At 38.8% G+C, this 72,089-nt stretch overlaps 1 protein-coding gene across 1 annotated transcript; it reads right to left on the bottom strand.

The window, feature by feature from the left end:
* Positions 1-35,602: 35,602 nt before the first annotated feature.
* On the bottom strand, positions 35,603-62,161 carry LOC145990551 (pickpocket protein 28-like). The gene is made up of 9 exons (XM_083126244.1): positions 62,081-62,161; positions 60,429-60,543; positions 56,713-56,885; positions 53,321-53,403; positions 50,356-50,480; positions 49,282-49,552; positions 48,715-48,777; positions 47,436-47,556; positions 35,603-35,699 (listed from the first exon to the last, which is right to left on the bottom strand). The coding sequence occupies exons 1-9, from the start codon at positions 62,125-62,127 to the stop codon at positions 35,603-35,605; spliced, it is 1,095 nt and encodes a 364-aa protein (XP_082982370.1). The 5' UTR covers positions 62,128-62,161.
* Positions 62,162-72,089: the final 9,928 nt, after the last annotated feature.

Raw genomic sequence — 72,089 nt, 5'->3', positions numbered from 1 at the left:
TAGGATAATAAACAGTCCTGATCAATTTTTGCTCATCAGATGGAGTTACTTCAGAGGGTTTCATGTTGATTGTGGAATGGACCGAGTTGTTATATTTATGTAGAAGTTCTGGAAGAATATTAAGCCATTTATAATTACCTTGGAGGGTAAATTGTTTATACATAAGATTTTTTAAGGTTCTGTTGAATCTCTCTACAATTGAGGCCTTGAGATCACTGTAACTCGAGTAATGTTTTATTGACTGGCTTTTAATAAATTGTTGGAACACTGAATTATAAAATTCTTTGCCATTATCTGTTTGCAAATAGCGCGGGGATCTTCCACTCTGATTGATGATTGTCCTGAGGACTTCTGTAACACATTTTCCAGTCTTGGATTTGAGTGGCACAGCCCAGGCAAATTTTGAAAATGTGTCTATTACAGTGAGTAGATACTTGTAGCCCTTGTTGATTTTGTCTAAGTTTTTCAACTGCCCACTTGCCATTTCAATCAAGTCGCTCTGCCATAAATCATCTATGCCCTTTGTGACTACTGGGAGTCTCTTAAAATTATGTCTGGCCTGTCTGTGTAATTCATCAACAACTAGACATAATATGTAAACAAGAATATTGCAACTATGGGGTGTTCAGCAGCTGATACTGCAGGATTTTCTAAATATAATTTGTCCCCTATTTGTATTTTAAATTCCAGAGAGCCATCATCTTCAGTATAGGCTGTTTCTAATGTATTGGGATCTGTAAAATCCTCCAACTCTACACTGGTGATTTTCACTTTGTTATCAGCATTTGTTATTGATAAGGTAGGGTAGTGGTGTGCCTGTGGTTGTAGCCAATATTTGATCTTGATTGGTCTCAGTGTGCCCCCAACAAAAAATTGGTAATAAAATTGTGCAGGGGACAGCATATATATTTTGCCACCTGGTGTAAATGGTGAATCATATTCTTTGTTGCGGATGCTGTACAATTCAAGAATTACTGTATGTTTTGGATTCTCGATTATGCCTGTTATTTCCTTTTCTGCTGTGAGCAATCTGCTTGTTACAGATTCAAGATGCTCATTGATGGTCCTAACAACATCATCATGGCCTGGCTTTATTTTTATGTCCACAATAAGTTTCTTGTATTGTTGGACAATTTCTTGAAGCTGGGTAGCAAAAACAGACAGAGCATTTGCTTGATTGGATTCCATGGTCCCTAGCTGTTGCTTGATATTAGCTACAATTTGTTGCAAATTTTCAACAACTGCCAATTTTGAATTTTGAGCTGTAAGATCATGGACCTGTCTTCTGATATCCTCAAACAGGGCATGCAGTTCATTAATATGTTGATTGGTTGGTAGAGTGGCCACTGTCTGTGTAAGTTGCTTGATCTCTGTCTGGATATTCTTGATATCTTCTGATTTCAATATGCGATTCACTGCCCTCTTAATATTTTTAAGTTCCTGTGATGTGGGAAGATTTGATACAGTATTTTGCAAAAATTCAAGTGCCAATTTCACATTGTTTAATTCAGAAGCATCAGCAACATTTTGCATAGCATTTTGGAGCAGGGCTATGTCTGCCTGAGTGGGCGTGGATTGTTGTAAAATTTCAAGTTTTGTTTGGATATCATCGATCAAGTGATGAAAATGAGATAGTTCAGATTCAGTGTTGAGGTTTTCAAGCTTTGTGATTTGGTGCTGGACACTTACAACTGTATCTACAATCCCAGGCAATCGAGATTCTAGTACATTTGCCAAATCACTTTGCACTGCTGCTATTGTACCTTCAAGATGGGTTATGGAACTTTGAATTTTTCCAAAATCTTCGTATGTTTCAAGTTGCAGCTTAATATTTGCTACACTCCGAGTTATTGCACTCAAAGCATCAGAAGATGGCAAGTTGTTCATAAAATTTTCAAGTGTCTCAATTTTTTCTTTAACCTCGGCTATGGCATTGTTCAAGGGGTCCAGATTAGGTATCTGGAGTGACTGAATCTGTTCTTTTAGAGTGGAAATCACTAGATCAAAATCTTCTTGTGACTTTATGCTTTTGACAATTGTTTGGAGCTGTGTCTGGACATTATTTATCTGCTCTTCCAATTGTTGTTTCAATTGCTCAGAGTTGTTAGCCTGGGTCTTAAATTTGGCTTGAAGAGCTGCTACAGCTTCTTCTAAACTTTGAAAATTATCCAATGTGGCCAGGTCAGTATATTTCTGAAGCAGCAATTTGAGTTCAGAATCAATTTTAAGAAGAGGGTCCATGCATTGTGATTGCAAATTTGAAATTTCTAATTGAAGACTGGCATTGAGTGTAGTTTGTAAAGCTTGTAAATCACTTCTTAATTTCTTGACTCTGACATCAAGCATCAGAATCTCGTCACTGTGATCTTCATGTCTTGTATGGCCAAATATATCATTAGGCATTTTTGTTTTAGTGGTTATTTATTATTGAATATCTGATTCTTAATTCTATAAAAAAGGGTATAAGCTTGTCATAGGATCCCGGGACCTCAATATATAAGCAGTCACCAGCAGAAACAGTATATACAGTGCCAGAAATCATGTTTGAGTGCTTAATTCTGTAAATATTTTTCCCTACTGAAATTTTAACATCACCCTCAGGGGTTGTAATAAATTGCAATTGCCCACCTACAGGTAATTGGTAATGATTTAAATTATTGTTAAATATGTACAATGTTTTGCCTGTTTCATCATCAACTTCTGTAAGTATGCTGTTCAGATGAATAATTAACAAGCCACTCAGTTTAGACAGCATATCAGGAGAGGGTTGTGGTGTCGGCAGGTCCATAATAGCCTGTTTTTTGAACCCAAATAAGTTCATAGGCATGTTTATTTATTTCAAATCATGCTCTGTGCTTGTGCATTGATTGCCACTTTTCAAATCACAATGCCCCCAAGGTAAAGTATGTATGCCACATGATAAAATGCATCTCTTATCATCATGTGGATCCAGAGCCACTTTTCTTACAATATTGCTAGTCAAGAAGTGATCCACACTCTGAATTCTATTTTCTGATGTTTTGATTGAACTCTGGGATTTGATGCAATTTTCATAATCTTCAAATTGGAGATCTTTTTCAACAGTTACTTTGCCAATACCCTTGGCCTTTTTGACAACAGCACTACATGTTTTAAAAGTATACATCTTGGCACTTAACCCAGCAAATTTCACAATAACATCACCAAGTGTCTCATCTTTTAACTTGCCAGGCACCTTTTTGTTGTGGTGGTGTTGAATCTTTGTATGTTCACTTGTATCAAAGTATTGAAACAATTCAGGCTGTAACATATCTTGATAAACATCTTCTGTTTTAATATCAAGAATAAAACTATCCGTATCCATGTACATCAATTTTACACGATCCTTATAAAAAGGTTTCAACACATCATAATACAATATTAACATATGTAATTTGGACCTTTCCAATATCGCAGCCCCTACATAAATAGGTTTATCAAACTTAATTTTTGTTTTCTTCATGTTGAAAAGTGCCATATTCTCATCATAAATTCTTCTATAATTGAAATTAGGCTTTGCAATCAATTTTTTGCTCCGGCTGGGGTCAGTAATTATTTTAACATCGGTATGTTTTCTGACATTTTCAATTGTTTTGCCATATACAGAATTCACAATCAATTTAAACAAGCCCTTATCAAATTCGCTCTTTGCAGATGTTCGAAGCTCTGTATTTGTATCAATGTATGGTTTCAACCATTCTGAGTGCCTGAACCTTAAGACTTTGCCAATTTTGGTCACTTGAACACCATGATGCATCAGGAACTGGAGGTTTTTGTAATATGTGACATAACCCTCTTTTGGCTCTAGAGTCATCATGAGCTTCTTCTGTTTAGAGCCAGGTGAGCACTGAACCTCAGGAATTGGGGGCAGATCAGAAAATATGTTGTGCAAATCATCAGGAAATGTCAGATCAACCTCTAAGAAGAGGCCATAGTCACTGTCATCAAAGTCCTGAAGATCCTCAATATTGAAATCTTCAACCCATTCAAGCCCTGCATATGGCAATTTTTGCATCATGGCATGACCATAGAGGCTGTTTGCATCTACATACAGTATATAATTTGATGGCCGTGCTGGATCATAATCAGGAATATATTTGTTATTTGCTCTGGCATATCTCTGGGGACATTGCACCATCCCTCCTCTTATACCTTTCTCCACAAACAGATACGTATCTTGATCGTGGATCAGATCCAATTGCATGTTGGTGTTCAAAAACATTGCGGCCCATGCTAGGCCCGAGGCACTGTAAAAATACACTGGGTCCAGCCTATAATTTTGCATGGAAGATTTTCTGAATGCTTGCAATATATCAGCTAAGAGGGTCCCATCAAGTTTCGAATATGCCTTGTGATAATCACCAAATGTCTTGCATTTTAAATTGTTCCACACCAACTGGGCATGGTGATAATCTTCATCAGTGATTCCAGATCCTCTGATTCTGCTGTAAAACTCTTCTTGCGGTGGCAAAGAACACTCATCAAATTTAGAAAAATCTGTAACATAGTCATATGGATATACACCCTTCCGCCTAATTAATTGCAGGTCCTGATTTGGAAACGAGGCACGTGTAATTTTTAAGTCATCATCAGGTAATTGACTGGCCAGTGTAGCCAGGCTAGCAGATAAAAATCTGTGAGAATCAAGAAATCTTAATTGAATAGGAACACCATCAACTTTAATTATCTTGGTAATGGCAATATATTTTTCATCATTTTCAGCTAAAATATTTAAATTCTGCTTGTCAAACCCCTCGTACCTGATCAAATGATGGAAATCATAATTGGATGCTCCATGGCAAAATATGGGGATAAATGTTGGTCTCTTGATCTGAATATTGCAGCTTTTACACAGGGCCATTAAGAATTTACCATCTGTATGAGAATGGTGATGTACCTTGATATTCGCATCTGAAAATTCACAATCACATACCGGGCATTTTTCTGCATTGTTGAAATCTTCAATCTGTTCCTCTGTTAAAGGCAACATAGGCTTTGATTTTAATAAGATGTTAGATGCTATGTCACGGCACTCATTTTCTATTCTTTGTGCAAATTCTTTGACGGCATTTGGTCCCATGTATAAGCACAGCTCACCAGCTACACCACCCTGTACAACCATATAATAAAAGGTGGAAGGTTCATGTAACTGGTATGGTGTAATTGAGGATTCTTCAGGATCTGGATTGCAGAATGCAAGAGGTTTGAGGTTCGATTCAAAATCATAGACAATAAATGCTGGGTGTTCCAACAAGGCTTCAAACTTTTTGAATTTGCAATTTTCACTTGGATTGGGCATCACCATATGAACAGGTTTATGATTCCCACAGTATTTCAGATGCTCAATTAACTTGTTTTTGGCAATTTCTGCACTCTTTTCACGAACCCCCTTCACCATTTTTTGACCATCAAATACAGTTAAACATCTTCTGCACACCTTAAATATTCTATGAGTTTTGTCTAGTTGTGTTCTGACTAAAGCTTCAAGATTTTGTATCAGAGTGTAATGATATGTACCATCCCCTTCAATTAAGAGCAAATCAATCGGAACAGCAGATTCATCATCAAATGTACTGATTCTGAGAGGTGCTATCAAGCAATTGCCAGTGGAACAAATAAATACATTAATAGATAATTGTTTGCCATTGATGTGCCTGGCCCTTTTTTCAAATTTATCAATATTCTGGACAGACATTGGATATTCTAAACCCTCCATTGCATCGTCAAAAAGATGTTCATGTTGTTTGTAATAACTTATTCTCTGAGGATTCCTTGAAACTGGAAACAAAGCAGCTAATATACACCACAAAAAGCATTTCTGGTCGGTATTTTTTATATTAACCACGGCTTGTTTGTTTTTAATATTGGCAGGTAATGGCAGATAAGTGGAACCTTGTAATGGGCTGAATTCAGAAATATTAACATATAACTTGTGTGATGAGCCGCATAGGCTCCATCCTGACTCTTTTGCCGCAAATTCAGAGTGTTTAATATTCAGTTGATTTATCAAGCTGCTTATTATTCCGTCTGAATTTGTATTTGAATATACAGGTACAGTTTCTGTTATGTGGGGTTGTGTAAATTTTGTGCCATTTGGTTTCTTATATTGTACAAACAATTTGAGAGAGAGCTTATAAGAGCCATTTTGTGCATTAAGAATTGCCTGCAGATCAGAATTTATACTGTTCAAAAAATTCTCAATGCCACATCTTGGCTCTGATACAAACCGATAATCTCTTAATTGGCCAGCAAAACTGCTATGGATAGGTGCATTGCGTGGCTGCTTTGCAGGTCCAGCAGTAACAGGTGCTTCGTGCTTTCTTTTCAGACCAGATGTAGATGGTTGTGTCGATGATTGTACAGAGCAAGTATCTTTATGTGTATATGTGAAGTATTTCATGCTGTATTTTCTATTGCATTTGGGGCAATTTTTTGTGGGAGTTCTGCATTTGTCTGGGTTACAAATCTTTTGGTGTCTGGCCCAATTAGAGCTAAATATATTTTTATTGCACTGATTGCAATATTTTTGATTTGGCATTTTTGTTGTTGTTTATTATATACAATTTCCCGGGATTCAATTCAAAATTCTATGCTGGATCAGTTGGGTTCAGCACTGTGCTTTGTGTGTGTGTGTGTGTGTGTATGTGTGTATGTGTATATACACTTAATATTTTTGGCTTTGGTATTTATATACAATTTCTTGGGGCCCCCCTGCCAAATTGCATCAGTGTATATTGTCTCTATGACCTTACTTGGGTTATTCCGCCAAATTATATGCTTCAAGTCTCCTATACTTTGGTGGAGCCTGTTCAGGTTCTGCCCCCCACTTGTGGGTTCCACTGCCGATCCAGCAATGGTGAAGAATCTGCACTGTGCCCTGGCTTATATAGATTTACAGAGCCAATAGAAACACTGCTTATTTAAACGTAACACATAATCGCATTATGTCATAAGCAACCAATCAGAAAACACCACATAATCACATTATGTCATAACCATTTAATCAATTAATATTGTACAACATGATGCAATAGAAGTGGACCGGGAAGTAAATATGTATGGATGTGGGTGGGTGGGTGTGTTGGGGTGGGTGGGGGGTGTATTCAGAAACATGAGCTATTCTCTAACATTTTTGCCGAAGTACTTTCTTCTGAGTGTATCCCGTTTTTCTGCTGAGCGTACATGCAATCCCTACCGCAGCGCCATTGCCTCCCGGCGCGGCGGTGTGTGCGTCTGGAACTAATCGATGTCAATAGGGAGAACCGCGCTGCGGCGATCATTTGATAGGGAGAAATTACAGTCAATAGAACTGCCGCTCCAAATATTGATCCCTTTGCTTTGGGGCCGTCATGCGCACATATTGTTCAAGTATTGATCTTATACCCTCTCGGTGCTTGATTTTATATATGAATAGATTACAACAAACAAACTGAATGTAACAAATGCAAAATATCCCAGTTTCAATTCAATCCATTTATCTGAATTGAAGAAACCGACAATTCACATATCCCCATATCATTGTATGCTTGCCTATTAGCCTCTTTTGCTGTTGTGCTCAATTAATTTTCACTAATTGGCAATTTTCTTGAAGAGGCCTAATAGAACAAGATACGGCGGTATGAGAAATATGTGAATTAAAGATATTTTAGCAATATACGACGTCTTAAGAAAGGCATATTCAGCTCCAAAGTACTTTGTTTAACACTTACTACCAATCCCTATTACTGGCAAAGAGAGTATAAAATGATGTAGTATTGAAAAAAATTGACTTGTTCACCGAGTTCAGACATTTGCACATAGATGGCCCCTGTTGTTGTTGCTGCTTATCTCTAAAATTCTAGAAGAATTGAAGCTGGTATCCAATTGAACTTAAACCAGAAGTAAATATGTATGTGTGTGTGTGTGTGTGTGTGTGTGTGTGTGTGTGCGTGTGTGTGTGTGTGTGTGTGTAGCCAACAAGAGGGGCATATTTTTAACAAATTTATGGACAACAATCTCTCAGAAGTGCCTTTTGTAAGTATAGACAAATTAATCTGAGGGGAGCTCTTCCATTCCGAAAAAGCTCTTCCTTTCCGAAAAATATTTGAGGGCATTTTTACAAAATTCTTGGGTTATGCAGAGTACTACACTTGAGCAAAAAGCTCATATGCTCATGTTGAGCCTGTTTTAAGTGTAAGCAAATCTGCTAGAGGAGAACTCTTCCTTTCCGAAAAATTCTGTGCTGGTTGTAGCATCAATACCCACTACTAATCTCTAAAAAAAAAAATGTCTAGGCAAGCCATCGTCGAAGAATTGCATAAACCTGCACGCCGCAACTACGAACGTTTGGCTGTGGTAACCAAGGGCATCGACGACCTCTGGCAAAGTGACCTCGTGGAGATGAGTAGCGGCAATTTGAAAAACGTACATAAATTGAACAAGGGCAACAAGTACCTCCTCACCGTCATAGACACGTTTTCGAAATTCGCATGGGCTCTACCTTTGAAGGCGAAAACGGGAACGTGCGTCACGGAAGCATTCAAGACAATTTTTCGCGAAAACGGCGGCAGACGACCACGGTTTCTGCAAACAGACAACGGTAAAGAATTTTACAACGCTGTATTCCAAAAGTTTATTCAAAAACACAAGATTCGACATTATTCGACCTTCAGTCACATCAAAGCCAGCATCGTGGAAAGATTTAATCGAACCTTGAAAACACACATGTGGAAACGATTCACGCTTCGGGGAAATTACAAGTGGGTCGACATCCTGCCGGAACTCGTCGACACCTATAATGATACGGTACACAGAACGATAGGCATGAAGCCAGCCGACGTTACCAAGTCCGACGAGCAGCATTTAATTTCTACAGTTTACTGTCCAAAGTACACACCCACGACAAAAAAAGCTAAATACAAAATTGGAGACCAGGTGAGGATCAGCAAATTCAAACGCACCTTCGAGAAGGGATTCACAAAAATTGGAGCACGGAACTTTTTACCGTGGTTCGAGTTCTACCCGGAAACCGACACACGTATATAATAAAAGATAGTAGCGGCGAGATTTTGAAAGGAAGATTTTACGAAGAGGAACTCTCTAAAACAAAACACCCCGACACGTACCTCATCGAGAAAGTATTGCGTAGGAAAGGTGACAAACTGTTTGTCAAATGGCTGGGACTTCCGGAAAAGAGTTGGATCGACGCGAACGAAGTGATCTTGTGAGTACGTGGAACGTGGTGAAGCGTCTACCGGATCCGGAAAGTCAAACAAGAAAAAAAAAAAGAACGGCAAGTTGCTTCCCGACAGCATCCGCTGTCTGATCGTAGGTCCTTCGGGGTGTGGGAAAACAACACTGCTCGTGGACAATTTTCTCCTCGCACCGAATTGGTTAGATTGGAAGAACAGGCACCTGTACGTGTTCTCGAAAAGTTTGGAGCAATCCAAATACCAGCAACTGATGAAACTGTACGATGGTCTGGACATTGCAACGTTCGCCTCGGAAATAAAACCACTCGACGATTGTCGTGAAAATTCAGTCGTTGTGTTCGACGACGCCATCCTGGAAAATCAAAATGAAATTCGCAACTTTTTCACGCAAGGTCGTCACAAAGAAATGGATTGCTTCTACCTAGCTCAAACGTTTTCCAAAATTCCAAAACAGTTAGTACGCGACAACGCTAATTTCATATGTTTGTTTCGTCAAGATCACACCAACCTCAAGCACGCGTACGATGACTACGTAGGCGGAGACATGAACTACAATCAATTTTCGGAACGCTGCTGCTCTACTTGCTGGAACGGTGACGATTTCGGATTCGCGACGATCGACATGACGAGGAAACCCAACGACGGAAAATACAGAAACAAAATCAACGACTTTCTAAACGTTGCAACGTTGTGAGAAACGACGTGTATAAATAACGTCATGACGAAACGAAAAATTGAAGACGAAAATCTCAAGCTTCGCCATTACCTCGCGAAACGCTTCAAAGGTTGGAAATCCGAGAATCGCGGATTCTACGAAGAGAAGAAACGTCAGGATCAACCCGTGATCGATGCCATCAGCGGTCTAGGTAAAGAAATTAAAAGTGTCACGGAACAAAATAAAAATTTGATCAACGAACTCGTACCGCTCGCAGCTAAAAGTTACGCCGTACCCACGCCCATTTCGAGCATTCCTTCGACGCCGTTCGAACTGAAGGATGCACCGGCACGACGTCGAGCCATAGGCAGCACGTCGTCTTCGGATAAAATCGAGTTGGGACCTTTGGCACGAGACTACCTGAGCACGGGGAAATTCGACAAGGATGAAGTGTTCGGATTGTATCCCAGCATGGAAACCAGCGAAGGCGGCGGTGTGGTGTGGAAGATTGGGAAATCGAAGGTGACCTTCGAAGGCAACGACATTAAAGTCAATTTAGGCGACAAGGATAGTTGGAACAGGTATCCGGGTACGGTGGGACTGTGGGAACTCGTCGCCAAAAAGCAGCCGAAAGATTACACCGACGAAGATTACCAAAGTTACAAGGAAATTCTGATCATGACGGATGCCTTGTACCAGAACAACGACGCCTCGCAGAATAGGGTGAAATCGAGCAGCGGCGAGAAGTACAGGAATCTCATCAAACCGATTTGGAACCAGGTCAAAACAGGCAGCGGCGTCAAACGCTACAACACGTTACCCAAAGAATTCGTTTGGGTGGACGACGTTAGAAAACTCGTGGACCGATTGTTGGTGATAGCCGGCGAAGAGAATGCAGGCAATCGTAATTTCTACAACGAGAAGGTTGGCATCGTGGACATGATCAGCACGAAACTTTCCAACTTCATCGTGAACGACGACAAGGGCATAGGTTACCTGATCAAAATCATCAATACGCTGCCTCCGAAATTTTGGAACGTGGCCGAAGGAAAGGGACTCGTGAACGACATCATCAACAAGTTACCTTTCGAGATGCATCTACCTGGCTACCAGTACTGCGGACCGGGTACCAAACTCGAGAAAAGATTGGAGAGAGGAGACAAGGGTGTGAATCCGTTGGACGCGGCATGCAAAGATCACGACATCGCCTACAACACCACGCAGACGGATCTGAACGCACGTCACGAAGCAGACAAAAAATTGGAACATGCAGCTTTCGAAAGGTTCGTGAGCAGAGACGCATCGCTGGGTGAACGGGTCGCCGCACTGGGTACCACCATCGCCATGAACACGAAACAAAAATTGGGGTGGGGTATATAAATAACATACCGTAAAAAAACTACACAAGAAAAAATCTCAGAATATATATATAAATAACATACCGTGAAAATAACACATAAAGCATCAACATGAAGCCCAAGGGTGTCGTGTACCAGATACCATACTCCAATCTAAAAAATCTAGGTGCCCTCGATGGGTTACTCACCAAGAAACAACGCGAGAAGAAACGTTCTTGCTTGTTGAAAGGACACGGAATGAAATTGCTGCTCAGCACACCTCAATTGAAAAGATTGCAGCGTTCGCGGAAACAGCAAAAGATCGGAGGTTTCATATTCAGCATCCCGGCCATCCTAGCAGCATTGGGGGCCGTTGGAAGTTTGGCCGGTGGAAGTGCCGCCATCGCGAAAACCGTCATCGACTCGAAGAAGAACAAGGCCGAGTTGGAAGAACAGAAACGTCACAACCTGGCCATGGAGAAGAAAGGGGGGAAGGGCGTGATGAAGAAGTTTAAAAAAAAGAAACAACAGCACTCACCAACCGAGATATTGAATCTCTGATCGGACCGTTACAAATCAAACACTTCAGAGGAGTTTTCATGTCCGACTCGTTACCTTCAAGCATTAAAAGAAGAGAATGCGGAGTAGTCAACTTGGACGGTCAAGAAAATCCAGGCACGCATTGGATATGTTACCACAAAAATGATGATAAAGCATTCGTTTTCGATTCTTTCGGAGGTGTTCCACCTACAAATTTAATTCATTATCTGAAAACAAACAAAACCTCTATATACTACAACGACGAACGCATTCAAAATTTCGGAGACGTGAACTGCGGTCATCTCTGCCTCTCCGTGCTCGCGTTTCTCTCTAAAATAAATAACCCTACGATCGAGGATTTCCAGAAAGCATTGTGGAACCTCAAACAGCATCACTAGGATGGGCGTGTTCCATCTCACGAGCGAATCTTCAATCTTGAAACTCACGCTGCACGACGACATCGTCTATCCTAAATCCGTGGCTCTGCGTGCATTCTACAGCATGTACCTCATACCTAACGTCACGCAGCACAACAACAAAATTAGCGTCGGAAGCGAACACATCGTCGTCACGCCAGGACAATACAATCTTTCCACTTTGCAAGCTCAATTACCCAAAGGCACATACCTTTCTCAAAATTCGGTCACGCACAGAGTGGAAATCCTATCCGCGACGGAGACCGTGGACCTGGGCACCATGGGAGAGCTTTTAGGTTTCGAGAACAACCACCCAAAACTCGAAGCTGGCATCAAGCACGTGGCAACCAACATTCCTAAATTCTTGGCCATAGAGACTCTGAACGTACACTGCAACGTGGCGGAAGGTATGATCACGAAATCTTCGGACGGATTATTAGGAAGTCACAAGCAGACGGGAATCATAGCCACTTTCAAACCAAGTTCCGAGTTCATGGAACCGATCATCTACACGCCCTCTTCGCCGATCTATTTTCCAGTATGTCGCAACCGCATAGACGACATAGAGTTGGTGGTGACGAACAAGAAAGGAGACGTGGTGGATTTCGCAGGTGCCACTACGACGGCCATCGTGGAGATCAACGTATAATAAATAACCATACATGTAAAATGGAGCAAATCGAAAGTTACGAATTGCAATCTTTCCCTCCCAACCGTCGCACGTTCGCCAATCTCAACGAAGCGAACAGGGAGATCGAATACGATGTGGACGTAGGCGATGGGTTCGTTCATCCTCACAGAGCGGACCTCTACCTTCAATTCGACGTGGTGAAGAAAGAAAGCGGAGACGCGTTTCCCGCAGCAGCAAACTTGATACTCGTGGACAACTTCGTGCCTCACCTGTTCTCGCAGGTGGAGGTGAGGAAACACAACACCGTCATCGACAGAATAGATTATCCAGGCATCACGTCGACGGCAGTGGGAACGTTGAAATTATCCAAAACGGACGCAGCATACTATCAAGCGGGAGGATTCGAAGCCGGAACCAAAATATCGACGACAAGTCACACGGTGCTCTTTCCCATGCGTCTGCTGCCCGGTTTCTTCTCCGACTACAAGGAGATCATGTGGAAGGGAGGACTGCGCGTTACGTTTCGAAGAGCTGCCAACGACAACGACGCACTGATGCGATACACCAACTTGAACGCCGACGGCACGCCGATAGCCAACACTTTACCCGAAGCGGCGAAATGCGTCATCCGGAGCATGGAATTGAGAATGCCTGTGGTGGAATACGAAATGAGCCCCGGAGAATAGCCTGGATGTTGCATTTGGTGCAGGTGGTCTTATATTCAATCCTCAATGCAAATTGAGGATAAATAATGTAGAAGGATGGACCTAAAAGGCAGGGGCGGCGCCAGAAATTTTCGACAGGGTGGGCAGAATCTCCTTATTGATAGATTAGGGTGGGCAGTATAAATGTAAGACCATATATAGTATATACGTGTATGTAAGACGTATGCATCCCCCCTCTCTCTTACACTCCCGATTTTCCTCTTACTTCTTTTTCCTTTCCTTTTCTTGTTTTCCTCTTTATTCTTTTCTAATGTATTCTCGCATCTTGTTCCATTTCCTTTCGCTTTGTCTCTGATGGACACAATTATTTCAAGGAAGTGTTTACACATGCGCAGCCATACCCCAACCAAACATTCTAATCACATTCTTTCATGCATGTTAATACAGTGAAATAAATGTGAATTAGGTTTAAGCTTGTGTTGCAAATACAAGGCACATACTTGATTTTATGTATTCGGCGAAAATGATAGAAAGTGCGATGGTAGACAATCGTGAAGTCTCTCGTAATTTAAATGCATGTTCCTGCGCATAGTACCGTGCGTCCATTTCGATCTGCAGCCGAGAGATCGGGAGAAACGTGGCGGGCGGCGCTGACGGAGGTGCCGACATTTGCGGCCTGTAATGCCCGCATATTTTTATGGACATATGCAGACATTTATATAAATATTGCAAAACTAGCACTAACCTGTGTTATAAGAGTTGTTCAAAGTGATGTCCACCTACATTCACACATTCCTGGCATCGTTTGATGAAATTTTGATTCACACGCAAAAGTTCTTCTTCCGTAATTCTTCCTAGTTCTGCCCTTATATTGTCTTTTAGTTCGTCGATGCTATGAGGGTTATTTCGGTAGACTCTATTTTTCAAGGTTCCCCACAAATAATAGTCACATACAGTAAGATCTGGCGAATGTGAAGGCCATAAACCTCTTGAAATTATTCTGTCATCAAACACCTCCCTTATAGCGTCCAAAGAATCAGCTGCGGTATGGGCTGTGGCCGAATCTTGTTGAAAATACCCATATTGTCTCTCATTATCTGATAACAACTGAAAAAACGGCGCGAGTATTTGTGTGCGGTACCTCTCTGAATTTATTGTGTCTTCAAAAAATATAGGCCCTATTATTCTTTTGGCACTTACAGCACACCACACACCAATTTTTGCATCGTGTAACGGAACTTCGTGTATTATTCGGGGATTTTCAGTGCTCCAGTATCTATTGTTCTGTGAACAAACATGACCACGCAAGTGAAACCATGCCTCATCCGAAAAAATTATTAACTGTGGATCAACAATACCATCTACAATATTCTGCAAAACCCAATTACAGAAATTTACTCTACTTACGTTGTCAGGGGGCCGTAATTCTTGCACTATAGAAACTCTGTACGGTTTTAATTTTAGTAGCTTAGTGGCTGTATGTGCTGATGATTTTGACACGCCCATCTCCTGTGAAACACGGCGTAGAGGTTTGTTTGGAGAACGTTCTAACGCTGCACCAATTTCATCGAGTTTTGCTTCGGTTAGAATCCGTCGTTTTTGCTTAGGTGTTTTAAAATTTAACGATCCAGTTTCTCGTAATTTAAGGACAAGACGTCTAACCGTATCTCTATGTGGAGGTGAAACGCCTGGGAATTTCTGTACAAATTGCCTACACACGTCTCGACACGAGTCTGTTTTCACGTAAGTGTCATACATAAAAATTCTTTGTTCTAACGTGAACCTTGCGGCTGGCATTCCAATCGTCTGACTGACACAACACACATACACACTGCAATAACACAAACAAGTAACGGCAAGTAACCAAGAATAACACTCTTACGCACAGTACGAAATTAACACGCTCTTGGTTTACATCTGCCTGCCACTATATTCACAGCTCTGTAGTCGCGAAGGAACAAAAAAACTTGAGCTAGGAGATTTCGGATTGCAAGGAAGCTCAAGAACACCATTAGCTTTTAACGGTTCGTCTGCAGCGTAATCTTGATACAGTGTTGCACATTCGAAACCTCCAAACGATCCCCATCGACACAAAACTCTTTCAAGGATATAAACTTAAGCAGGACGTTACTGGTCAAAACTATGATTAAAATGTTTTACAGAGTATTATCTGTGGCTCTTAATATAATTTCTAAAGCGTATTTATTTGTGTATATAAGGGTGGAACTTGGAACTTGGAAGAATTACAGAAGAACTTTTGCGTGTTATAACACAGGTTAGTGCTCGTTTTGCAAGATGTCCACAAAAATAAGCGGGCATTACAGGCCTCAAATGTCGGCATCTCCGTCAGCGCCGCCCGCCACGTTTCTCCCGATCTCTCGGCTGCAGATCGAAATGGACGCACTGTATTTTCATCGTATAAGTTTTTGACTGATAGAGTTTTCTTACTCCTCGGGGGTCACTTTTCTTAGCTTACAAGGTTTGTACAACTGAGAAATCTATCTGAATGTTTGTAGTAGCGGCGATTGGGTGCCAACATTTGAGGGGCAAGGACAATATACTTTTTCTTGGTAGAAAAGGCTTAGCATAAAAAGGCCATAGTGCGGGGGCAAAAAGTGGCAAAATTTGGCGAGGGAACTGCATCCCCCAATTCCGGGTCCTCCTAATCGCCGCCACTGAATGTTTGAATTAAAATTAACGTCTTATTACGAATGATTTAAAACACACACGAAAATCAAATTCTTTGTTCATTGTCCATGAAGTATTCCTAGGCTAATGAAAAGCTATTTTGACAGATTATCACTCACAAACAGGTAAGATCGAAAAATCTGTCCAGAATTGAAGAGATTATTAGCTAAGTTGCTTCATTTTCTGAACTGTCATGTTACTAATGCGGGAGAAGCAATACACGTATGGTTGATTACATGAACATATTTTTTGAGGTAACAAAATGATTTAGGACACAAGGAATTCATCGAAGTTGATCACCGTGCCAGTAATAATTCATCTATTTTTCATAATAACTTGGGTTACATGGCGTGACCATTTCGAAAACACTATAGAATGTCAACCTCTATCCTGTGCAGCACACCCTGGAAACTTGATTCTTTCAGGCAACGAGTCCCTGGTGCTTGGAACCACTGTCAAAGTAATAATTTATGAGGGTTTGTATTTTGAGTGTCAGCTTGTGTTTGTTTTCGGCCCTTCGTAACTTTAATCTAATCACCATTGAACCTTATCGTCGTCATTATCAAAATTAGCAGAAAAATGACTTTAACATTTAAACAGCCAATGGGTCATATATGACCCATGGTGCCGATTACACCATTCACGTGCTTTTAGGACCTTCATACTTGTATGTGAGGTTGTAAACTCTGACAGATGTTGAGACAAGACATTGAAATGTCATGTGGAAGAAAACCCACCCCCTCCCCCTTTCTCTAATATGCAAATTAGCTATTTTTAGCCAAAATGCAAATTGTACATATTGCGTCATATTTCAGCTTGTATGAGAACTAGAACTTGAAACAAGTTTCACTTTGTTGCAAAAGGTCTAATCTTTGAAAACAATGCAAAAGTTTGCACCCTTTTTCCAAAATAACGGGAGAAGAGGGGGCGAACGCCAGATTGTTTTTCATTGAAATTTGGGGACTTGGCCCCTCCCAACCCCGTTTTTCTCAATTGGGCTTTCTAAATTGTACACGGTCGCGTGCTCCGATGTTTTTGTTTTCAAACAAAAGTTATCCGAAGTAGATTGCTCAAATAGTCTCCGAGATATAACGTTTTTCTGAAATAAGTAAAAATTTAAAAATCACGCGCAAAGGCCGCGGCGAGAGAGGGGTTACTTTCGAAAACCGGCTCGGCTGTTTAAAGGTTAAATATAACAAATCAACCACAACTTACTCTTCCAAAAATGGAGTTGCATTAGTTAATACCTCTTAGAAAGTTGAGATGGTAGTTTCAATTGCACAGCGTTTCATTAGTGGATCAAGTCAAGGCAGCTAATTCCTTGAACAATGATGTTGTTTTCCGAAAGTGTCAAATATTTGTCTCAGGCAATCACCCTCCTGGAGCACTGAAAATCCCCGAATAATACACGAAGTTCCGTTACACGATGCAAAAATTGGTGTGTGGTGTGCTGTAAGTGCCAAAAGAATAATAGGGCCTATATTTTTTGAAGACACAATAAATTCAGAGAGGTACCGCACACAAATACTCGCGCCGTTTTTTCAGTTGTTATCAGATAATGAGAGACAATATGGGTATTTTCAACAAGATTCGGCCACAGCCCATACCGCAGCTGATTCTTTGGACGCTATAAGGGAGGTGTTTGATGACAGAATAATTTCAAGAGGTTTATGGCCTTCACATTCGCCAGATCTTACTGTATGTGACTATTATTTGTGGGGAACCTTGAAAAATAGAGTCTACCGAAATAACCCTCATAGCATCGACGAACTAAAAGACAATATAAGGGCAGAACTAGGAAGAATTACGGAAGAAGAACTTTTGCGTGTGAATCAAAATTTCATCAAACGATGCCAGGAATGTGTGAATGTAGGTGGACATCACTTTGAACAACTCTTATAACACAGGTTAGTGCTAGTTTTGCAATATTTATATAAATGTCTGCATATGTCCATAAAAATATGCGGGCATTACAGGCCGCAAATGTCGGCACCTCCGTCAGCGCCGCCCGCCACGTTTCTCCCGATCTCTCGGCTGCAGATCGAAATGGACGCACGGTACTATGCGCAGGAACATGCATTTAAATTACGAGAGACTTCACGATTGTCTACCATCGCACTTTCTATCATTTTCGCCGAATACATAAAATCAAGTATGTGCCTTGTATTTGCAACACAAGCTTAAACCTAATTCACATTTATTTCACTGTATTAACATGCATGAAAGAATGTGATTAGAATGTTTGGTTGGGGTATGGCTGCGCATGTGTAAACACTTCCTTGAAATAATTGTGTCCATCAGAGACAAAGCGAAAGGAAATGGAACAAGATGCGAGAATACATTAGAAAAGAATAAAGAGGAAAACAAGAAAAGGAAAGGAAAAAGAAGTAAGAGGAAAATCGGGAGTGTAAGAGAGAGGGGGGATGCATACGTCTTACATACACGTATATACTATATATGGTCTTACATTTATACTGCCCACCCTAATCTATCAATAAGGAGATTCTGCCCACCCTGTCGAAAATTTCTGGCGCCGCCCCTGCCTTTTAGGTCCATCCTTCTACATTATTTATCCTCAATTTGCATTGAGGATTGAATATAAGACCACCTGCACCAAATGCAACATCCAGGCTATTCTCCGGGGCTCACCTAGCCTCAAATGATTGTGTACCTGGACGAACCCTGGGGGGTAAAGGCAGCCAGACAGTGGTGCTGACCACATAACCTCCAAAATGGATGATTGATTTGCTTTATTTTACTTCGCTTTTGTACCACTTTTGGCTAATTTTCGAAGATGGGAATGAGTGATGATGTGATGAAATTGATGAATGGACACTCACAAACATTCATACCCAGGCCAGGATTAGAACCCGGGATCCCTGCCATCATAGCTAGGGTTCCCATAATATTTTGCCCCAAAAACGGGATATCCCAAGGAGATCAGTTTACCCCCCCCCTTCCTGAAAACCGGTTCGACCTATTTATAAAATTTATTATTATTTATTACTTATTTATTAATGGATGGATCAAATAAATGATACATTATAAAGAATAACTGAAATAAGTAGTGTCACAAATGTATGTTTGAGCACAACTCTGATTTCTTGACCAAACGACCTCAAAAACCTGAAAAACTCACTTTCTCTCCACGTTCCGCGCCTCATTTATTGCGCTGACGATGTTTCACGGCGCAGAAAAGCAGTGATGAGTGAAAGATGTACTCTCATCCTCTCATCCTTCAAGGATGAGTGCACCTTATCGTAATTTTTTTCCAAGTCCGGGACCAAATGTTTATATATCGTGACCTTTGTAAACCTCTCTCTCGGGGGAAACGATGTGCCACACACACATGCGCGCGCGTATGTGCCTCTCATTATTTTCCGTATTGTGACGCAAAACAAACAAATAATAATAATAATTGTTTTTTTTTTTTAGGATCCCCTGGCCCCTATATATAACCTCGCCAGGGGTGCGTGGTGCCCAACCAAAAAAAAAAAGTAAAAGGTTCTCTAACGGCTGCGGTTATAGATTACCACACCTCTATAGAGTTTCACGTGTTTTTTTTTTTTCTCTCTCAAACTTCCATGAAACTCTACAGAGGACCTCCGTAATGCATGCAACGTGTACTAACGACTCTAGTGTTATTTTGATGTTGTAATATTTTTTGGATATAGAGTTTTATTGTGAGATAGATAAAAATAATTATGTTTATTATAATATTTTCTTGATGAAGATGGAGAATATGTGTGTGTGTTACAAAATAAAGTTGCATGCTTTTTTTTTTCTAGTGTGTGTGTATGTGTATATGTTTTTTTGATGTTTGACAGCATCTGAAACGATAAAGAAAAAGAAAGAATTTTATTGTTAATTTTCTCGTGTAAAAAATAACAAAAATTTTGTGCAAATTTCTGATTGTCTCGTGCTATAGTGATGAAAAAAAAAAGATATTGTAACTGATAACTGATGAAATTTGACATTGTAACTGATCTGAACTAGTGAAATTCGTATTGTGCCATTGTAACTGATTGTGCTAGTACAAAAAAATTTCTTATTGTGCAAGAAAAGATGTTTAAAAACCTGTTAAAACTGCTCTGTGACCCTCTCGTTCTTCACGTCGTGGACGAAGGACTTCTCTGCGACCAGGATGACGCTACATAGGGTATCGGCAGGCAACGGACTGTTGAACTCGCAGACGGGGCGGACAGATCGAGCTTCCTCTCCAGATCGAATTGCGTTGCGTGCCTTTCCACGAACGCCAGGTAAGCCTTCGCCGTGGGCCATACAATTGTCGTGACGATCTGTTCTACCGAGTCCGTGGTACGATATCCAGTGTTGAAGTATTCGCCCCATGCTTTTTTCAAGATTGTTAGTAAAAAAATTCTCTCTCGCACGTCTATGGCGGTCCTCAACCCTTTGAATTGCACCTCGTTGCTGTCGGCCAGCTGCACAACGTATTTTTTCTTGGTTAACGCGAAAAAGTTTTTCAGCACGAATTCGACCTTCACCCGCAAGTTCTGGAACCAACCGCTCGTGCAGGTAATCGATCAGGTTAGCCTGATGGTGCTTCTCCATGAGAATGAAAAGCGAATCCGTGTCCATGTACATCATGCGCGGACGTGGGTTCGAGGGGAAATTTTCGACCACGTCACGCGATTTCAATAAGATGGTCCGAGATAGAAAGGTGACCAGAGAAGCACAAGCTGGGGGTTCTTGGAAACGAACGAACCCCCAAGGTTTTTCCGTACGGCCTTCGAACGTAGAATTGATTGACGTGAGGGCGAATCTCTTCCGGAATGTCTTTCAATTCGTACATCTGACCGTACATGCTATTCATCATCAATTTAGCCGTGTTTTGTTTGGCGTCCATTTCGAGCAGTTTGCCCGGCGGTAAAGTCTTATCGTTTTTAAACTCTTTGATTTTTTTACGCAAGGCCATGATCTTGCGTATGCATGTGGCGTTGAGTGTGTCCCGTGAGAAATACACGTGAAGATCAGCTTCCGTGCAGCCGGTGTGGGATTCGTGACGCCGCGATAAACATCAACTTCCGTGCCGGGCGGAACGGACGTTCCGGCGTGGAAAGCGCGCCACTCCCAAAGTTCACGTTGAAAGGGGAGAGTCCAGCTGCGACCATGACGCATGAACTCCTAGAAAATTCTATATAAAATAACATACCTGGAAATTATATTCACAGTAGATTTGAATTTTGATTTTTTTTTGTATTCCCCCCAGAAATTCTATATAAAATAACATACCTGAAAATTGTATTCACAGTATAGATTGAATTCTTGAGTTTTTTTTGTATTCACCCCCAAGAAATTCTACATAATATAACATACCTGAAAAATTGTATCGCTAGACACTTTTTTTGATTTCTGTGATTTTGGAGAAAGCATAATGGCATCCACCATCAGTTTCAATCGAAAAAATGATAAAACAGAATGTGTTACTTGTGGGAAGCTAATCTCAAGGAACAATTTATCGGTACACAGGGCAAGATGTAGCGAAACAGGTTCGAGAATTAATCGTTCGTTACCTTCTAAGTCTTGTGCTCGATGCGGAAAGATGATCAGCATTACACATTTAAGTAAACACCTGAAAATTTGCAAACCATCGACCGAACGAGGAACATTGAAAAGAAAAATCGATAATTCAGAAACGGAAGCTTCCACTTCCAAACAAGTTAAATTATCGAATGAACGCAAACCAATTAGATCTGCATTCAACCGTCATATTCAGGATTTCTCTTTTACTTCGGAACCAGGCCGGGACATTCTTAGTTTCTTGCGTGAAACGAAAACATCCGTGATAAATATTCTAAAAAATAAATTGGAAAATAATTCCATAAAAGTATACGTTGATCTATTTTCCGAATACGAAAAAGTCGATGGTACAACAAGAGTCTTTTATCATCGAACAAAAAACCAGGCTCTTCATTTGGTGGACGTCGATAATTTGGACGAATTTTATTCCGATCTTTCAAATGAGCTGGTTAAGAAACACGACGATTTCGAGGCTAAAGGGTCGGGATGGTCTCTGTGTGGAAGTCCTCACACGTTAACCGTTTACGTGAACCGATTCTCGCCTCTTCGCGCTTCCAGCTACGTTCCTCTTCCACCGAACATTCAACACAAGAGGGCTGTGTTAAATATACAGAACAGCGATAACAAGTGTTTCCTTTGGTGTATATTGGCTGCACTGCATCCTGTTCATTGGTCAAATAATCCAGAACAGGTTTCTCATTACAAACAATACGAGTCCGAGTTTGGAAGTGTAATGTCTGGCATCGAATACCCGGTGACATTGTCGGATATAACAAAGTTCGAAAATCGTGCAGGAAAACGCATCGCTATTAATGTGTATTCCTTCACGTCAGATAAATATCTCGTGCATCCCGTCAGGATAAGCGATGTCGACGAAGACGATGCTCGTGTGATTAATCTTCTTCTAATTTCAAACGAGGATGTTCACCATTACTCTCTCATTCGTTCGCTATCACGCTTGGTCAGAAGTCAATCAACCAAGTATGCAAACAACATCGAAGTTTGCCCGAGATGCCTAACCACTTTCAACGATCGACAACAATCCGATTATCGAAAATACACCGGACGTCAAATTGCTATCGATAAACTTGTTCAACATAAAATATATTGCGGCAACAACAGACCGGTTCGAATGTTGATGCCCGAAAAGAACGAAGTGGAAGAATTCAAAATGCACAAGGCGTTGTTGGAACATCCGGCCATCATCGTTGCTGATTTCGAGGCGTTCCTCAAACCACTCTCGTACTGCGATCCGGATCCCGAAGTTTCTTCCACCACACCTTACCAGCTTCACGAACCAAACAGTTTCGGTTACGTTGTCGTGCGACAGGATAAAATAGATGAACCGTACGTATACCGAGGACCCGATGCAATCGAACGCTTCTTCGAAAAGATGATCGAGGAGGTGAGGAAAATTGGATGCATGCTGCGAACATCGAAACCGATGCTTCCGTTATCTGCTATCGAACTTCAAAATTACTATGACACCGTCAAGTGTCCTGTGTGTGATAACCACTTTACGGACGACAATCGTAAAGTGTTTCACCATTCGCATACGGACGGTCGCTTTGTAAGCGGAATCTGCAATGCATGCAACCTCAAAATCCAAAAACCAAAATTCGTCCCCATATTCTTTCACAATGGTTCTAATTACGACTTTCATCCCTTAATTAGGAAACTTGGATACGACACTCAAAAAATAGATATTCTTGCTCAAAACGAAGAAAGGTACATCTCTATAAGTAAGAAAGTTATGATTCCCGAGACTAAAAATACCATCGAGATGAGGTTTCTGGATTCGTACAGATTTCTCTCTGCCAGCCTGGACGCTCTTGCTGGCAAACTTTTAGACGAACAATTCAAAATTACAAGAGCTAGTTTTCCCAACGTAGACATAGAACTCGTTAGACGTAAAGGGATTTATCCTTACGAATACGTTAGTGATAATTCTAAATTTAACGACGACGCTCTCCCACCTCCAAGAGAATTTTACAGTCGACTCAGAGAGAAAGGAATCACGGACGAAGAATACCAACACGCGCAACTCATGTGGGAGAAATTAGAATGTAGGACACTCGGAGACTACCACGACGCATACTTAAAATTAGACGTGACGATACTCGCGGATGTTTTTCAAGCGTTCAGGAAAACGGCAACGAATATTTATAAATTAGATCCAGCGTATTTCTACCGTCTACCGGGATTAGCGTGGTCGGCAATGTTATTCCAGACAAAGGTCAAGCTGGAACTGATATCAGACGTGGACATGTTACTTTTCATCGAGAGGGGGATTCGGGGCGGGATGGTACAATGTGTGCAGAGATATGCAAAACCAACAACGTGCACATGAAAGAAGATTATGATTCAAATCGAGCATCGAATTACATCTTCTACGCCGACGTTAATAACCTCTACGGACATGCCATGGTACAGAAACTTCCTTACGCGGGATTCGAATGGGCATCAATAGACATAGAAAATTTCGACTATAGTGAGTATGGCTTCTTCGCAGAGGTGGATATCGAATTCCCCGACCATTTACATGATCTGTTCAGCGATTTACCACCGGCATCCGAGTTCAAATCTTCGCCTCATTCTAATCAATGCAAGCTTTTATTGACTCTAGAGGGGAAAAAGAGATACGTTGTTCATTACTCGAATCTCCGATTCTTGATCGGGAAGGGTGCTAAGGTAGCGAAGATTAGAAGAGTCCTCAGGTTTAAACATTCCGAGTGGCTCAAACCGTACATTGAAACAAACACGCAACATAGGACGGTTGCCACTTCCGATTTAGACAAAGATTTTTTTAAATTGATGAATAACGCGGTGTATGGCAAGACGATGGAAAACGTGCGGAATCACGTAGACGTGAAATTGGTTTCGGATAAAAATAAATGCATGAAGTGGGTGGCCGATCCTAGATTCAAGTCGAGAAAAATTTACAACGAGAATTTGGCACTTTTCAATCTAGATATAAAATTGATGAAATTCAGAAAACCAATTTACGTTGGCGCAACGGTTCTCGACTTGTCGAAACTTTACATGTTTGAATTTCATTACGACGTGATGAAACCCTTCTTCAATGATAAGATATCACTTTTGTACACGGACACCGACAGCTTCATTTACAGCATACAAACACCTAACCTCTACGAAGACATAAAAAATCCTTCCATGCTCGAGTATTTCGATACTTCTGCGTATCCTCAACCCAACAGATTTGGAATTCCATCTCGTAACAAAAAAGTCCTAGGTAAACTGAAAGATGAATGTAACGGTGATGTTATTGTCGAGTTCGCGGGTTTGCGTTCGAAGATGTATGCCATGAGAACAGAGAGTAGCGTCACGAAGAAAGCAAAAGGTGTGGGCAAGAATACGGTGGAGAACAAACTCACCTTCCACGATTACATCGATTGCCTTTACTCACAACCGACGATACTAAGTATAGAACAAAGAATCCAAAGTGTAGACCACGTGATTACAACAAACGAAGTTAGGAAAGTAGCATTAGATCCGCATGACGATAAAATATGTATTTTGTCTTGTGGAATCCACACGTTGCCTTGGGGACACTATCGTTTAGAAATTAGTAAAAATTGTAGGCGATGCAATTGAAAAAAAAAAACTTTAACTGTCTCACATACACAATAAAATAAATAGCAAGGACAATGAATCTTTTTGGTTTCCGAAAGCAAACAATGGAGACTGTACACCGCACGACGACAGATCTACCTTCCGTGTTATCTAAACTCAACGGCCTGTTGATCATTCATCTCAACAGTATTTGGACGAAATTGGATGAGGACGTGGGTAAAATGTTTTACGTCTTCAACAACAATTTACATTTTTACGAAATTCCGATCGACGGGAAACTTCGGATCACCGTGAATCCGGAAAACGTAGGCGAAATCAAAATATCTACCGGCAAGAACATTTTTCGAATCAAGCACGACAAGATGCTTTCTAACATTGCGTACGATGTGTCTGCAGGAGATTATCTTTACATGGAACTCCTCGGAGATTACGACAAAGTCATTCCTCTCTTCGTAGAATTACGAATCGTCTATCTTATTATAAATAACCGTTAACCAAAAATGCCTAACGATATTTTCGGCAACACCAAGCTTGTAGACCACGCAGAAGAGATTCTCATGTTGGACGTTCGTGTTAAGAAGTTGAGGAGCGATTTGATTGTTTTGCAGGAGACTCATGCTGGTGCTTCTCTTCAAACGTAATCTCTAAAAAAAAAAAAAAAAAAATGTCTAGGCAAGCCATCGTCCAAGAATTGCATAAACCTGCACGCCGCAACTACGAACGTTTGGCTGTGGTAACCAAGGGAATCGACGACCTCTGGGAAAGTGACCTCGTGGAGATGAGTAGCGGAAAGTTAAAAAACGTACATAAATTGAACAAGGGCAACAAGTACCTCCTCACCGTCATAGACACATTTTCGAAATTCGTATGGGCTCTACCTTTGAAAGCCAAAACGGGAACATGTGTCACGGAAGCATTCAAATTAATTTTTCGCGAAAGCGGCGGCAGACGACCACGGTTTCTGCACACGGACAACGCAAAGAATTTTACAACGCCGTATTCCAAAAGTTGATTCAAAAACATGACATTCGACATTATTCGACCTTCAGTCACATCAAAGCCAGCATCGTGGAAAGATTTAATCGAACCTTGAAAACACACATGTGGAAACGATTCACGCTTAGGGGAAATTACAAATGGGTCGACATCCTGCCGGAACTCGTCGACACCTATAATGATACGGTACACAGAACGATAGGCATGAAGCCAGCTGACGTTACGAAATCTGACGAGCAGCGTTTAATTTCTACAGTTTACTGTCCAAAGTACACTCCCACGACTACCAAGAAATCAAAATTCAAAATTGGAGACCAGGTGAGGATCAGCAAATTCAAACGCACCTTCGAGAAGGGATTCACAAAAAATTGGAGCACGGAACTTTTTACGGTGGTTCGAGTTTTACCCGGAAACCGACACACGTATATAATAAAAGATAGTAGCGACGAGATTTTGAAAGGAAGATTTTACGAAGAGGAACTCTCTAAAACAAAACACCCCGACACGTACCTCATCGAGAAAGTATTGCGTAGGAAAGGTGACAAACTGTTTGTCAAATGGCTGGGACTTCCGGAAAAGAGTTGGATCGACGCGAACGAGGTGATCTTGTGAGTACGTGGAACGTGGTGAAGCGTCTACCGGATTCGGAAAGTCAAACGAAAAAAAAGAACGGCGAGTTGCTTCCCGACAGCATCTGACAGATCTGTCTGATCGTAGGTCCTTCGGGGTGTGGGAAAACGACACTGCTCGTGGACAATTTTCTCCTCGCACCGAATTGGTTAGATTGGAAGAACAGGCACCTGTACGTGTTCTCGAAAAGTTTGGAGCAATCCAAATACCAGCAACTGATGAAACTGTACGATGGTCTGGACATTGCAACGTTCGCTTCGGAAATAAAACCACTCGACGATTGTCGTGAAAATTCAGTCGTTGTGTTCGACGACATGATCCTGGAAAATCAAAATGAAATTCGCAACTTTTTCACGCAAGGTCGTCACAAAGGAATGGATTGCTTCTACCTAGCTCAAACGTTTTCCAAAATTCCAAAACAGTTACTACGCGACAACGCTAATTTCATATGTTTGTTTCGTCAAGATCACACCAACCTCAAGCACGCGTACGATGACTACTTAGGCGGAGACATGAACTACAATCAATTTTCGGAACGCTGCTGCTCTTCTTGCTGGAACAGTTGCGATTTCGGATTCGCGACGATCGACATGACGAGGAAACCCAACGACGGAAAATACAGAAACAAAATCAACGACTTTCTAAACGTTGCAACGTTGTGAGAAACGACGTGTATAAATAACGCTATGACGAAACGAAAAATTGAAGACGAAAATCTCAAGCTTCGCGATTACCTCGCGAAACGCTTCAAAGGTTGGAAATCCGAGAATCGCGGATCCTACGAAGAGAAGAAACGTCAGGATCAACCTGTGATCGATGCCATCAGCGGTCTAGGTAAAGAAATTAAAAGCGTCACGGAACAAAATAAAAATTTGATCAACGAACTCGTGCCGCTCGCAGCTAAAAGTTACACTGTACCCACGCCCATTTCGAGCATTCCTTCGACGCCGTTCGAACTGAAGGACGTACCACGACGTCAAGCCATAGGTAGTACCTCTTCGTCTTCGGATAAAATCGAGTTGGGACCTTTGGCACGAGACTACCTGAGCACGGGGAAGTTCGACAAGGATAAAGTGTTCGGATTGTATCCCACCATGGAGAGCAACGAAGGCGGTGGTGTGGTGTGGAAGATTGGAAAATCGAAGGTGACCTTCGAAGGCAACGACATTAAAGTTAATTTAGGCGAGAAGGATAGTTGGACCAGGTATCCGGGTACGGTGGGACTGTGGGAACTCGTCGCCAAAAAGCAGCCGAAAGATTTCACGACGAAGATTACCAGAGTTACAAGGAAATTTTGATCATGACAGATGCCTTGTACCAGAACAACGACGCCTCGCAGAATAGGATGAAATCGAGCAGCGGTGAGAAGTACAGGAATCTCATCAAACCGATTTGGAACCAGGTCAAAACAGGCAGCGGCGTCAAACGCTACAACACGTTACCCAAAGAATTCGTTTGGGTGGACGACGTGAGGAAGATCGTGGACAGATTGTTAGTAATAGCCGGCGAAGAGAATGCAGGCAATCGTAATTTCTACAACGAGAAGGTTGGCATCGTGGACATGATCAGCACGAAACTTTCCAACTTCATCGTGAACGACGACAAGGGCATAGGTTACCTCATCAAAATCATCAACACGCTGCCTCCGAGATTCTGGAACGTGGCCGAAGGAAAGGGACTCGTAAACGACATCATCAACAAGTTACCTTTTGAGATGCATTTACCTGGCTACCAGTACTGCGGACCGGGTACCAAACTCGAGAAAAGATTGGAGAGAGGAGACAAGGGTGTGAATCCGTTGGACGCCGCATGCAAAGATCACGACATCGCTTACAACACCACTCGCACCGATCTGGATGCACGTCACGAAGCAGGCAGAAAGTTAGAGCACGCAGCTTTCGAAAGATTCGTCAGCAGAGACGCTTCTTTGGGTGAAAGAGTGGCAGCATTGGGCACCACCATCGCCATGAACACGAAACAAAAATTTGGATGGGGTGTATAAATAAATAACATACAGTAAAAACACAACATGTCTCGTATAACTGATTTGCCGCCCGAGCTACTATGTAAAATAATGAAACACGCAGTAAACGGAGATTGTGAGGATGTACATAAACTTGTAATCATAGCAAGAACGACGCCGGAATTTCGCATCCCTTGTGAAACGGTTCTCAAGGACCATCCTCGGGAGATCAGCGGCCTGAGGTGCGGTGATCTCGACACTCTTCTTTCGGCTGCAGCGAAAAAATTAAACGAAAGGATGGACACGGACGATTGGTGCAAGTCTGAACAGAAGGCGGCAGATATTATAACGCACATCATCTCGTTTTCCGAAGCACGAGCTTTCTTCCTCTTACACACACTGTGAAAAAAAAATAATCATATACATGTCAAAAAAAATGTACGTGTCAAAAAAAATGACAAAAAAATATACGTCAAAAAAAATGTACATGTCCAAAAAAAAAATTGCCATGGAAAAAATTTTTTATCGTCAAAAAAAAATTTGTCTCGTCAAAAAAAAAAGTTGACGTGGACATCCTCAGAAAAAAAAGTTGCCTTATCGTAAAAATTTGTTATCGTCAAAAAAAATGTCTCGTCAAAAAAGTTGACGTGGAAAAATTATTACCGTCAGAAAAAAGTTGCCTTATCGTAAAAATTTTTTATCGTCAAAAAAAATTTGTCTCGTCAAAAAAGTTGACGTGGAAAAATTATTACCGTCAGAAAAAAGTTGCCTTATCGTAAATTTTTTTTATCGTCAAAAAAAATTTCTCGTCAAAAAAGTTGACGTGGAAAAATTATTACCGTCAGAAAAAAAAAGTTGTCAAAAAAAATGTACAAGTAGAAAAAAAAAATTGATATATAAATAACACACATCGTGAAAAAAAAATCTACAAGATCTCAAAAAAAAATTCTTCGGTATATATAAATAACACACATTGTGAAAAATTAAAATTCTCTAACACCCTGAAATTTCTCTTCGATATGACGACTGAAAAAATGAGTGATCTCCAAGCATTAAAACAAATGCTAAATTTGTCAGTCGAGTATGTAAAAATTCAGGAATTGGAAGTCGACAAACCTTACACGATAACTTCCGGTTCAATCGTTTCTACGCAGTATGGTCCCAAGGTGCGTCTGTTGCTCAACGGACAATACAGTCTATTTTTACCAGATCGATACGCTATCATGTTATCCGACGAGAAGCTATCTATTTTAATCGAGAACAAAACTCGAATCGTGTACAAGGGGACAAAGGAACTTCTTGGTAAGAAAACGAAGCACGTAATAGAATTTGTTTAATCACAGACACCCCAACCCCCGGAAAATATATATATATAAATAACATACCATGAAAAATATGTCAACTTGTATAACTCAACTTCCTCCCGAAGTGTTGCACAAAATATTTACGTTCACGTTCGACGGGGATGTAACAAAACTCATAGACTTGTGTAAAGTAACGCCAGAATTTCGTTCACCGTGCAAAATGATTTTCATGCATCACCTCCGAGAAATAAGCGGAATGAAAAAATGTTCCGATCCCCAGAGACTCTCTTTCGAGCCGCAAACAAAAAAATTGACGATAAATTAGACGAGCTGCACGAGTGGAGGCAGGGGAGAAGAAGATTTACCAAAGAATGGTACGCGTCGAACATTGAAACTGACGATCTTGTAAACCACATGATAGCATTAGGCGAAGCAAAAACTTTTTTTCTTTCCCAGAATACATATAGATAAATAACACATCGCCACAGTTTGTTTTGAGTGAGACGATATAAATAACACACATCGTAAACCTAACGGAAAAAAAAAGTTGTTCTCTTTCTCAGATAACATATAGCATCAAAAAAAAAAAAATGAAGCCCAAGGGTGTCGTGTACCAGATACCATATTCGAATCTTAAAAATCTAGGTGCCCTCGATGGGTTACTCACCAAGAAACAACGCGAGAAGAAACGTTCTTGCTTGTCCAAAGGACACGGAATGAAATTACTTCTCAGCACACCTCAATTGAGACGGTTGCAGCGTTCGCGAAAACAGCAAAAGATCGGAGGTTTCATATTCAGCATCCCGGCCATCCTGGCAGCATTGGGTGCCGTTGGAAGTTTGGCTGGGGGTAGCGCTGCCATCGCGAAAACCGTCATCGACTCGAAGAAGAACAAGGCGGAATTGGAAGAACAGAAACGTCACAACCTGGCCATGGAGAAGAAAGGGGGGAAGGGCGTGATGAAAAAGTTTAAAAAAAAGAAACAGCAGCACTCACCAACCGAGACATTGAATCTCTGATCGAACCGTTACGAATCAAAAACTTCAGAGGAGTTTTCATGTCCGACTCGCTACCTTCAACCGTCAAAAGAAGAGAATGCGGAGTAGTCAACTTGGACAGTCAAGAAAATCCAGGCACGCATTGGATATGTTACCACAAAAACGATAATAAAGCATTCGTTTTCGATTCTTTCGGAGGCGTTCCACCTACAAATTTAGTTCATTATCTGAAAACGAACAAAACCTCTATATACTACAACGACGAACGCATTCAAGATTTCGGAGACGTGAACTGCGGTCATCTCTGTCTCTCCATGCTCGCGTTTCTCTCTAAAATAAATAAGCCACCACAGGTGGAAGATTTCCAGAAAGCATTGTGGAATCTTAAACATCATCACTAGGATGGGCGTGTTCCATCTCACGAGCGAATCTTCGATCTTGAAACTCACGCTGCACGACGACATCGTCTATCCTAAATCCGTGGTTCTGCGTGCATTCTACAGCATGTACCTCATACCTAACGTCACGCAGCACAACAACAAAATTAGCGTCGGAAGCGAACACATCGTCGTCACGCCAGGTCAATACAATCTTTCTACTTTGCAAGCTCAGTTACCCAAAGGCACGTACCTTTCTCAAAATTCGGTCACGCACAGAGTGGAAATCGTGTCGGCGACGGAGACCGTGGACCTTGGCACCATGGGAGAACTTTTAGGTTTCGAGAACGACACAAAACTCGAAGCTGGCATCAAGCACGTAGCAACCAACATTCCTAAATTCTTGGCCATAGAGACTCTGAACGTACACTGCAACGTGGCGGAAGGCATGATCACGAAATCTTCGGACGGATTGTTAGGAAGTCACAAGCAGACGGGAATCATAGCCACTTTCAAACCAAGTTCCGAATTCATGGAACCGATCATCTACACACCCTCTTCGCCGATCTATTTTCCAGTATGTCGCAACCGCATAGACGACATAGAGTTGGTGGTGACGAACGAGAAAGGAGAGGTGGTGGATTTCGCAGGTGCAACGACCACTGCCATCGTGGAGATCAACGTATAATAAATAACCATACATGTAAAATGGAGCAAATCGAAAGTTACGAATTGCAATCTTCTCCTCCCAACCGTCGCACGTTCGCAAATTTGAACGAAGCGAACAGGGAGATCGAATACGACGTGGACGTAGGGGATGGGTTCGTTCATCCTCACAGAGCGGACCTCTACCTTCAATTCGACGTGGTGAAGAAGGAAAGCGGAGAAGTTTTTCCGCCCAATGCAAATTTGAAACTAGTGGACAACTTCGTGCCTCACCTGTTCTCGCAGGTGGAGGTGAGGAAACATAACACCGTCATCGACAGAATCGATTATCCAGGCATCACGTCGACGGCAGTGGGAACATTGAAATTATCCAAAACGGACGCAGCATACTATCAGGCCGGGGGGTTCGAAGCCGGGACCAAAATATCAACGACAAGTCACACGGTGCTCTTTCCCATGCGTCTGCTGCCTGGTTTCTTCTCCGACTACAAGGAGATCATGTGGAAGGGAGGACTGAGGATCACGTTTCGAAGAGCGGCCAACGACAACGACGCACTGATGCGATACACCAACTTGAACGCCGACGGCACGCCGATAGCCAACACTTTACCCGAAGTAGCGAAATGCGTCATCCGGAGCATGGAATTGAGAATGCCGGTGGTGGAATACGAAACAAATTACGCCCTCAAGTACAAAGCGGAGATCTTGAAAAGTCCGCAGGTGCCGATTCACTTTCACGGTTACCAGTGCGTGCAGAAGATGGCGTCGGGAAGTCACATGGAATTCGACGTGACGACGCAGTTCAACAACATACAGTTCGACATGCCAGATTTCGTCGTGGTGCTCTTTCAGACCGGGAGGGACAAGAATCAGGAAAAAGATTCCAGCAAGTTCGACGACTGCAAGATCAAGAACGTTTATCTGAAGAACGGAAGGAACGAAGTCTTCCCTCGCGAGAATTACAACCTCGACATGACCAAAGACGATTATCTCAAACTTTACGAAGCATTCTCGGCTTACAAACGCGTGACCGAGGGAAGCGTGGACATGTACTACACGCCCAGCGAATTCAAAACCCACAGACCCATGTTCGTCATCAATACCACGAAAAGAAAGCAGGTGGTGGTCAACGATCGAACCAACATCAAGATCGTCTGCGAGTTCAACAGTCCGTTGCCTGCCGATACCCTATGTAGCGTCATCCTGGTCGCAGAGAAGTCCTTCGTCCACGACGTGAAGAACGAGAGGGTCACAGAGCAGTTTTAACAGGTTTTTAAACATCTTTTCTTGCACAATAAGAAATTTTTTTGTACTAGCACAATCAGTTACAATGGCACAATACGAATTTCACTAGTTCAGATCAGTTACAATGTCAAATTTCATCAGTTATCAGTTACAATATCTTTTTTTTTTCATCACTATAGCACGAGACAATCAGAAATTTGCACAAAATTTTTATTTTTTACACGAGAAAATTAACAATAAAATTCTTTCTTTTTCTTTATCGTTTCAGATGCTGTCAAACATCAAAAAAACATATACACATACACACACACTAGAAAAAAAAAGCATGCAACTTTATTTTGTAACACACACACATATTCTCCATCTTCATCAAGAAAATATTATAATAAACATAATTATTTTTATCTATCTCACAATAAAACTCTATATCCAAAAAATATTACAACATCAAAATAACACTAGAGTCGTTAGTACACGTTGCATGCAATTACGGAGGTCCTCTGTAGAGTTTCATGGAAGTTTGAGAGAGAAAAAAAAAAAAACACGTGAAACTCTATAGAGGTGTGGTAATCTATAACCGCAGCCGTTAGAGAACCTTTTACTTTTTTTTTTTTTTGGTTGGGCACCACGCACCCCTGGCGAGGTTATATATAGGGGCCAGGGGATCCTAAAAAAAAAAAAACAATTATTATTATTATTTGTTTGTTTTGCGTCACAATACGGAAAATAATGAGAGGCACATACGCGCGCGCGTGTGTGTGTGTGTGTGTGTGTGGCACATCGTTTCCCCCCGAGAGAGAGGTTTACAAAGGTCACGATATATAAACATTTGGTCCCGGACTTGGAAAATTACGATAAGGTGCACTCATCCTTGAAGGATGAGAGGATGAGAGTACATCTTTCACTCATCACTGCTTTTCTGCGCCGTGAAACATCGTCAGCGCAATAAATGAGGCGCGGAACGTGGAGAGAAAGTGAGTTTTTCAGGTTTTTGAGGTCGTTTGGTCAAGAAATCAGAGTTGTGCTCAAACATACATTTGTGACACTACTCTAAGTAGGTCAAAGCACGTAGGGGCTCTCGTGTAGTTTAGCACGAATAAAATGGATAGGTTAAGTTATATCACGTAAGATCGTGATATACCTACCAAGTGCGAGGTGGGAAAAAATTTGTGCATTGAAAATTGTACTAAAAACATCGCTAAACGCTAAAACGTTGACAAAAAATTGTCAAAATATGTCAAAAAGTGATATTCAATTGATAAAAAAAGAGGATACCTACAAAGTGCTACTTTGAAACAATACACTTACACTACTGAAATACGATCTCCCGTTGTCAAATGGTATTATTTGTTATGATCTTGGTACGACTTACATAGTTTCTTGTTTCTCGTCCTTTCTGATCAACCTTTGATGTTAGTGCTGAAGGTGAGTAATGGCAGAAGTATTTAGCAGAAGAACAAATCTTCTTGAGATGAGCTTGATTCTTCATCAATCATTTTAAAATTACCCCGAAAACCTTACCCTACATATCAGACACGCAACTAGATTTTTCTTTTCATGCAGTAACTTTAAATTCTTGTTGCAATTCCGAAACTGCATACTTATTCTACAAATAACGAAACACACACAATACATTTATTTTATTATGAAATGTTTGGTTTTGAAGATAACTCCTAGACTTTTATAAAACGGGGCAAATAGTGGCTTTTTAATAATATGAACGGGATGATCGGGACACACCTCTGAAATGGGACTGTCCCGGTGGTCCAAAAAGGGATATATGGTCACCCTAATCGTAGCATGATATACTAACCACTCCACCATGCTGGCCGGCTCCATGGATGAGATGAAGATTGTGTGGGACCCTACCCCCACATCCCCTAAATGTGCCTTCATGGCATGGTGCTATACTATGCTCAAAGAACTTTACCTTACCTTTATCATCAAAACTGGAGCTCACAAAATAAATAAGAAAATACAATATAAAAATGGTTGAAAGTGTAATAAATATACATTGTTTCACAATACATATAAAATTTAGAAAAAAGCATCTAAGCATACTTAAGATAAATACATTGTCACTTTCAGAACATGATGCAAGCAATTAAGTAAAATAATAATACAATGACCCTCTAGTATTAATACTATCAAATCATACCTAGAAAATCGGTCCAGTCATATAATTCACTCTTTTGCATGACAGTAAGGTCCAAGTCTTTAAAATAGACTTCGATTTTTGCTGCCCTAGAAAAGAAATTAACTTTAATCATACATGTTATGGCACACACACAGATACATATACAGAGTGTTTCTGTGACCTTGATTCAAACTTGCAGGGTGGATGGAGACTAACTCAAGCACCAACATGAGATGAGGAACTCAGGGTCCGGAAACGAGCTATTAAAAGTTATAAGCCAAAACTAGCTGGGGATGCCTATGACAGTGGAATAAGACAACGGTAAGATGTGGCTTCTAGATTTAATATGGACATTACTACAGCATATCGTAGCACTCTACGACACCCCTTGTGTCCCCTTCTGGCAAGAATCCTTGCTGTCTGTGATACAGTCAGAATGACTCCAGGCATGTTAGAGCAGATGTGACTGTTGTTCTTGCATGAATGCCGAGGATCACCATTTTGAACAACTACAAGTTTTTCATTCTCATGAGAAAGTTCATTAAAATGAGAAAAAATATTGGTAATCTCAGAAGGATATATTTATTTTTCACATTTTGATTCTTTATGTGGCTTAATAAGATGCACGTGCTTATTTTTTACACACACACACACACTTGAATCACAGAATCCTTTTGGCTTTAGTATGATATCTACATACCACTTTTTACAAGCCACCACTACATTTTTTTTACATGTATCTTCCTGACATTGTCTTTTCTTATTAGTGTATCATTATTATATTTTGATACCTTTGTGTGATATATTCATGTAAAGGTATTTGGTATTTACACACACACACACACACACACACACATAAAATTTCCAGAATCCATTCACTTGGTATGGCTTCGTCTTAGTAATATTGAGGTGTTATTTCCGACACTTTTACACGATATAACAATACACATTTGTTTTTTTCCTACACACACTTGACGCACAGAACCTTGTTTTGTTTTTACCAGCACATGAATGACACACAAGTTTCCACAAGTCAAGCACTGCGTTGAAGCCTTATTCTTATTGCATCCACCTATTTTCCATTGTTCCCTTTTCTTTGTATTGTTGCTGACTCCTACCTCATCCGTTCCAATTTGCTTCACTCTCCTTTTATTTCTTGTTAATTAAAAAAAACATTTCATGTTTCAACCCCTTAAGTGGGTAATTTGCAAATGCAGAATCTCCTCCATAATGGGTAATTTTAAAAATTATAACAACTCCTCATCACTTTCCAAAAGTGCATGTTCTGTTCTCAAAGAAGATAGAAGACTCATTTTGTTGCTTCGATCCATTGTGGGAGAACCCAATACTTCAAAATGCAAGAAGCCAGGGGAACCAGTTTTGAATCCTGCCCTGGACATGTGTCCCTTCATCAATATCATCATATCATCCTCATTGTCACGATTAGACAAAAGTGGCAGAAAAGCAACTTAAAATAACCTAAATCAAGCAATCAATAAAAAAAAAACCTGCTGCTCCTGAATTGGCACACACCTCAGCTCCAACCACAGATTGTATACTATATTATGTATAAGTGTAAGATATACACTACTAGACTGCTAGCAGTGTGTAGTGTGGAAGCAGTGTCTCCATCTTAAGGTGATTGTGGGAAGTTAAATACTCTGGAGCTTCTGAAGAGTCAATATTGAAGGAAGCAGGTCCGTGGCTCGTCATACACATGAAATATTAGCCAGATATAGTTAAGGACGGATATATATTCGTCGAACCCACTGCAGATAACGAGTGTGCATGACAGATATATCACACTTAGAGGATTAAATTACATCTCTTCCTATTTAAATTTTAAATTATTAAATGAAAACTGGCGAACTCTGTATGCTTTTTGTGCTGTGTATATTATCAAATATTCTCTGCACAATTTGCATTACAATTGCAAATATGAGTATTACATGAAGTGGTTCTGTGTAAAGTATTGTCGTCTATTAAAAATGCAGAAAGATTTCTGAAGGTATTTACACTGCATTTATGTTAGCAAATGTGTTAAAGGAAATGCTTCTGTCTAAAGCAATTCTTTACCTATACCACCCAAACCAAATTCACATTCACAAGCCAACTTATCTTCATATGTTTCGAACTTCGACTATTCTTGTCTTGACTCCTGAAAAAGCCACGTGATGTGATGAAAGCTAGAGTAAAATATGCCTAATCTGGGCTTGAAGTTACTTAGTGAAATGATGACATGTAGAGTAAGTTATGCCTCATTTAGGAGAATGAGTTGAAAAATCAGTTTTCTGTGGTATCTACCCAGTAGGTTGTTTCAGTAAGAAATTGAACCATGCGATTTTAACACCTCTCCCTGCCTTCTCAACTTTGAACACTGAGGTGGGTGGGTGGTTATATTTAAATTAGGCTTGTGTGGAGGCAACCAAGTGCTCGACGTGGTACGAGATTCCAGTGTGCATTGTTTCTTCTGCCATGATTACAATGCCACACTGACTGTTACTAACAAATCAGATGACAAGAGGTTTCCCACTTCATAAACAGGACCGACGAAGCCTCGTACTGCACTCACTCACACTTTCCTGGCCCTCATACAGTGCTACAGTACTGCTCTTCACTCCACAGTCGACACATGCATATGAGAATGCTCTTACACGGTGGGTTGACCAGGCTTGATTTAAATTCAAGTCCAGCTTTAAAGGAAGAGCTATAAAGTGAAAACAGACCTACTTACACTTAGGCCCTCCATCATTAAGATAAAAAATTCTAGACACAAGTTTACAGTATGGCAGGTATAGACAGTGGCAACTAGGAGACCAGGGGCAGTTGCTCTGCACTTCTTGCCCCCACATTATGGCCTCTCAATGCTAAAGCCTGCTTTAGACAAAAGCATTTTCCTTAGCATTTTTCTTACCATTTGTGCCATGACCAAAAAGCTACCGTGTGAAGTGAGAAATCTTATGGCATTTCAGATGCCATGGCATATTTCATGGCATTTCTCAAGGATAAGATCCATCCTATTTCCGTAGCATTTTTCGTACCATAACCAATCAGAAGCGACCTCTAGGTCACGAGCACAGTTGAAATGGCAGCCGTGTGAGATATAAACAACGTATGACTTCACATTTTTAAAACACGATAATTATTCAACCAAGAGGAATTACGCTTCGTATGAAATGGTTTTAGGTAGAGAAGCATGGCACTGATTAACTATATACTTTACAAACGTTTACTGTACACGTATGGAAGAATATTTTAGTTTTTTTCAATTGTAAACACCATGCACTCGCCATATATGGTGTAACTCTATGTGCCTATCGTGCTGTATGTAGGGTGACCAGACATCCTCTTTTATCCGGACATGTCCCCCTTTTTAGTTGTCTGTCCGGCATCTGGGCGGATTTTTTAGAAATTGGTAAATGTCCTCCTTTTTTTTTGGAAAGAGTTTAGCATCGACCATAGCACATGTGCTGCATCAAGAATGCTTCCACACATAATGATCATCATATTACTTGGGATGCGTTAAGTATTCGAGCAATGCTCACCTAGCATCTGGGAGTTGAACACAATCACTTTCCCGACTGAGTAATTAGTGGAGGTGTGCGGGAACCAGAATAGCCGGTACCGAGAGCAGTAAAAAGAATTTCCCGTCCTGATCCCGACTTCGGGGAATGATTTCCAGACTTTTCAGGATCCCGAGCAGTCACAAACTTTCAAATGGTCATTTTTAAAAGTGGTTAATTCTTGATGTTTTCTGCATTGTAAGTGTCTTGACACTTCTCGGAAATTGTAAGAAAAAATAATAATAAAATAAAAGACAGTGACATAAAATTCGTGAGTTCCACAGCGTCGGGAAATTTTTAAACATTTCCCGTTTCCCGTCCCGAAAATTTCCCGACTTGGTCCGGAAATCGCGATTCTCTCCCGTCCCGACCAAAAAAAAAATCTGTCCCGCACACTCCTAGTCATTAGCAGGGTTGCTAAAAGTTCAGGAATTTTAAGTAAATTCAATTCCGGTCCCGGAGAGAAAATCAGCACGCGTAAATGGGTTCTGGACCGTAAAGAACCTTTTTCTGTAAAGTATTTCAATTCGGTCCAGAAACCTTTTTCCGGATTTAATTTAAATACGGTCCAGGAACCTTTTTTCTCGATGCATTTAAACTCAGTCCAGGAACCTTTTTCCGGAACAATTTAAATTCGGTCCAGGAGCTTTTTTTCTGGAACAATTTAAATTCGGTCCAGGAACCTATTTCCTGGATCAATTTAAATACGGTCCAGGAACCTTTTTTCAATGAAACAATATGGAACATGGACCGAATTTAAATTGTGCGAGATAAAAGGTTCCGGTCCTGCAGCGGAACCCAATAGACCCCATTAGAATTTATGGGTTACTGGACCTTTAACAACCCTGGTCATTAGTACGTATTATTCTAAGTCGTTGCTTCGCAATCTGAGACTTCTGAAACACATGTAATCTGAGCAGTTCATTTTCGATTTATTAATATGGTTTATTTTAATTCGCTTTTCTGCCTCTTTTGGCTAATCGCAAAGATGAGGATGAGCGATGATATTATGATTTTGATAAAGGGACGACACTCATGGTCAGGCTGGGATTCGAACCTGGGACCTCTGGCGTTGTGGCACGGCGTGCTAACCACTACACCACAGAGGTCGGCCAGTTCATTTTAGAGTCAAATATACTCGATACAGAAACGCGTAGTGAGAATTTTGATTATTAAGTCATATTTACTTTTATGAAATAACGAAGCGAAAGTGTAAATTCATCAATGATCTTGCAAGAAAATATCCAGCTTTTAAAGGATGGAAGAAACTAATATGAGGTAAAGTGTAAGGTGACTGTCACTTTCCCCTGCTGTTCAAAGATTGCAAAAATGTTTGTGGCATTAAAATCATATTTCCTGACACAATCTAAACTACCTAAAATTTTAATTCGGTTCTTAGAAATAAGTTAAAGTGAAGTTTACTTGTAACATTTGCATTCACATATGGACATATTGCATTCTAATATCCAAGAATTGGAAAGAAGAGTAAAATTCTGTGCTTCAAACTATAGATATTTTTAGTTACGATTGTCATGTTAAACAATAGATTAGGAGATTGCTTTCCTTGCTTAAAAGTAGGAGGAATTTATTGAAAAAATCATCAGAATTATCTGTGAGTAAAGTGTTCGTAGTTTTTTTTATATTGATTAAATTATGAGTAATTGCAAAATGTGTTGCCATTTTTTGTGGTGTCCTCCTTTTTCACCATGCTCTGTCCTCTTTTTTTGAATGTGTGTGTATGGTCGCCCTAGCTGTATGTATCATACAATGTAATCTCAACAGCTAACCGAAATGTTCCATGAAATGCTATCTGCTATAACATTTTTAGAAGCATTTATATAGCATTTATGCTAGAAAAATGTTAAAGGAAATGCTTTCGTCTAAAGCCGGCTTAAGCCTTGTGTGCCAAGAGAAAGTAAACTTTCCTTGCCTCCCCAGTTTTTGCACCCAAATGGCACCAATGGGTATAGAATTGCAGCTTTCTGGAAAGTTCTAAATATAAACCAATCAATTGAGCTGAACAGTCTTCTTTTTTAACGTGCTGGCTCACTCTTTTAAACAGTTTTTAGACATGATGGGTGCCACTTTCATCTTCGCCCGCGTATTCCTCTAGCGGAATGTGTAGTTTTGTGTGTTGAAGGTGTCATATTCTGTTTAAGTAGCAGAAAAAATATTTCTTTCGTTGACTCACTGTGTGAATATGGAGAAGATATCTAAAGAGGATTATGAACAGATGAAGGAACCTCAGAAAAAGGACAATGATAATTTAGGAAGTAATGTAGTGTGGGTGAAATTACCGTTCAAAGACAAAAAGAACGCAATGAGATATGTTCAGGGCAGAATACTGAGAAGAAACAGCGATGTCACTTGGATGGTAGAAGTGGATGGGAAGACAAGAATGGTGCACAAAAACCAGCTGAAGTGGCCGAATAGAAGAAAAGGTATTGAGGAAAATGAAATTGAGAAGCGGCGAGTGTTTCCTGGAATTTCAACTGGATCAACGTTTCCAAGATTTTATGACGATGAACTTTTGATGGATTTCCCAGATCCAGGTGATGTAAATGACACCCCGATTTTGGATAATGGGGCAGGTTATAGTTAGGCGTCATCCTCAGAGAGACCAGAGCAACATCAGGGAAGCAAAGAAGATGCCATTAGGAGATCAATCAGGCAGAGAAGACCTCCTGATAGACTTCAATATGTTAAGGACTGAAAATTTTAAAGGAAGATAGGGGAATGTTAGATGTGAAATAATGTTAGGCTTCTGTTTAGGTTTTATTGAAATATGGAGGTGTCCATTGTGGGAGTTGTATGTTAAGCTGTCTGTCAGTAAATATATTGTTAAATGTTAATTAGTGGTCTGTTTATATCTCAAGTTTAAGTATGTATAAAACGCGTGCGTATTAGCCTGTGTGCATACACGACAAGTTTGTTCCGCCAGCTGTTGAATCCTCGGTAAAGATAGGTCTAATTCGTGTTCATTATTCCTTAGCATTCCTAACTCGCGTTCTGAAGCACATATTTCCTACAAGAAACTCGCAGCTACAACTAAAAGCAATTACAAACAAGACCGGCGCCTCCAACCGTGTTACATTATATTCTAAGAAGTGATGTTACTAATCAATATGGAGAATATCGTTTATGTCTTATAATGCAGCTACGGTATAAAACGTCACATTCATCTCAGTAAAATGCCAAACATGCGTTGTTGTAACAGACCATCGCGAACGAAGCGAGCAAGAAAATTTTTTAATCCATTTCTTTGTAAGCTTTCAAGAATATTAATTTAATGTTATGTCAATACTGTCTGGACCTTTAACAACCCTAGCCTCCACCCGCAAATGCAGACGCTGTGGCACACATTGGAGGAGGGTCTAATTATGTATTGTGTGCGGCTTGTATTGGATCTCTCTTGTCTCTTTTGTGCTGCACCATTTCGGAAATCCACCGTTTTCCGGTGATTTTTCAATTTCTTGCATATTCAGCCACATATGGTGTGGATTGGGTGATGTATGTGGAGACGACGTGATGTGTGCGTGCTGAGCTCGCATAAGGGTTGCTGGAGGGGTTGATGCCGCCTTCCTGGTTGGATTGTAGTTGTGGCAGCGGGCGTGCAAAATATGCATTTTTTTGGACACGTGAGGCTTTTTAAGGCATATTTTGGGGTATTTTATTTGCGTTTGTTTTTTTCTTGTGTAGTGGTTGTTATGTGTTTGTGTGTCTTGTGCAGTAGTTGTGCTGTGTAGTGTATGAGTTTGTCTTGTGTAGTAGCTGTGGTGTCTAATGTGTTTGTGTTTGTCTTGTGTAGTAGTTGTGGTGTGCATGTATGTGGGTTTGTCTTGTGTAGTAGGTGTGCTGTCTAGTGTGGTTGGGATTGTCTTGTGTAGTAGTTGTGCTGTCTAGTGTGTTTGTGTTTATCTTATGTAGTAGTTATGCTGTCTAATGTATTTCTGTTTGTCTTGTGTAGTATCGGTGATGTGTATGTATGTGTCTTGTGTTGTAGTTGTGCTGTCTAGTATGTTTGTGTAGTAGTTGTGCTGTCTAGTATGTTTGTGTAGTAGTTGTGCTGTCTAGTATGTTTGTTTTGTCTTGCGTAGTAGTTGTGCTGTCTAATTTGTTTGTGTTTGTCTTGTGTAGTAGTTGTGGTGTGTAGTTTGTTTATATTGTGTAGTAGTTGTGGTGTGTTTGTGTTTATATTGTGTTATAGTTGTGATGTGTTTGTGTGTGTCTTGTGTAGTAGTTGTGCTGTCTAATGTGTTTGTGTTCGTCTTGTGTAGTAATTGTGCTGTCTAATGTGTTTGTGTTTGTCTTGTGTAGTAGTACCTCCATTCATATTGGGGGTAGGCGTAGAGCTGACAACTCTGCACTGTAAAAAGCCATGTCAAGAAACAGCAATATAAGGCCATGGATGTTCCCAAGGTAAAATATTCCTGAGGAAAAATAGTCCCCCATTCGGATCTCCGGGTGGGGACTACTTTGGGAGGTCTCTGGACTAAGGATAACATCTACATTAGGAATAAGGATATTAAATTAGGCACCAGGAATGTTCTGAGCTTTTACCGGCCTGGGGCATTTCAGTGTACAGTTAATGAGATAGTTAAGTATAAATTAGATGTAGTAGCTATCCAGGAAGTTAGGTGGCCAGGAGAAGGGAATTGTAAAACTAAAAATTATACTTTTTTCTATGGTGGTACTGAAAATCATAATTTTGGAACAGGCTTTTTCATAAATAATGGAATTATCTCTGCTCTTAAAACAGTAGAATTTATTAATGATAGGATATCATATGCAGTTTTACAGGGTAGGTGGTGTAAAATTATTTTAATAAACATACATGCACCAACGGAAGATAAAGATGATAATACTAAAGATGATTTTTATACAGAGTTAGAACAGGTCTTTGATAAATTTTCTCAGTATGATATGAAAATTCTGTTAGGTGACTGTAATGCACAGATTGGCAAAGAAGAGACATTTAAACCCACGATTGGTATAGAAAGTCTTCATGAATTAAGTAATGATAATGGTATAAGATTGATTACTTTTGCAACCTCAAAGAATTTAATTGTGAAAAGTACCACTTTTAAACATAAAGATATCCATAAATATACCTGGTCTTCTCCAGATGGTAAAACTCATAATCAGATAGATCATATTCTCATTGATAAGACAAGGCATACTAGTATAATTGATGTTCGTACACATAGAGGTGCTGACTGTGCCAGTGACCATTATTTAGTAATTGCTAAATTAAGAGAAAGACTCTCAGTGCTAAATCATAAGCAACAAAATCTAAAAGTTCTAAAATTTGATACAGGAAAGTTTACTGATGAAAGAATTAAGAAAGATTACAAAATTAAACTGTCAAATAGATTTGATGTTTTGCAGGATTTAAATGATGATGAAAATATAAATGAAACAGACGTAAATAAGAATTGGGAGCACATACGTAATGCAATAGAATCAGCAGCTAAAGAAAGTATAGGATAGCATAAACCGAGAAAAAGTAAGCCATGGTTTGATAATGAATGTCATAATCTAATAGAAATAAGAAATCAGGCTAGACTTAGGTGGTTAAATAACTCTGATGATACAAATCTAAACAATTATAATAGAATAAAGCGAGAAGTTAACCGCACGTTTAGAAGTAAAAAAAGAGATTACTTGAAAAGCAAAATTAACAAAATTGAAACAAACAGCAAAAATAAAAATATCAGAGATTTATATAAAGGTGTAAATGAGTTTAGAAAGGGGTGGCAACCTAAAGTAAACTTGATAAAAGATAAAGATGGTGATTTTCTAACTGACCCAAGCGATATTCTAAATAGATGGAAGAACTACTTTAATGACCTTTGAAATGTTCATGTAGGAGATAAATCAGAAGTAAATGAAGTCCACACAGCAGAACCTTTAGTTCCAGAACCTAACTTGACTGAAGTTAAAGATGCTATTAAAAGGCTAAAGAATAACAAAGCATCTGGCATTTATTTAATACCTGCTGAGTTAATTAAATATGGTGGAAATTCATTAATATGTCAAATTCATAAATTAATTTGTTTAATATGGAATAAAGAAGAAATCCCTCAACAGTGGAAAGAATCCATAATTGTTCCTGTGTTTAAAAAAGGTGATAAAATGAACTGCAATAATTACCGTGGAATTTCTCTACTCTCAACAACATATAAAATATTATCTAACATTCTTTTAACAAGACTAACCCCATATGCTAATGAAATTATAGGTGATTATCAATAAAGGTAAAAGGTAAAATGTTCCCCTGTGCATAGCACCATGCCATGAAGGTGCATAGGGGGTGTGGGCGTAACGCCCCACACTTTCTTGATCCGGTCGTGAGTGGGGGTGATGTGATCAGCATCACGCCCCTGACCACCTTTACCCCCCAGGGTTTCCCCCAGGTACCCATGTTATTCGACGCTGGATGGGCGCCGGGGCTGCTTCCACCATTAGAAAAGTTCCCGGATTTGAACCGGCCGGGGATCGAACCCGGGACCTTTAGCATGGTAGTCAGACGTGATGTGGATTTAAACGTAACAGATCAACTACAGATCATATTTTTCACATCAGACAGACACTTGAAAAAAAGTGGGAATATAATCAAAATGTCCATCAGCTATTCATTCATTTCAAAAAAGCATATGATTCGGTCAAAAGAGATAAATTATATAATATATTAGTAGAGTTTGGAATACCTAAGAAGCTTTGTATGATAAAAATATGCACCAGTGAAACAGAAAGCAAAATTCGTGTGGGTATTAATATGTCTGACAAATTTACAATTCATGATGGGTTAAAACAAGGAGATGCATTATCTCCATTGCTCTTTAATTTTGCCTTAGAATATGCTGTAAGGAAGGTAAAAGAAACTAACGAAGGACTAAAATTAAATGGTGTGACTCAGTTGTTAGCATATGCAGATGATGTAGACTTACTGGGGGATGATGTGAATACAATTAAGAATAATGCTAAAATATTTTTCAAAACTGCTAAAGAGATAGGTTTGTAAGTTAACAAAGAGAAAACTAAATATATGCTTACAGGCCGAAACCAAGTGTTAGGTAATAATCAAAATCTAATTATTGATAACAACCCGTTTGAACCAGTTTCCAAATTCAAATACTTAGGAGTAATATTAACAAATGAATATTATATTAAAGAGGAAATAAAAAGTAGGCTTAATTCAGGAAATGCATGTTACTTCTCTCTTCATAAACTTTTGTCTTCTCATTTAATATCTAAGAAACTAAAAGTTAAAATATACAAAACAGTAATTTTGCCTGTAGTATTATATGGGTGTGAAACTTGGTCCCTTACATTGAAAGAAGAACATAAATTGAGAGTATTTGAAAATAAGATCCTTAGGAAAATCTTTGGACCTAAAAGGGATGAGGAGACAGGTGAGTGGAGAAGATTACATAATTTAGAACTACATAATTTGTATTCATGTCCAGATATTATTACAATAATTAAATCAAGAAGACTTAGGTGGGCAGGCCATGTGGCATGAATGGAAGAGGAAAGAGGAGTTTACAGGATTCTTGTTGGGAAACCTGATGGTAAGAGACCTGTAGGAAGGCCAAGACGAAGATGGAGGGACAACGTTGAGATGGACCTAAGGTAAATCGGTAGGGATGGAAAAGAGTATATAGAACTTGCGCAAGATAGGGAAAGATGATAGGCCTGTGTTGCAGCAGCCATGAACCTTCTGGTTTAAGAAGGCTAGGGAGTTAGTTAGTTATTGACTCACTGTGTGACTGGTCACAGAACAAAAAGTGTCACCTTTTTCTTTGCTTGTTTTTTGTCTCTATTACAATTTGTATCACTAATATTAGTTTTAACACTATGCAGTGGAGTATGTGGTGTCATATATTGAAGGTGTCTTTGTTACGTTTCCACTGAGTGCACCACGTGACTACTTATGTTACATTCATTTTCACCTTAATTTCACCTTTGTATACACATTACCCATTACTTTTGTATGGCGAAAACAAATAAAATAAATGTTTAAACTCAAAGACAACTGAAATATGTAAGAATCTCTCTAAAAAGATATTCATTTACAAAATATAAACAAGCTAATTTTTAAACGAAAATACCACCTTCTGCACCACACAACCATTCATGTTACAATAACAGGCACCACCAATGGAGGTTTAATTTCCAAAATACGACCAGACTCTTGTTTATATTACTAAATTTGCTCTCGCTTTAATTGTGCTTTGAAATAAAATACATTTATTTCCCGGTTGGTAGAACTTTTACCTTCCATATTCATTGATGTCCTCTTCACTTAATTGATCTATTGCAATTTCAGCAGTGTATTGTATATCTGGGCATGTTCCTGGACAATTAGGGATTAGACTGTATGTTTTATTGTTGATACCTATGAATTTTAAAGTTAACAATCAATTCATATAATGAGAAATCATTTAACATGTGTACAATCAGAAGCTAAGATAAAAGTAGGCAAATTGTCCACAGCTATTCTGTTCTTTTTTCTCCTATATTCAATGTTGTTTAAGGAATAGAGTTGTGTTGATCATGGAGCAAAGGTTGTTCTCTGCTTACTGGCATTTTTATTCAATTCTTGAACCTCACATTATGAAAAACAGTTAATAAACACAATGATGGACAATTTGTCTAGTATTATCTCGACCGTCAGCTGTAGAAGAGAAATGTTTAGTTACTTTGATAATCACACTCAGCTTAATATGTATTACTTTGGGTAATCATAAAAAGTTAGTAAATGTCAAGCAATAAATATAATTGTATCAAATTCAACAAGTAACACTATATCTCTAAATACAGCAGTCGGCTCACGAGAAGATCCCCAAACAAGAGTTGTTGGGGTAGATTTTAGGCGTAGCAGAAAGTCTTTCACTTGCTGCGGCCATTGTCCTTTTGAAAGTAAGTAGGAGTTGATTTTTGTCAAATACACAGAGCACGAAGCTTGTGTTTTCCGGCAACAGGTTGCTGCTTTTTTTTTCAGTACCCAGAATAGCTTTATACTGCTTATTCAGTACACTATTTGAGTCTGTATTTGAAAGAAGTTCAAAAAGAATATGGCAACGACTTGCGTTGCTGCACCTGTTCCAGCGAGGCCAGTTTCTGACTGAGGGTGCACTCCCCCAACCCTAATAGTGGAGTCGTCACTTCACTTCCATCGGGGATCTTCTCCTGAACAGTCAGCAATCGCTTGTTGCTGACACACAACAGTTTCTTTAAAATTGTTTTTATATACAATAAACTCTACCATTAAAAACTTTTATGATAGGTTTTCTGAATATCTTTATTCCTGTCTAACTGTCTAATGGACAAATTAATACTGGAATTATTACAGTTTCTTTTGCATTAAAAATATTTACAAAATTGAGTAATGAAGTCTTTAAAGTTATATATTTTTTTTTTCCTGAATTAATTTACCTGTTAAAATACATACATCCACAATCTCATGTACCTAATGTTATCTGCATCATAGTACTCATATTTGAAACTAAAAGAGTAATATTGATAGTAAACTATTTTTTTTTAAATACTTTACCTGTAAACAAATCGAACCTGCAACTCCATTTTGTTGCCCCACAATATGGAATGTTTTGGAGTCCTGTAATAAATTATTAAGATGTTTATAGTTACCACTCTTTAAAAATGTTAGAATATTTCTTGATTGATAATATTTAGTATGAAATTAATCACTATCTCAACATTTACCCCCCCAAAAAATTACTGTGATTTATGTCTACTGTCATGGTGTAACGGTTGCAACCATGAATAATTAATTTAGAGATATATTTTGGTGTAAAAAATCGATTTTAGCAGATGCATCACCTGATATTTTTTAAATGAGAAAGTGGTACATATTATTAATTACCTACATATTAAATACAAATACATATTGTGCACTTTGTTTGATGATCAAGCACGTATACAGGGTGATTCAAACATATAGAACAACCCATTTAATTTTGGCAGATGTTACAGAACACAAAGTGCTGAACGTGGGATGAGAAGTGAAGATGAAAATTTTTTCTATAGCAGATACAGTGAAATTGATGATCAACTAAAAATGCACACTAGCACACATACACACACATACATGGTTACTTACTTGGTACATGAAGTCCAACACAACCACATTTTTCTGTAGATAATTCTTCAAAGCCTTCCATTTCACAGTTGATGAAGTTGTAGGTTTTAAAAAATGCAAGATCTCTTTCCTCTGGAAATAAACATTTCCTCTTCGTGAGTGGATAACTTTTTAGATTCTTATTGGAGTAAATTATGGTTGGAGAGAGAACAATTCTCATGAACTTATTCTCAGGTAATTCAGTAGAATCCTTCAGCATATTTGGTAGTTCAGTAGGATGGTGAATTGAAACCTGTGAACAGCAAAGAAACGTGGTATTTTGGGTGTGTGTGAATGTTTCCTTTCGTCGTTCTCCCCTCAAAATCTATGTCATTTTGTATTGCATTGTATATCATTGTTCTATGAAAGACATTCTGTTAATTTTCTTACATTATATGCATATTTTGCCTAGTTCCATGAAAGGATATTTTTGGAAACTAAGAAATTAGTAGGTGTTTATCAAAGTAGTAAATGAATTACATCCAAGCACAGATCATGAAAATAATAAAGTATGGATGTCAACAGGATATTTTCAAGGGAGGGACAAGCAAGGTATTTTTTTTTCAGGGAAGGCAAACGAGGCATATTTCCACCCATAGTAGGGTTGCCCCCTCAAAAAACACTTCTTCAGATTGAAGTTATCAGGTTCCTGCAACACCATTACAATAATTAACATAAATTACTGTGACTGAAATATATGTGTGTCTAATATAAGTTTTTGGTAACACCCATTTTTCAGGGAGGGACCGTACTCCCCCTTCCAGACTCCCATGATATGAAGGCCATATTAAACTCACTAATACTCTGCATTTAATGAATCCTCTCACAACTGTACTGGGTACTCAGTTTCTTGCTCAAAAGCAGCTTTATTTCATTGGACCCTGTGAATTTTAACCTAAGGTGAGAATATTTCAAACAAATCTAAGTAACTATAAATTCAGGTCTGATGGAATCTCATCAAGCAAAACACATGAATCAAACAGTAAATAGAAATTTAGTTATGTATTACTGAAATATCAATGTTTGTTCATTAAATGTAATGCTTTGTTAGCTTACCCAAAAAGAACCATTTCCAGGTTTAAGAATTGGTTTCACTTCGTCGTTTTTCATTATAATCATTGAAAGGCCTCCAATGATCATTTTAGTGTCTGACCTCTTGGGATAAGTAGATTCATTTGCAGCTGGAATGAGAGTAAAACTTGAATGAAGTTGTATAGATTTCTCAAGTAATCTATGATAATACTACCATAAGTTTAAAACTTGAATATTACAAAAACACAGTTGCCAATAGATCTGTCATAATTGAATATGTATACTGTATGTGGAAGGAAGAGAATATAGAGATGGGTCACAATTTTTTTAGTATCTTTCAATAACGAACAGTTAACAAACATAATCGTAGAAAACCTCATTTTCTTAGCTTTCTTTCTTTCTTGATTGGATTTATCTGTTATATGTACCAGCTCTACACCAAGTGTTCTACCTCTTCCTCAAACCCTACTACAGCAGTTCATCTGAAATAGGTAAAGGGCTAGTGGAAAAAATGGTGTAATAGAGAAAATTATATCAATAGTTACAAACGTGCATTAGAAATCCCATTTGTAATAATGCATCATTTTTTCCTACTACTGTAGTTCTTTACCTTATTTGAACCCGTCAACTGCCGTTGCCAGTTGTGTTAGTTGCCCAGCAAAATTGTGCCTTGCAAGTTTCACGTTAACTTGCAGCAACCCTTGTAATTTGTGCAAGTTAGCTGCAGCCTAAGTAACTACCACCATTGGGCCAATGTCAGTTTTTGCGTGAAAACGGTTGGCTTTACGTTAGTTTGCAAATTGACGTTGGTCTTACGTTGGGCCAATGGTGGTTGCCAACATTGGCCCAACCATGGAAAACAACTTTTTTATGCTAAGACAACTTTCAGGAGTATGCTGCAAATTCTAGAGTGTAAAATAAGTGACATGTAACAGTGTTTCTTTCCAAATATTTCAGTCACAGCACATTTTGGAATTATAATATTTTTTTTTTAAATGAAAGTAGAAGCTATTTTTAACTTGCAGTCATTCGCCAGGTCTTTGTAAAGCACCATGGATGAAAGATGTGTTGGTAATTGCTTATTGTTTGTCTCTTAGCTGTAGTAGAACAAGAACATTCTTACAGGTATTATTGTGAAGTGAAGGTGGTTAAACAATGTTATGTGCAGACTAAATTCCATGAAAGATGGAAAACTAAGTAATCTCTAGAAAGTCTTTGTGCTACCACTTGAAGGTACAGTGCCTTGAAAACAATGATACCATGTGACTGAGAAAGTGATTTTTTTCCTTCATATTTTCATAAATAACTTGTCTATTGTTTACATTTGGCCTAACAAGTATATTTTTATATCAGAACACAAACCTATCCATTCTTTAGTTTTCAGTATGATGTTGGGCCAACTTAAAAGCATATGTTGGCCCAACGTAAAAAACATGCGTTGGGCCAATGTTGGAACCATGGCCAAATCACCATTGCCCAATGGTATGTTTTTATGTTGGGCCAACTGTTGGTAATTAATACTTTTGCTTTTAATGTGCTGCAAATTTGCAGACTTGCTCTGGAAATATCCTGCAAGGTCACGTGAGTTGCATTGCAAATTTAATGTAAATTTGAGGTAAGTCTACCTTGCTCTCTTGGATATAATTGCATCAAATTACAATTTCTTGAATATATACAATTTTCAGATGTCAACCCAATTTTATTGATTTCTTAATTTGGTGTTTTAAGTCCACTTTATGCACAGTATAATCGTGACTGGACCTACAGTTTAAAGTGGGATCCGAACCACTATGTGCCTCCACCGGGTATCAAACCTGGGACACTTTGATTCCAAGGCAGCAGCACTATTAAAGAGAATAAAGAAGTTGGTAGAGGTATTTCTTTTACAATTACATTTTTTTTTTTAAAAAAAAGCCTCTGTTTGTTTGGTGTAAAGAGGATATTGAAATATAATGGGATGAACATCCTCGTAGTCTAGTTTGCATTTGCACTTTGGTGAATTAACTATAGAGGAGCTCAAGCAGTTTTTTGGCACATGCACATACTTTCACAACAATTGAAAACAAAAAGAATATAATTTATAGTGCATATCAGGGGCCATATTACATGCTGTTATTTCAGTACTGTTGTCCCCTAACATTTATCCAAACCATGGTTTGTGTTTATTTAATTTAGGCCCCACCAGAAAAAATATTCTGGATAGGAATGAGGAACCAGGAAGGAGAACGGGTTTAAACATTTAATCGACTCTACCCCTGGAAATTTGCATTCTGCATTTTAAGTTATAAAAACGTAGAATGTTTGATACATTTTATTGTAATAACATAAATAAGTTCAGTTAGTATTCAAACCTAATAAGTAAAGTAAAAACTGTATTAGATCGAAAAAATTGAGTGTGAAACACAGGAACTAGATTATGTTTTCATTTTCTACCACTTAAACCAGAACACAAATGGTTGCCTCAGCTTTAATTTTTTTTTTTTTAAAAAAAAGATTTTTTTATGTGTGAAGTCACATAACATAAACATAATGACTAATATTTCACTTTAACTTGTAGAGTTTTTTGTTAACAAGGTGTGTAAAAGTTTATAACAAAATAGAATAACTATGCATATCAACATACTAACTGAATTAAATGCAAATAAATAAATAAATAATAATGAAAAATATTTGTGCTATATATTTATAATCTAGTGGATTGAGTAGAAGAGTCTTATCAGTGATTTAATAATAATAATAATTTGAAATATATTTTTTTATTAGCTTACATGATTTATTATTGCATAACAACAATCATAACCATCATAGTAAAAATTATTATTATTATTTCTACTATTCAAGTTTTATCAATAACCTCCCCTCCATAGAAAAGAACTTTTGGCAATGCTCCTGATGAGGAGGGGAGAGATACATGAAAAACGAATTGGAAATGACGTATTGGAATAAAAGGAAAATCACTAAGACATAATTATATGTAATTTATGCTTACTGAGAAGGCTCATGTAGCCACCTTCTTGAGTCCAGTCTTTTGCTTTTGGCAACATCTCTGCTAAGTCATTATGAACAATTTCTCTAAAAATAGAAAATTATAAGGACAATTAATGTAGGTTCTTTTGAGGGGGGCAAGTGTTCTAAATAATTGTAGTAGTCCAGATTTTTATATAGCTAAAAACACATTCAATTCTTTCACCCAAATTCTACATTTAAGCTTTGCATTCATTGTGCAGTGAATTTTGAAGGCGCATTGCATTGCTAGAGTTTGCTTTTGAAGTCAACCTTATTCACAGATAGACCTAGACCTATATTTTAAGCGGGATCTGAACCACTAATGTCTTTGCCCAGGACCCTTTGCTTACAAGGTGATAGAATGACCACTGTGCCATTGGGAAGGCCCTACGTTTATTGTGCTATTTACTACTGATCAGTGACTTGCAAAGTAGGCCTAATTGAGGAATTGTGTGAAACTATACTTTTTGCTGAATGATAAAGTATTTAAATTGTTAAACTGCATGGTCTCCTATCACATCCACATTGATGCTGCGTGGGAGTTCACCAACTCAGCATTTACCCACAGACTCCCAACACCTCTTCAAAATTTCCCCAACACCCCCTAGAACAAAAACGCCAACTTTATGGTTTATTTGGCTCTAAATCAGGCGCGGTTGGCCTTATAGCGCACAGGATCAGTGAACCCTCAGTAATATACTTCATTTACCTCGAGAATGGACAATTAACAATGTCTTTACCTTTTGACAATTTTTTGCTAAAATTTCTGCACAAGAAGTTATGTATTTGTGTCCGTAACATGGCACATTCTTTTGCTGAGAAAGGGAAACCGCGAATCGGCCACCCTCGTGCAGACCCTCAGCTGAACCCCCACAGGAGAGCTCCTGCCATAGTGAAGGTTTGGGCGGCAGGCAGAAGCTCGGGGTAGCTATATGGGCAAAATATATGGCAAAGGATACTGAGGAACCTCGATCCCCAACCAACGGTCATGCGCAGTTCGTGCTCTCTCAGAAGCAGCAGCAGAAGCCAGAAGGCACCGTCCTCGCTGCGTGTGAGGCGCAGCTAGTTCGTCCCTTCCAGTGTTGCCCTGTGAGGTTCAAGTTTGAAGCGCATTCGTCACATATTCTATCTTCTCTGTTGAATAATTTTTGTGCCGAACTTCTTGGCATAAATGCAAAATTGTGGCAGAGAAGGATGAGTAGAAATGAATGAAAGCTGGAATTAGACACGTTGAATTAAAATAAAAGAAATACATTACTAAAATAACTCGTGCATGCATTCAGTCTTTTTCCTTAAAGATGGAAACACTTTGGATATGTGAAAGTAAAAGAATGGCGTGATCTTAGACAAGAAAGGAAAATGTGACAAACCATGTCGGTGTCAATGTTTCAAGGCTGTAAGTTTTCGAAGTGCTTGGATAGTTGTTGCAAAGTATTGATGCTCCAAAGGATAGACGATGTTACGTCATTTGATGCAGTGTAGGTGTTGCTGTCTGCGCAGGTAAGAAATGACCGCTAAAATGCATACAATTAATGGAAACATACCTTCTCGTTTGTTGAAAGAAAATTAGAGATAAAGTGTGTGCTGGTCAACCAACTCCAAATTTGAAGAAAGAAAGAAAAGCTGTAGCGTTCCAATGAAAGGGTCTCAGGTTTCTAGTACGTACATGCCATTGGTTGCCATTTCCCTTTAATAATTGTAGTACCATTGTGATTAGTCGCTTTATAATTTATAATTTATGGACTTCCGGAAGGGGAAAAGGAGCCACATTCGCCTGGAAAATTAATGTCAACCTAAAACTATTTATTACGCACATATAATTTCATTTCAGTCACAGTAATTTATGATGATTATTATAAAGACGTTGCAGAGACTGAAGGAGTGTTTTTGAGAGAACAGCGCTATTGCAAGGAAAAATGTGCCTCGTTTGTCCCCCCTGCAAAAAAAATGATTATTGCTTCCCATCCCTGGAATAAATTCTGCATCCATAAAATCCGAAATTTCTTTCATAGATGCACAATTTATTGTACTTAGTTTTAGCCCTAAATTTATATGCACACCTCTACTATGAACCCTCATTCTATGAAAAAAAATATGTACCAATCTTTTAAGCCCCCTCCCATTCCTTTGTTTCCCGAAGAAAGTCTATTTGCGGAAACTGAATATGTGTCATATGACTTTGGTGAACCCCCACCAAAATAATGCACGAGCCGCGCCTGCTCTAAATTACCCCTGATACACCAGGCCCATAGCCAGACTTCATCTCCGGGGGGGCTCACGGGTTATCAGGGTGGGCTTTGTACATCAAGTCCATTTTTCAAAAGTTTAACAGTGTTAAATGAAGGTGAATTATGTGTGGGGGGAGGGGGTGTCATTAAGTTACATAAAGTTTAGAAATATCACACAAATACTACTTTTTGTCTGTATCATTTTTATTGCTTGAAGTGTTAATTGGCTGCTACTAAAAGCATCCCTTACTACACACTCCATACTACGTTTCATGATGCAGGTATTTATATCACCTAAGAAAATATGGACAATATTCAAACATAGTGCCTTAGCGTACATTCCACTCCCCGGCCAAAACAATGAAACACCCCTTCGTTCCCAAAACTTAAGAGCTGTTCACCCTTGACGCAGATGCGGAGGGAGGAAATTCGCATATTTTGTCATCCAAGTCACAGATTTCTCTATCAATAGGGGCACGAAGGTACAGATAAAGAAGCTCCCCTGTGAAGGAACTTTCTGAAGTCTAGATAAGAGAATCTCCTAAATACTTGGTGCTACTTACTTTATAAATAAGATGAACGAATGTAATAGCTGCTGTTCATGCTCCCTGAATTTATCCTTCACCAAAGTTGTGAGCAAAATAATATCTGCTGTCTACATTTTCACTCTTCACTGCAATCAAATTACACAAAATAGTTTTACCTAATGTCAAGGGGCTGACCCCAGTGCCAGGGGGGGGGGGCTGACAGTAGTTCCAGGGGGGGGGGGCTCAGCCCCCCTGGCCCCTGTTTGGCTACGGGCCTGTGATACACTCTAAATATGAAGTTACACCCCCAGATTCTGGATAATATCCTATGTGTACTATATCACAGACACTTCTGTGTTGCATATATTCCAATGACTAAAGTGGGTTTGTTACAACCCAGAATTGTTTGTGATTGTACATCAATGGGGTTAGTTACAACACAGAATTGTTCATGACTGTACATCTCAAATACACCAAAACTAATGTCCTTTCATCCCATTTTAACACTCAAATTATTTCAATATATTCAAAAAACATTTTTAAAAGTGTGTTTTTAAACTCTTTGGTTTTTTTTTAATGACCCTGTTTTATTTGAGTTTGAAATTCGATAAGGAACTTACTCTCCAGTTTTGTACATATCACTTCCATGTAAAATATTGAATGAATGGCAGATTCCATAATCTGTCAGAATAGGTTTGTTCCAAGTAGCTGCTTCGTTTTCATAAAATATGTCCCTGTTTTTTATGTCAGATTTTCCCTGAATCAGAGGTGTTATATTCTTGTAGAAATCAAGCTGAAACAGAAGTAATAAACATAATTTGTTTAAGTAGATGGGAATATGAAGAGTCACACTTGTTTTATCTTTGTACTTAAAAAAATGTAACGTGTTTTTCATTTAATGTTCTAACAGAATACTTGTTGCAACATACTTCCTGCTATTAAGGGATTAGTTACAAAATATTGATGTGTATTACATACATGGAATACCAGTAAGCAATTGCGTTACTTATTAATAAAATTTCAGTTTCATCTATATACATGTGTGAGTGAAAGATGAATTATTTTTCAGTGTTGAAATTGCAATAAAAATTATGATAATGTAAAACTATATAAAAGTTTTGATGCACAATTTTCTTTCATTTATATATTCCAGAGAAAATTTTTAACACTCATTTATCGACACACTCGAATACCCATTGCACACAACATTTTTACAAAAGATCAATTTGCAGTAATTTTTGCACTACATTTAATCCATATGCCCCCCCCCCCTAAAATGACCTTACAACATCTCTCCCAGATGGAAGATTATGAACAAACCTCAGGATATTGCAATCTCAAACAATGAGTAAGATGGGGCAAGACTGCTCAGTTTTTGTTAATTATATTTTATTGAAGTTATGAATCTATAGTAACATATGGGAAAAGTAACACAGAATGCACTATCCTTTGCCAACATACAGTAAATGTCCGAAAGCCCAGTAAACAATATGTCAGCAGAAAACAAACAAAAAGCACGACCATACAAATGCGCAGTCTTACCTGCACCGTGGAGTAAGACTGCGATCACGTTTGGGTAAGAATGCACATCGTACTATCACTTTCTAAACAGAGTCACATTCGTTTGAGGGTTCTATAAAAAGGAACACACATCCCTAAAGAAAGTTCCTCTTTCATATGAGAAGCATTTGTCGTGCCATCCTCATATGTGGCACAGTGAATCAAGTCTTCAGCTGGGGGATGCTGTGTGGTTTTTACGCATACAGCTGCAAAAAGGAAATATGTATGTAAAAGTGTATTTCTGTGTACTTGCTCTGGCCTAGGTTGCTTTTTGCCTGGTAGTCGGGGAAGCCAATGGTTGGGTTATCTCAACGGCTTCCCTGTTTGAAAGGTAACAATATGGCCTTGCCCCAGTGGTTTGGGGGTGGGTCATTTGTCAGAGGTATAAATACTGGTTCCAACTTGTTATAATCTCTCACATACATCTCAGAATCCCAGGCTCGCTGAGACTTCGATACAAGGCCCGATGGAGTGTGATAAACTGCGGGGGTGGGATAGCGCTATAGTAAATAGTGCGCTCATAGCTATAATAAGATGTACTGCACTTAACAAGAGGATGGCGTAGGGACCTCTGCGTGATAAACTGATGATGCTGTCGAGCCATTGCACAATGCAATGAAAACGAATACACAGGTGGACTCAGCATTAACACAGCTGCCTCTATGAATCAACATCGTGATATTCTCTACATTTACAGTGAAGAAATTCTAAGAATACTTAGTATCAAAATAAATAGTAAACACCTTAAAATTCTTCTCGCTTTCTTCTCTCAGCGCAACGAACTACCAGCATGTCTTGACTAACATGGTATAGTCATTAACTTTAAATCACAAAGTAGGAAAGTGTTAATGGGGGTACCCAAAGGATCAATCCTAAGGCCCCTGCTCTTTATTCTGTACATAAACAATGTACAAGAATACCCAAACACAAAAATTGTCACCTATGCAGATGACACAACCGTTCATGCCAGAGGTATCGACCCTAGGAAGCCTGAAATAAACACTTTTATCACCATAAACCAACTGGCACAATACTTAACTTCACACAGATTAATAATAAACAACAATTAAACAACATTGATGATACAATCTGAAACATGGATTTTGAGTCACAAGCACTAGGCATAGACAATGTGCTCATAGAAACTGTATCTTCAGTAAAGTTTTTGGGAATAACACTAGATCAAAAATTAACGTGGCAAGAACAACATCTGCAGTAAACTATCATCTAATCTATACCTGCTAAAACAAATGGCTGAATATAATTTAACAGAAATTAACAAATGCATATATTATGGACTAATTTACCCCTACGTTGAATATGGCATAATAGTTTGGGGTGGATCATTTTATAATAATACTGTCAGAATACTTAGACTTCAAAAGAGAGCACTTAGAATAATGTACAAACTAGGCTGTAGGGAATCTTGCAAAGAGTTATTCAGGGAGAAACAAATAATGACAATATACTCCCTATACATTTATAAGGCTATAACGTTTGTTCTAAATACTGGAAGCATGACTAAAAATAACCAATTACACAACCACAATACAAGGGGGAAAGATAATTATTGCCAGAACCAACACAGACTCAATATCTCAAAACAATCACCAATGAATGCCAGGAAAATATTCTACAACCAGCTGCCAAAAAATAAACAAATACAAACAATAAAAAAATATTTGACAGAGAGAGCTCTCTACAGTATCAGAGAAGTCATAGAACAAGACAATACAAGGTCAATGTACTAAACAATATGTATTTTAATTGTATTCTTATTTCAATCATGCAACAATGATAATGTGTTTTAATTTATATTGTAGTGTAATGAAGTGTATTTTTCAATTTTTACTTTGGTGTAGTGATGTAATGTACTACACAATGTTTCTTCTTTTTTGTTATGATGTACTAAACTAATTATTATTTCATTATGTATCTTGATGTTTTCCATGCCCTTTTAATCAAGGGTCAATGGAAGAAAATAAAATTCAAATTCAAATTCAAACATACACGGCTAGCTTCCATCTTGGTGAAGTGACGGTGGAGCAGCAGTGCCAACCGTGTATGATTTTCACCTAAAAAAATGGTTCGCAGTCTTACCCTTCTCTACTCTAATATGTATTACACATTAAAATCAGTTCATTTTTCCTAAATTGCTTTGTACTGGCTTTGAATGAATACGAACTTTCTTCAGATGCTTGGCAAGATAATAAGGGAAGAGAATAGATTCCATTGCTATGTGTCAATAAACTGTCCAAAGAGCAAATTTTTATTAGATGGTGATCATGATTGATGATGACAATATTAATGTTACCTATTGTTTTCTAATGGATATTCCTACTGAGTTTAAGTTCTATGTATATCCAGACAACAAGTCAAAGTCTCAGTTGGGATACATGGTGGTTCAGATTCCCTCATACCATAGGCCTAATCAAGTTTAACCTGTCTGTGCAGAATGTAGAATAATTTTTTTAACAATCTTTAAATGTAACTTAAATTCATTTCCTCCTGTAATGATTCTTACTAAAACTCATTATCATTGTATTATTTTCTTCATGTATATTCACATATTCCTGTTTGAAACATTCAGAGATATCCTTACATTATATCTTATATTCTCAGCCTTCTTTTTGAGTTCCCTCATATCTGCACAAAATTACTACAGAGTTTTGTATACTACCAGGCAGATATTTAAGAATAGCATAATTAATTCATCAATATCCCCCCTCTCTCTCCCCACCTACACACACTTTTATTTATTACACATTATCCTAACCTGAGAAAAATCCAGATTGTCGTGAATGTCTCCTAGAGCCAAGCAGTCTGGAATTTCTGGAATATTTACATTACTGGGGTAGAAAGATCCTTTAAGAGCACATAGAATTTTCAATCTATAAAACAAGAAAATAATTAGTTTACTCATGCTAAATAAGAGAGTGCTATTAGGCCAAAGCATCATGGATCACCTTGGAAGAACAGCTTCAAAAATAAACAGAACCTTTCATGCATGACAAGCTTCGCATATTGCTTGTTGCTTGATTGTTGCTCAGCCTGCCTGATTTCTCCATGTTGTACATCATGTCGCCTTGGTCTGGTGGTTGTGCATGTGCAGTGAATAATTTTCAACAGGCTAGAGGTGCTTGTGTCATTTGTCACTTTGGTCTGAAAGCTCTTTAAAGGGCAGAAATAGAGTAAAGAACTAGAAACATAATAAGTACGTAGCCACCATTAGGAAATATAAAACCCTTAGCTAATTATATCATTTAGGTCCTTGCATAGGATTGCTGTATTTTGAAAAGAGAAAACACATCAAACTTCTGCATTCCACTCAAAAGTTTCATTATTATTGCATAACAATTTATCAATATAGTTATCCAAGTCATAAAAAAAGATGATGGTAAAATGACACAGAGGAGAACAATAGAGCAATTGTTTTACTATGTTGAAATAAATTCAACTTCAACAACTTTCTTGTGCATGTTTTAATCAATCAATTATGTAGATGCTCTTTATGTGTTCATTACAAAGACAAAGCATCTTAAATCAGAGATAAGGTCAAATGAGATTAGAATGTGCTATCCCATTTAATTCACTGTTAAAGGAATGTCAACAGTGAAATTCTTTTATTAAAAGTTTGTTATAATGTTTTGGTAGTGGAGGTATACAGATTCTGCATATTTTGTAAAATAGAGTAAGAAAGGTGATTAACCAAAAACTCAATATGCTGACCAAGACAGAATTTATTTTATTTTAAAATATAAACTAAACGTTACGGTTCAACCTTCTAGCAAGGTCTTCTTCAGTTTTGTACCAAATACAAATGAAATAAGGTACAAAACAGGAAGATATATATTATCCTTGGAGTCCAACCACGTTCCATATTGAAGGAAATGTTTATCTAAATCGCCTGTCAGGTGAAACAACAGTTGACAGGGGGACAACCACCTGCTGGAACACCTAGAAAGGAATGTTCCAGATAAACAACTTTCTAATAATCTTGTGTCTGGAGGGGAATGATTTTTGTGTAGATATATCTTCCTGTTTTGTACCTTATTTCATTTGTATTTGGTACAGAGTCTGAAGAAGAAGGTTGAAACGTAACATTTAGTTTATGTTTTAAAATAAAATAAATTCTGCCTTGGTCAGCATATTGAGTTTTTGGTTATCATTGAAACAAGACTTAATGGTGTTATAGGTGATTAGAACTAAGTATTGCATTGGGAAACCAATCCTTTCTTTCTCTCTCCCCCTCCACTCCCCCACCCCCTCTCTCTGTGTGTGTATGTATGTGAACTAATCTCTGTGTTCTTCCAAATAAGAAAACATCGCTGTACCACTAATTCAGTTAATTCTCCAACTCTCTATATTGGAATATTTTACATTCGCTTGCCACAGGTGCTAACATTAAGGATATCTGCAAACGCTTACATTTCATGATCTTTTCCAATTTGCTGGATATTGATATCTTCATCCATTATCCAGTTTCTGCACACAGTTACTGCTGGAAATGGAATCTCCCCAATGCTCACAGGCGTGCTCGAAAGGGTCAAGATAACTGGGGATTCATCCCATTTGATCCATATTTTCCTTATGAGATAGGTACAAGTTGCAAAAGACATTACAAGAAATAATATCCACATCAGCCTGCAAAAAATAATAACAAATGTGTTATTGTGCAAAAAAATTTAAGATTGTTAAGGTTTTACTAGAGACTATACCTGTCATGAGATGGAACTTTTACTATAAAGAAAACAAATATCCACAAATAATATTTAAAAAAACACTACTGTTAGTTTTAGGCTTCTCAATTAGGCTATCGCTTACATCCTGCTCATGGCATATTTTGACTGTGATTTCTCAGCTAGAGAGGAACCTTTATTTTCTTGAAGTGTGGGTATTTGCAAAATTGCTGGACACCCAAATACAGGTTAATTCCAAATGAATGGTACAACTTTGCACAGTTATTATGACGTTACTATTTATGATAGAAAATCAGACAAGGCATCAATACAAAGAAAAACACTGGAAATTTTATTCCCACTTAGCAGGCTTATTCTGCTTAGCCGATGCTCCACCAGGATCGCCAGTGTTGCAAAATGGCTAATGACCAGTAGAAGCCATATTGTGTGTTGGAGCTATCAAGAACTGATTCAATCACAATGGTGCAATGACATTTCCGCATGCTTTTCGGTAGTAATGTATATGTTTCACCCTTCCGAAAGATTTGCCAAAGTTACAACTGACAATTGCTAGTGCCTTCGAAACCATTGACAACGACTTGCTGTCTCGTGCAAAGCAAGTACTTGATTATCGTTTCAACCTTTTTACACGTGGTTCCCATGTTGAATCTTTATAATTTGAGTCATGTGAGTAAAACTTCAAGAGTTCTTCTCTCCATTGATACCTTGTCTGATTTTCTATCATAAATAGTAACGTCATAATAACTGTGTAAAGTTGCACCATTCATTTTGAATTACCCTGTACTTTCAGGACACTTCTCGAACTCGTTATTTACGTAAAACTCAAGAAAAGAATTTAGGGCCTCCCCGATGGCGCAGTGGTAGCGTCCTCGCCTTGTAATCAAGGGGTCCCGGGTTCGATACCCGGTGGAGGCACAAGTGGTTCGGATCCCACTTTAAACTGTAGGTCCAGTCCCGATTAGCCTTACTGTGCATAAAGTGGACTTAAAACAACAATTCAATTCAAGAAAAGAATTTATAATATATGTTCACATCTATCGTTCAGTATGTGTTGTTTTTCTGATTAACCACTTTGTATAAGTGGACGTACATTCAAACCAAACAGAGAAGATTAAGAGGAAGGGATTATCTACGAAGTGAAATGTAAAGAATGTCAGAGTGTGTACATATAAGAAACAAAAAAGAGGCTGAAAGACATGTTGAAACAACATAGGGATGATGTTTGACTTAAGAGAGAGAGAAATGTGATATTTAAACACACGAGAGAAACAGGACATGACATAGAGTGGGATGAAGCTAAGCAGATAGGAAGGGAGAAGAGAATGCTAGTGAGAAAATGGAAGGAGGCCAAGGAAATAGAGAAGAAAGGTGAAGAAGACACAATGAACTGGAATGGGGGACTGAAGTTAAACAAAGAATGGAAGAAGGTGTTAGAAAGAGTGGATAGGACAAAAGAGGAAGAGGAGAGGAGAAGAAAGAAAAATGAAGGAAAAAGAGAGTGAGATAAAGAGTCCAACCACATTCTATGGAAGTAAATATGTTTAGCTTTTTAGGTGAAAGTACAGTTGACAAGAGAAAGCCACCTGCTAGAATGTTCCAGAACAACTTTATAATAGTCTGGAGGGAGTAATGTTTGTGTATATACAATGTCCTGTTTTTGTATCTTGTTACATTTGTACTTGTTACAAAGTCTGAAGAAGACCTTGCTAGAAGGTTGAAACGTTACGTTTAGTTTATGTTTTACAATAAAATAAATTACTGCCTTGGCCAGCATATTTAGTTTTTCGTATCATGGAAACAAGGCTTAATGGTGTTATAATTCAAACCAAAATACAATAATAACACTAAATTTGAGACTAAATTAGATTTTTATGTGCAATGAAACATTCACGACCTCATGTTTGAGCAATTATTGATTGTTTATTAATTTTGAAGACTAGAAAGGAGAAGTCTTAAATATTCTTCTGTTTTGAAAAGTATCAAATAATGCAGACCAATAAATGTAAATAATATTGGTAGTTGCTATGACTGTAAAGTTCTACAATTGTCTACCTGTATGGAGTATAAGGGCTAACCCTTTCTGAGAAGACCCAGATGTCAACCTTCCTACAATATAGCATTTTGTTTGTTTGTTTATTAAAATTTGGAATGGGTGGTAGTAGACTACACTATGGACTGCATTTAGCAGGCTAACGAGGCTCTGGCATCTGGACTCATAACCAGCAAAATAATCTGTGGAGCTTGTGTTTGTTGTCGAATCGTCTTTATGATTGTCCTTTCATCTTATCAAGGGGCGTCATGGGAAATTTTTTTTTGGGGGGGACACAATTGTATAGTTTAGCTACTAGTGTTGCCCACGAGACGAGACGAGACGAGACTTTGGTCTGTCCCGTCCCGTCTCGTGAAAATGCTGTCTCGTCTCGTGTCTCGTCTCGAAAATATTCGTTTGTCCCGTCTCGTGTCCCGTCTCGAAGGGTTCTGTCTCGTCTCGTCTCGTCCCGTCTCGTTTTGTCCCGTCTCGTCTCGTAAAAGTGATCCGGGATATCATGCCAACAAAAGTCAAAAGTAGCTGAAACACGAAATATTTTTCCGGAAAGTGGGATAAAGCTCCAAATATTTTACCCATTGCGTGGTGAGATTAAATAAGGTTCGTTAATCATGAGGACATTAATATTAAAAATGCAGTTTCTTGGTTACTGATTGCTAGGTATCTTATGAAATCTACCTTGTGGCTTTTCTCGCTTCATACAACTGTCTATCCATCGTACATTTATACCAAGTTTGTTAGAACCTGTCCCGTTTCGCGCGCTAGCGATCGCTCGACAGTTTTGGTGCCAATGAGAAACGAGAAAAAGGTCGTCTGCTGGGCAGCGAGGAGCGAATGGAAGCCAGAAGAGAGGAGCTTACGTAGACGTTGTTGCCACGTTGCGTATTTTAATTTGCTGCCTAGCTTTGGCTTTCCCCAGCACGGAGTTCAGGCGGTCTTCAGCAGCAACACCGCTTCGTTTACGCTAGAAAAGCCAGCGATCAGCTACCGCGGGAAGCCGGACAGGTTGTAACAAACACGGTATAAGTGAGTGCTCTTTTTCATTACTGCTATACCTTTTGGAAGTCTTGAAATGTTTTCCAATAGACCTTCTTTCTTTCTGAATGTCGAACTTCCGTGCACTATGAAAATGTACATTTTTTCTTTAAATTCTAAGCTTGGCGCTGGGGAGCAACAAAAGTTTTTAAATGTGTAGTACGAACACAAAAGACTATTTAAAATTTCAATATTTAGTATATTACAAATAGAAAGCATTTATTGTTGTAATATAATTAAGCCTTGTTTCCATATTTAAAAACACTAAGTTGCTGACCAAGGCAATTTATTATTAAGATAAAAACACTTAACAGGTAACGTTTCGACCCTGTATCAGGGTCTTCCTCAGACGAAGAACTAAACTATTTTTATTTTTTTAAAGTTCTTCGTCTGAGGAAGACCCTGATACAGGGTCGAAACGTTACCTGTTAAGTGTTTTTATCTTAATAATAAATTGCCTTGGTCAGCAACTTAGTGCATTTATTGTTCTTAATATTGTTAAACATCTTCTATGACATAAGTTTCAAAAAAGTGTTTCTTTGTGATATTGTGCTGTTTCTTATGCTCAGCTTATGACGCACATACTTCTTTGTTTTCCCTTTAGCCTCTAAGTCCGGTACCACCACCGCTTGATCTAATTTATCCTACGGCAAGCACGCAACTAGAAATATATGTCGGCGGAGGGTGTCTGAGCCAAGTGTTTCAGAAGAAATGATAATAATAACATTAACGACAACAATTAAGCAAATGTTTAAATTAATGCATTAATATACTTCATAGGTCTATTCACTTGAATATGTAAATTAATCAATTCTATTATTGTTATTGCATGACATGTTACAAAGATGGTAGAAGAATAGTAATATAACAGCACAAATATTAGCTAATATCTAGCTTACGTGTAGTTAAGATCGTCAAAATCTGCATAAAAACAGCTGTCCTGGCAAGATAATTAATGTCAAAAAAGGTGATGAATTGAATATTTGCTGAATAACAAAAAAAGATGTTACATCCAGTTGACGAAAAATAAAGTTCCGGATTAATATTTTATGCTCATTATTATAAGTAGTAGCGTACATAAAACTTCATTGATACTGTCATTCAAAGCAGTATGATCCCAATAGAATCCTTGTTTTCTAGTAAGTTCGGCAGGAATATGTAAGCCTCGATTATGCTAAACAAATATTTTTTGTTTAGCTAGAGCAAGGCCCCAGGAGGATGCAAGAAGCCTTTCCTGGAAAAGTGTATGTTTTACGAAGCGAAGAAACGTGACAAAACCACCACGTATGGAAGGCAAACCTGCATTAATTTTATATCGCACGTTTACAGAGCCGTGCCTCCTGAAGTTATAAAAATCCCAACTTCAATGATTCTTTTAGACATGCTATAGTTGGAAAAAAATATGTTTAGATGCACCCAAAGTGCATCATTATCAGATTATGCATATAACGTGTTATTGGAATCAACATATTTGTGTAAATTGGGTGCCTCCCCGATGGCGTAGTAATAACGTGGATGTCTTGTAATGAAGGGTACTCGCGTCGATACTCAATGCAGGCACAAAGTGGATCGGATCGCACTTTAAACTGTAGGTCGGTTCGCGATTTAGCCTATTTGCGAATCAAGTGGACTTAAAAAAAACAAAAAGAAATAATATCAACCTTAAGAATATTAGAATAAACTAATTCACCCGCCGGTAAGTCAAATTTCACATATCCTTCTTCATCCTCGTTCATAGACTTCCTTCAATACTCTTGTGTTGCATCCCACCAGGTGCGAAAAATGTGAAGTTATTATTTCCCCGTACTGCGTTATTTCTTTTCATAACAGTAAGGTTAAATTCTCGTTTTATCTGAACTTTTAAAAAATGTGCAAAATACGTCTCTATCTTTAAACAACCACCCTTTCTCATGTATGTGTAAAATAATCCCACTATGTCTCAGAAAACCTCTTCCTACGATCAAATGAAGGAAACAACTCTCAAGTCTCAACAATTATAAATTTTTGCTTAAATTTCCTATCATTTATACAAACAGTAGCACATATCACGTCCTTTGGTGCAACACTGTCAACAGCTAATGTTACTTTCCTCGTCCTAATAAATTTACTTCCAACCAGTGACGGCGCGAGGGAAATTTGACTGGGCGGGAGGAAGGCTGGCAACAAAATATTGTAAGGGGGCAGTCACATTAAAACGCCCGAAAACACTACACATATATATACTTATATAATAATAATTATTATAATAATTATTATTATATTCATGTATGGCGTTTTGTGTGTGTCTTTTATTTAGAGTGGACGTTTACTGCCTAAATTTACTTCTTGATTACGAGTTTATTTCCACATGATTCGTTTTAATAAAGAAATTAATTCTTTTTTATTGGTAAGTTGCGTTGTCTCTAGTGGCCTATTTCAGTATTGAAAGACATTCATAATTTTATAATTCATCGTCTTTCTTGAGATGAAACTACTGATATAAATATTTAAGTTATAAGATAATAATATAAATGATGAAAATAATGCTTCTAAGAGTTTAATTTTCTTGCAAAATAAACGTGACGTTGGAAGAAATGAATCTTCTTAAGTATTAGAAACAATGTGAGGCACTTAGTGAAGTGCAATTCTCCTGCAGGAGAATTCTGCTCTATGTGCTTTGGAGAACACATTGCGCACCTTTGGTACGTCCAGGACTTGACATTTCTTCTCAATGGCAAGAACAGCCAAATGAGGCAGTTTGCATCCAACATCCTGTTTCGAGCAAGCCTTTTCAAAGATTTTAAGGACAACCATCTTCGTAACGCTGAAGAGTTTTGGGCAAAATTTGTGTTTCACCTTTCAGGGAAATGTTATCACGGGATAAAAAATCAGACAAAGGTTACAGTTATCTCATAATTCAAGAAATATTCTGACCCTGGCAATACTTACTCTTACTCTACCACTCCAACGTATGTCTGTGCTACCCAATTACAGGCACCTATGGAGTTCGTGGGAAGAAGTTCTTCGATTTTGATATGTACGAGAAAGAGCGAACCTGCATCTAATGATTGAAGAGTGGCAAATCCTAATAAGCGTTCTTTTACCTGCCCGCAATATGTTTTGAATCGAATTTTAAGTGTAATTTGCATTTTAAGGTTCACGTTTAATACATTTCCAAATAATATCCCCTCATTAGCTTCAAGAGTATCGAAGAAATTTCCTTTGTTAAGGTTTCCTCAGACTCATCATCTCGAAATTCAAGTCCCTGAATAGTAAGAAACCGCGATGAATCCACAACAACTGACATGTAGTGTCGGTTTTTCTTCGATCACCTTTGGTCCCGGGTTCGATACCCAGTGGAGGCACTTTAAACTATAAGTCCAGTCCCGATTAGCCTTACTGTGCATAAAGTGGACTTCAAACGCCAAATCAACCAACCAACCAAATCTTGAATCAACTTTTAATGTATTTTAATAATTAGCGTTGTCACTAACGACCACGATTAGATTAATTTGCCCGTACTACAGATGATGTCTTGTGGTAATGAAAATATTCGTGATGTTTTAAAATCATCCACATTCAACATTTTTTCCCAGTTCTTAAGACTGGTTAAAACTTAGGTTAATCTCGGCTATTACAGGACATAAATGAATGAGAAATCACCTATGCCCAGGTCGGCGCTCGAATCTTGGACGAAACAAATTATTATAAGCAGGAAAGTGAGATCATGCAGAATACACCACTTTGAAAATGTGAAAATCGTCATACTCTTATAAATGAACTCTCTTATTATTCGATATTTAATTAACTTCAGTTGGGGGGCCCGGGTGGGGGGGAGGGCGAAGTGTCTGACATGGGGCGTCCCCCTGCCCTCTCTGGCGTCGTCACTGCTTCCAACCCTCTAATAACTTCGCTGCTGATAACCTCACCTTCGAAATGGAAGCTTGTGTGTCGGCGAATAATACAAAGAACTTGTGTTCACTGTCCCTCATTCAAAGTCTGCCGTTTTCCTTTTCAGCTTTTCCTGCAAAACTTCCTGTCAGCAAGCAAACCAAATTACAGAATTTTTATTGCCCCTCCCTTGCATCAACTTTCATTCCTACTTTAGGCCTGGATTTATGGCACGTACCCGCTACTGCAGGTCAACCTCGCCCTATTTTTTGGTGTTTGCCCCCTGAAGCAACGGTGTCCATTGTTCAAAGCGAAACCTTTGTCAATGGGGAACGGCGAAAAATAGTCTCGGAATACACCCTGGTCGTAAACAAGCTCCCGCCACCCTGACATTGCTGTCAGCTTCCCTCTGAAGTTCGATAAAACTACTTTGTGAAATGTGTTTAATAACGAGTGAAAATGTAGACAGTAGATACTACATGTATTTTGCTCATAAACTTGAAGGCTAAATTTACAGAATAAAAAGAACAGCTACAACATTCCTTCATCTGATTTACAGAAAGGCTAATCGGGACTGGACCCACAGTTTAAAGTGGGGTTCACATTACAATGTGCCTTCACCGGGTATCGAACCCGGACCCCTTGATTACAAGGCGACGATGCTACCACTGTACCATCGGGGAGTCCCCTCATAGAACAAAGTTTCCTTCTACGACGATTATACAGAACTTAGTGCACTTCCTTCATTTGAAATCTATTCTATATCAGCCTCAGTATTTCGTTATTACAATCCATGGAATAGTATTCTCCTTAAATAAGAAATAAAGAAATAAAAAAAAACATTGGAAATAATCTTCAAACGGACGTAAAAAATCGAATCCAGCCACCTGCAGAATGCCTGAGGGAAACAACAAGAATTTTCTCAACAAAGACATATCCGAAATTTCCATAACATTCTAATAATTTCGCAACCCGTGCAAATAATCATGTGGTAAAATCTTGTCGTGGTTCCCTGTAAACACTAAAATCACCAAATTACTTCTTTCCATATTTCCCGTATTTTCTCCTCCTCTTTAGCTCTCAGCTGTTCGGAGTGGGATAATACAAGATTATTTGTCCCTAATTATCTCCTTCTCTTAGTCTTGCTTATAACTTGGACTCCTTAATAACTTTCCCAACAACTCCTTATCAATTTGTACTGCCATGTTTCCTACAATGCTTTTCCTACTTCCTAATAACAATCACTTCTGTACACCCTTTGATGTAAAAATTAAATAATAAAAATAAACCATATCCGTCGGTCCGTTTATCTTTCCAACCTATAGAGCTGAGACTATTTTTACAAGATAAACCTCGGACGCAGACATTCCACGATCTTTTGGCCCCTCCTTCCACCTTCTCTACCTGCCCTTTTACTTGATGTTATTCAGAATTGTATTAGTATCTGGAGTACTATCGTAACATAAAGTTATTAACCTGGAATAATTTTTTTTTAAAAACTGGGGAGTAACGCTGTGTTTCGAAAGAGTATAGGAAATAAGTTTAGGTATTCATTCATGCCTCTCTCTAGAATAGTCTTCTTATTTTGACTTAATACACGCTTATCAACGTTTCTAATTGAAATACTTTATTCCAAGCAAACAAGTATTTGCAAGTGATTAAAAATTTTGCTTTTATTTTTTCGAGACATTCGAGACGAGACGAGACTTTTCAAAAGCCGTCCCGTCCCGTCTCGTGTCTCGTCTCGAAAACGAGACGAGAAAGGCATTCCGTCTCGTCCCGTCTCGAATTTCAAAAGGCTTGTCCCGTCTCGTGTCTCGTCTCGTTTTCGAGACGAGCCACGAGACGAGTCGGGACATGTCCCGTCCCGTGAGCAACACTATTAGCTACCAATTCTATAGATCTTCACACACAATTGGGGGGATCCTTTTGTTTAATTGACTTACTATTCATTATTAGTTATGGTTATTGGTTTTTCTTCCTACCTGTGGGTGATCGTGGCAATTGGATTGAAATGAAACACCACCTCTTATGCCTTTAGAATCTGTTTGAAAGGGGGGAGGCGTGCATTTTGCATTATTACAAGGTTAGTCAAGCAGACAAACTATTAAGAATAAGGTTGATTCAGTACATAACAATGGCAGTGAGCATGAGCAGGTTTGCTCGTTTTATGATAGCAAACATGAAGTGAGCCGTGCTTTTTCTCTTTTAGTCTTTTAATTTCAACTGCAATGAAAGGTTTCGAATGTCATGCACCTTTTAATTGTTGGCATCTCGGTCAGTGGTAAACCGTCCGGTGTTCCTTTGTGATAGTCTGCTCGGAACTTCCGACATGTGGACTTCAGTTCTAGTGTTGGATGATTTCAGTAGTGATCGAAACGCTACATTTTAAAAGTACCAGGTAGGTTCGCTACAGCTACAGCTACTCTTTCAAAATGTAGCTTCGCTACAGCTACAGCTACTCTTTCAAAATGTAGCTTCGCTACAGCTACAGCTACTCTTTCAAAATGTAGCTTTGCTACAGCTACAGCTACTCTTTCAAAATGTAGCTTCGCTACAGCTACAGCTACTCTTTCAAAATGTAGCTTCGCTACAGCTACAGCTACTCTTTCAAAATGTAGCTTTGCTACAGCTACAGCTACTCTTTCAAAATGTAGCTTCGCTACAGCTACAGCTACATTTTCCAAAAAGTAGTTCGCTACGCTACTCCTGTTCGCTACTCGCTACTTCGCTACTTTTGCATAAAAAAAATAAGACAACCACATGGATATTCCAAAGAAGACCC

This window comes from Lepisma saccharinum, chromosome 7 (assembly GCF_977018435.1).
Source record: "Lepisma saccharinum chromosome 7, izLepSacc3.1, whole genome shotgun sequence".
Classification (NCBI taxonomy): Eukaryota; Metazoa; Arthropoda; class Insecta; order Zygentoma; family Lepismatidae; genus Lepisma; species Lepisma saccharinum.
The sequence above is the reverse complement of the archived record's forward strand: the minus strand, read 5'-3'. Positions and strand labels throughout refer to the sequence as shown.

What these genes read in the sequence shown, in the direction of transcription:
- LOC145990551 (XM_083126244.1), bottom strand. Translation starts at nt 62,127, where the DNA reads ATGGATGAAGATATCAATATCCAGCAAATTGGAAAAGATCATGAAAT. An exon ending in ACAATCTGGATTTTTCTCAG is followed by an intron (nt 56,886 to 60,428) that starts GTTAGGATAATG and finishes CTTCTGTTTCAG; the next exon opens with CTTGATTTCTACAAGAATAT. An exon ending in GACATCAATGAATATGGAAG is followed by an intron (nt 35,700 to 47,435) that starts GTAAAAGTTCTA and finishes TTTCTTTTCTAG; the next exon opens with GGCAGCAAAAATCGAAGTCT.